The sequence below is a fragment of the Macrobrachium nipponense genome, chromosome 45, assembly GCF_015104395.2.
Source record: "Macrobrachium nipponense isolate FS-2020 chromosome 45, ASM1510439v2, whole genome shotgun sequence".
Lineage (NCBI taxonomy): Eukaryota > Metazoa > Arthropoda > Malacostraca > Decapoda > Palaemonidae > Macrobrachium > Macrobrachium nipponense.
In genome coordinates, this window is record NC_061105.1 from 6,480,381 (window position 1) to 6,552,469 (window position 72,089).

Genomic DNA, 72,089 nt, shown 5'->3' on the forward strand with positions numbered 1-72,089 from the left:
ACAAAGTGCACTTGCTGTATTGTATGCTACCTATAGCTGTATATGTAATTATTGTATTTAGAATGTTGACAGGTATTAAAAAAGTACATGTATATTATGTCTTACTAGTCCAAGATGCATTTTTGGGCATCATTTACAGTATGTATTCCATATCTTTTCATTAGAACCCAGTAATTTGTTATTGAGCTGTAAGGAAAAACAAAATGTTATTTACCCAGATGTATTGAAAGTAAAGCTACGTATTCCTCTCTTGCTTATGAACAAATACGAGATGTTCTGACACCTGTTTTGCTGCTCTTGCATAAAGCCTTTTCATAACATATTTTGAAGGTTCAGCTCTGTATTATCAGCTTAGAAGCCTTAAATCTAGTGTGATTTTTAAGTTGGCATTTTATTAATAAGATAAATGGTGATTATGATTAAATTTTGAGGTACTGTAGTAAAAAGCAAACGGCAGAGGTCCAGGTGTCTAAAATTGTGAAATTTAATGTGCTGATGCCTTTGCAAAAATTGTAAATCATTGTCAGCAATGTATTTTTTTCCCTTTTTTTTCTGTATTGAAGGTACTGAAGATTTTTATTGTAAAATATCAGGGTTTGCTGTACTGTCATAAATGGAGATAATCTTAGAAAGTAAATGGAGCTGGTGACAATTTGTGTACTGAGCCTAGCTGTTCATCTCTTCTTGAAATGGCTCATGTTTTTTTCCCTTTGTTTGAGGCTCAGGGGATTAAAAAGGTTAATCCTGAGATTCCATCTACCACGGAAAATTGAACACTGCAGTTCAAAGAAACTTTTACCTCAGTTTTTGTGAATTACTCTGTGCCTTTCATGTGGATATCACTGGTTGCGCTGTGCTCTTTACTATCTTGGGGTCTGATTTATTTTTTTTCTCTCATTTCTCCCCCCCCTCTCTCTCTCTCTCTCTTTAAGTAGGCTACACTAATGTTAGACCACTACTAGATAGCCTGGTTCTTGTATGCTATCATTCATGAAAAAAACAAAACAAAAAAAACACTTGTATGCTGGTACATTCACATTAATGTATATCAGCTGAAGCATTTATTTCTGTTTTAAATAGACACCACAGTCCAAGGGGTGGGACAGAAGTGAACTGATTTCTAGAAGTATCATGTGTCATTGAAGCACAATATTTTCAGAGTAGGAATTTTCTTAATACTGTACTGTACCTTGCCAAATCTTCAAACTCCGATAAGTGTTTTTTTCCCAATTAGAAATGTACTTGCATTTTCTTCATTCATTTGTTCACCATGTCATATCTCATTAATGTACTATACTGTTGATCAGTAATCATATTAGCACAAAGCATTGCATTTATCATTTCATTTTTCCTTTGTACATTTTTAATGTAGCAAGGTTGCTTTCAGTGCCAGCAACTAGTGTGGTCTAACAAGAGTGGAACTTTCATCGTTAGTAGCGCTCAACTAAGTAACATTGATTATTTCAATTAATTTCCCTTTGCATTATGGTGGATGTTGTCTTCATGACAAATATATTAACATTATATCAATCCTCTTCTGATAATAAGTCTCCTGGTGTTTGTTATAATTGATACCAGTGTTTAACTTCTCTTCTTGCATTAATAGTTGCAGCCAAGAGGCAAGTAATTGCCAATACAGAAATATGAAACTGTAACAGATTTTTAGGGGCTAAACTAATATTAATAACATACCACCATATGTACATTTGTTCGTAGTCATTCTGAAATCTTGGTTACCATGTTAGCGTACAGAATTGTGCGTCCACATTCAAAACATCACCTTTTTTTGTGTTCTGCTATTGATGAGAGGTATCAAACTCCAAATTATTCCCACACAACTTAGCCAATATTTATTATATATTAATTATTGGATTTTCAAAGTACGGTTGCGCCGTCTAACTGATATCATTGGTTGTGCATTTGTGATGTCATCACTGAATTCAGCTTGTTTTATCGATCATTTCCTAACCATCTAGAAAATATTAACAGATAAATCAAAGCTAAATTTGTGATGCCAACACATTTTCATAGGTCTTTTGAGGGTTGTATGTATGTATGCATGTAAGTAAGTTTGTATATTATGTATGAATGGTTCTAGTATTCCAGTGCTAAAAAATTGTTTTATTTATAACAATGTGTAAATGATGTAAAAAGTAATAAATTAATTATAAGAAAAGTAAAGATGCGTTTCATTTGTTTACTAAAACGAATTGTTACACATTTTTCTCTATAAATGCGTTTAATATGAGTACTAAAACAAATTGTTACTCATTTTTCTCTATAAACTGTACTAATGTTTTTTCAAGTTCCAGCCACTCAGGTTGGTGCATCCAGACTCATTTCAGTCCTCTATATTTACATACTGAGTGTCAGGAGAGTTTCATGTAGATAAACTCTAATCGTTGACTTGGGCTCAGTTCCAGCAGCTTTGTTTTCAGTAAACCTGTCAAGACCGAAGTCTCCCCAGTGCTTCAGCCCATCGGAAAAGGTAACTCTTGTAAACACTGACATTTGCAACACTCCATGCATTGATTCACTGATCTACAAAAGTCCACACTCCGGAAATTTATGGCAAGACCTGGTAATTCCCATTTATATCATAATTTCAGTTCTAATTCCAGAATGGTAGTCCCTCTTATTGGGATATGAAGACCCACTGTATACTCTTAACTCTTGCATGTACTGCTACTTTATAATCTCTCCAGAATTCATTTCCTCATTGAGGTAGGAGAATGTCCACCAGTCAATAACATACGTTCATTCAAATCTGGGTTCTTGTGGTAACTGCAAATATTTTTGCCACCACCCTCCTAGTACATCAAGGATTTCATTTAGTGACAGGATTGCTATCTTTTAGTTCAGACCAGACCTCATCTCTCAGTTACATTACTATAATTCTTTCTTTATATATATCTACTACTAGTTAAGAACCTCAAATTGAGCTGTTAAGTCCAGCAAGCATCAATAGAAGTGCAATAGTAATTTATGGGTTGGGTAACTGTAGTTGAATGAACATATTTACAAGGTTAGTTGTGTGGTGGTGCTTTTGAGAGCATGGATTCCAATAAATTTGTTTGTATGGTGCTTTTACGTTGCATGGAACCAGTGGTTATTCAGCAACGGGACCAACGGCTTTACGTGACTTCCGAACCACGTCGAGAGAGAACTTCTATCACCAGAAATACACATCTCACTCCTCAATGGAATGGCCAAGAATCGAACCCGCGACCACCGAGGTGCAACGCTACCATACTAACCACGCCACTGAGGTGCTGGATTCCAATAAAGTTACCTGGGCATAAGCTTCCACTTATCTCTCAAATGCAGTGTATAATATCTCCCTTTCACCTCAAGATAGAAGAATACCTGAATTTAATTCCTTTATTCTTTGTTGTTTTCGTCTATTGGTTTGTTCTTATTTTGCAGTCTCTGTTGCTGTGTTATTCTCTCATGGAGGATAAACGAGAGCAACACAGATGTGATGGTCTGGACAGCCTTATGGTCGTTTCATGTTTCCATCAGTATCATTTTGTTAAATGTGCAGATTTCGCTGCTCCTCCTCAAAAGACAACTAGTAAGGAAAAGAAGTATTGAGCTTCGTTGAATTTATCCCACCGATAGTCAGCAGATTTTGTGGGTTCCTGTTCCATTATCTAAGATTCTGAGTTTTTTTCTCACAAGCCGAGGATTAACTGTCCCCTAAGAAATTTTGTCATCCTTTGTCTGATAGTCTCTTGGGGGTTTAATATCCATCTACAGCAGTCTTTTGATTATATAGAGGAAATTTGGCCCACACCAATAGTCCTCTGCTTTTCTTGAGTTTGGTGGAGGAGAACGACCACCAAGAACTTGCATCCTTTTCATCATCTCGGGTAGTGGTTCCTGTTGTTATTAATGACTCGGTGGGTGTGACCAATCACTTGAGGTTGTTCTAAATACTGACTTTCCTCCAAATGAGCCTGCCTCTGTAGTAGTTCATCATGTTCCTCTTCCTTACACTCTGGCAGGTGAATGAGGAGGAAGAGTAGAATTCTCACTGGAGGTCTAGATGGTCGTCTTGATCCAGGGAGCATAGCCAAGACAGATCTTTCTGACATCAACAGCATCATTACTTACATTGTTTGGTAGACCCAAATGGGTTTAGTCTTTGATAACATAACCCACTCTGGGGTTAAAAAGTAATTGTTTTTAAACTTTTTTTGCACAGCAGCCTTTTCAATTCATATTTCATCACATTTCGTTAATTTCACCCTAAAAATAGCTCAGCTCATTAGTTGATTAAACTACTTAATAAATAGTAAATGAAGAAAGTGAAATACTGCAGTATTTTTTTTCATTTATTCACCTCGTACTAACCAGAATATAAACTGTACAATAACCTTGAAATCAGGTACATTATTTTTATAATATACAACAGTATCAGTAATTAATAAGTTGATGTTGCAACATTGTGTATTTGCAATCAAAGCCACAAGAAAAATATATATCTACAGTAAAGAAGTGATGATAATTATGAATATACACAATGGTATCATCAGCCATAATAAGTAAAGGTTACCTATGGACACTTCCAGCTAGGAGACATCTGTTCTAAACTGTCATCCATCTAATTTTCTTTCCTGAAACAAACAGATTACCTTTCTATTTAATAAACATTGAGAAAAAAAAAAAAAAAAATGAGAAAAAAAAAAAAAAAAAAAAAAATTTTCAATTTTATCTAATAATTTTTGCAGGAAGTTAGAAAGTAATACAATTGGCTGTCACCTGAAAGAAGATTGTACTAGGTATTCCTTTCTAAAGGATTAATATACAATAAACAAGAAATACCAATGCAAGGCACTGGGGCTACAAATTTTGAAAAAACAGTGCTCCATTTTCCAATGCCTAAATATTTTGATAACTTAAAATCAACTGACAACTATGAAAAACATCGAGACTTATAAAGACAGCTAAACATTATATTTCCTTTGATATATACACAGCTCTTTATGCTGCTCCAACAAAAAATGTACCTATATGCCACTACAAAAAAAAAAAAAAAAAAATCAATCAATCAATGTACCAACAATGTTCAGAGCACTTAATAGTTGAAAAATGTTACTTTTCAGTTTAAACATTTCCATATTAATCCACATTGCTTTAATCCCAAGCAAATGACTCCATCAGCACCAACTTGGTAGATGTAAATGACAGACCTGACTAACACTTGAATATCAAGTGAACAATTTTTACAGTGTTCTTACAATTTAATGCACTCATATATAGGCACATCGCTCTCCAGTAGCACCAACTAGCTACATCTGGTTGTCAGTCTTTATACTGAACATATTGACACATCTTTTCCAAGACCAAACTTTTAAATATAAATTTTCAGTCAAGGTAACCTGTAAGTTTGATGGGAAAGAAAGAAAAAAAAAAATTCAACATTTTATAATACCACATACTTTTCCATAATAACCTATTTACAGCACCAGAAATTAAACCCTCAAAGCACCTAGCCTAATTCAAATTAACAAAACTGAAAAAAAAAAAAAAAAAAGTTGAAATAACTACATGATAAATACTACAAAAGCTTACATGATAAATACTACAAAAGCTCTCTCAAATTAGCTGAATAAAAGTTTTTGTCTTAATTATGACTAAAGCTATACAGAAAATTCCTTTTACACAGAAAAATTAATAAATTTATGTATCAACATATACAGAACTTTCCTAGTGAGACATTGCACTAATTTCATTCAAGAATCTAACCAACATGCACCACACGATAACTTGCCGAATATTAACAAATGAATGGAAAGGAGGGGTTTAAATTCTGTGGGGGGACATTCTACAATAAATCTGCTTCCTATTTACTTTTATGTAATAGCTAAGGTGAACTTCAAATAACTCACTTTGCCAATGTCATTTCTCTTGAGAAAAAATAAGCCCCAAACTGTTCAGTCACTATTTTTTTGTACCGAGCTCTTATTAGAAAATCTTGTAAAGCTACCATGTGATGCATAAGAGAAAGATCCTTATCAGACACATACTTACCCCTCTTTTATGAAAAGAGCAAATCCACTTTCATTTGAAACCTTCAAAATTTCTGCAGTCCACTGTGTTTTGTGTGTGGGGCTTTGGAAATATCTATTACAAAGGACAGGCTTCCTTTTTTTATAGAAAATAAAAAAGCTAAATGAATGCCCATTCATAAGAATAAGTACTCAGTTCTGAAATAACCATTTTGAGGTATGGGCAATTTAATTGCCCTCAAGGTAAGGCATTAAAAACCAAGATACACAATAAGAGATAGAAGTGTTAAAACATGTATATATAACAAGTAACTGACTATGAAGAGCAGCATAAAATATGCACACACTCAGCAACCATATAACATAACACAAAAGTATTGGATTATGTATATTACACATACACACAGGCCAATCAAAATGGTCAAGAGGCAAGCAGGTAACATCCTCAAGAGATATCGGTGGTTTCATTTCTCTCTTGAACTAAACAGAGCAGTAATAATAGAATTCAGTGCCGAAGAGTAAAATATGCAAAGTATATTGGAAATTCCATCATGGCAAAAAATTGGAAATTCTTTCATGGCAAGAAACAAGTCTAACAAATCTAGGAAATTCCCTTAAGCAATTAAAGGATACAGCAATGTAAGAACAAAGTTAAATAGTTCTCAAGTGCACACACTTGAAACAACAACCAAACACTTTCAATAATGTCAAAAGGCAGTAATGTGAAATCCTTAAATCACCCAATGTACTGCAGGTATGGCTGCATAATCCAAAACTGCACCTATTTGGACCTTATGTTTTTAGTTATTTTGAAGATATAGGGACTCTGTGATTAAGATAATAAATTATCAAACATTCTACTCAACAAGGGCAAATCTTAACATATGATCTTCAAACTTAGAATTTCTTTTATGAACAGTGGTTTCCAAAGAGTTCAGTATGTACTGTTATATTAGATATATTTCATGCACAATTTGTAATTAACAGATTAATTTTATGTAGACTTCTTACCAGAGTTAGCAAGCAACATATTTATTAAAATAAAAATCCAACCATTGCAAACCAGAATTTAAAGCCACCATTCCATTATGTCACCATACTATCAGGTTTCAGCTTGGTATCCAGCTGCATTTTTCTGGTGCTCAAGAAGTCAACTCTGGAAAAAAAAAAAAAAAAAAAATGCCCATAAAAATCCAAAGTCTATAATAAATCACGTCAACAACAAATACATCATAAAAATCCAAAGGATATAAAAATCAAGTCAACAACAAACTACCTACAGTTAAAATTTCAGGGTTAATTGCTATTTCTGTACTGAAGTAGTCCTGTACTATTAATTGACAGGTAGCATGTGACAGCTCTGATTGTCCCAATTTTAATGTCATCTACACAAACATGGGTTTCAAAATTTGTAAAACTAAAAATACTGAATATAGACAGCAATATACAATATTAAACAATAGTCATTGTGCAGTATGTCATCACTAATGGCATACATAGCCATAAAACTTAAATCAAATTAGGCCACCTGTGGTAAATCTGAGCCATCCTTACAAATGGTAAAGATTCATTGAACTAAATTTCTTTGAGGGGGTTGTGCCTAGCACTTGTTATTTGCTGTCAACTGAAATGTGGTTAGAGTACACAGTACTGCGGGGACACAAGCACCAAGGCACTTTCAGCAATTCAGAGCTTCAGACAATGAAATGAGTTGGAGAGGTTGGAGATATGATAGAGAGATCCAGAAAATAAATGACATGGCATACAAGGATCTAGAGAGAGAAAAAAAAAAACCATCAGTTGCATCAAGAAGTAAAAGTTAGAGCAAAATGGAAGAAGGGAAGTGGGACATGTCATAAGTAAGACTAAATAGTGGGTGTAACTAGGACCAGAGAGATGATAGAAACTCCATTTGGTAATCCCTACCTTGTACTCGCCCCCTACAGGAATTAACTGTTTCATGAAAGAAAGAAAGAAAAAACTTGAACCTGATATATTCCTTCCCATGAACACCTCAGTACACACACACATTAGCTTTCAACAGCCAAGATAACAGCTGTTTTTAGAAACAGATGCTTAAATAAAATCAAGTAAGGGTCAAGTGTAAAAGTAAAGGCTCTGAGAAACTGGTTTCATTAACAAGTCACAAATCCCACACTCGGACATTATACTAAACAAACATGGTCTCTTACAATAACAAAACCTGACAGATATAACAGCCATGCAACAAAATACATATATTTATTTGGGTAAATTCAAATATAATGAATTTTGAACAAAAAAATTTACCATACTATTCCAGCATGCAAACCAAAAGCTGCGAGAGAATGGTAAGTAATCACATGCAACTTTACAAAAGACGCAAACTACAGGGAGCTACTATAAGCAAAGCATCTAAAAGAAAAATCACTATGTATATATGATGCTGCAAAATACTACAAGCCTTGAGAAAAGTAAATAGTGTATAAAACCTGCATTGCTTCAACAGGCACAGAATTCTAAATCATGTAAATATGATTTACCATGCTATTATTTTTTCCAGAACTATCATCTGACATTTGTGATTATTTTACAAGTGTAGATTATCCTGAATTCATGAAAGAGGATGTTAATTTATTGTATTTTATTTTTCTGTAACAGTTAAAATAGCCTATCATCTAATACTAGACTTACAATACTCTACAAGCAAGTGTCTCTTTCCGATATGGTATAAACCAGTGCACATTGCTTATCATTATTTACCCCATTATGGGGTATTACTTCTTGTTACCTGCTCAACACCCCTGAATCAATATCCCTTTCAGACCTAACTATTTTAATTTATTTCTTATTATCAATTACCTTTCATCTCTTCCCAACTTCTCTTGAATTTGCAAATTTCACTCCTCATTAAGGACAAATTATTTGGGCAAGCCATATAGGGATACTAAAAATAGGAATCAGTGGTCAGGTTAGGCTAATAGATAATAGTACAGTGACCTTATTGTCAACAGAAATTTAAGGATGCTTACACCTGTAAGTTTTCCTAGAAACAAATGAAAGTATCATCTATGCTGAACATGAAATACAACAAATATAAAAAACAACTTCTCGTGCATTCTATCTACAGCTCTAATCATCAAGTTACAGAGGAACTACATCACTTTACCAAACCTGCCATAACAGACTGCAGTACCATCTTCTAAGTAGCTAAAACCCACTCACTTCTAAATAAAAGCAAGACCAGTTTCAGGTGATGGTTCTGTAGTCAGACTTGGGACATAATCTGCAATATATCTTTCACAGCATGCTGTAAATGGTACTCAAGTTCATGTAAGGCCTCTTTTGGGTCTCTGTTTACCTTTTACTTATCAAAGGTTCCTTTTATCTCATTTCGTTACCTGTCCAAACCATTTAACTTCCTGCTCTAATTTTCAAATGTCACTTGAAAGTAAACACTTTGGTGACCACAATAATGTTCTTGAAAAGGAACTTCTGATTTTATTCAACTTTCTTGACACTAGTAATTTCCAAAAGGTTAAAACATTAATGACAGGCCATTCACTTAATAAGCTAACATCTGACTGAAATAGAATCAGCTGCTGTTATCCTGACCGTTCAGTTCATTCTTTTCTATAATTTTCATTTCAATATGCAACATATTTAAATTTTCCATGATCAAAATTCTGTTTTTCTTTATATGGATATCAAAAGCATAAGTTAAGGATAGTAAACCACAATGCCCTCTACATTAAACATCTGAATTCTTCACACTTTTTGGATATGCCTGTCACTGCAAACCCTGAGATCCAAATGCAAGGTATATGATGATATTCTGACAGCCATAACAGGATTCACACCTGCATCCAGAGTATCAGAATGAGGTTACATTGCCAACCTGACCTGGTCAGCAACATGACCTTCTGATACTCTGAATCCTGCTACAGACATAAGAATTTCTTTATATTCTTGCAACTGGATAAAAAATTGTGAAGAATTCAAGAAGTTAAAAGGACATTGTGGCTATTCCAATTACTTAAGGATCTATTAAAAAATAGCCAGTTGATTGTATATACGTATTATATTAAGAATTCCTTTTCACTTGAATCATAAATCCCTTTGATCTGTCATATTTTGCCCCCATCTGGAGATTTCCATACTTCTGTGGGACTTGATGGAAGGCCACTCACCACAGGTTTCAGTGGCGTGAGAGCCAAATACAAAAAAACCAACGGTCACATATGAAAACTAGGAGCTCTTTACATTTCAAGCATCACTGAATTGTGTCTGAAAACCATACATAAGATCCCAATAACTTAAATGAAACGAAAGTGGACATTGGTGTGAGTAAGTTAAGCAAGTTGAAGTATTTATATAGGATCGAGAATACACTACACTAGAAACATAAAAACTGCTACCAAGAAAGCTTTCACCACAAGCAAAGTTGCATAAATTTGCAGCATTATCCAGCATAGATGTTGAGATGGAGCAAAGACTAGAGGGCTCTTGAGCACAAGCAGTCCCATCATGCAGAGCCCACAGGGCTTTGTCATAGCTAGGCATCAGCTGAGAAGTAAAATGGAAGACAAAAATCACTGTAAATTAAAGCTTGCAATAAAAACACACTTTCTTTTCCAACAAACCTCAAAGATAGAAAGTAAATCTTGAAATCTTACTTTGAAAAAAATGAATTTTGAAATCTTATTTAAAAATAAGTCTATGAGGACATCATTAGCAAGACCTTAAAAATGTAATTTTATAATTTATCATACTTGCTAGCGTATTACAAGCATTTTTTTTTATTTCTAAATATTTCAAAAACTGCTCTGTATTGCGGATGTTGAACTGAGCGCCATAAGCTAGGCTAGGCCTAGCCCATGGTGAGCGTACTGAGTAGACAAAAATTGCTATAGTAAAACACTGAAAAACAAGCTTAATTATTAGAGTAAATTATGTTCCTGGAATAAAGTGTGAAATCATATATAAATTTACACTCACCTTTAAAGGAAGCTAAATGAAATTTACCATAAATAAACAACGTTTATGTGTTACCGTGACAGGCAACCAGGGCTGCGTTATGATTTTGTTTACACCCACTCATTGCAAATAGTGTGGGAGCTTTTCAAGTTACACAAGATTCACTGGGGGAAGCATAAGAATCCCAAACAGACAAGTAAGGTGAACATGTCTCAAATTCTTAACTGCTCCAAGGAGGAAATTACGATATATATATATATATATATTTTATATATATTATAAAACTACTTACATAAGCATAAGAAAGCAAAACCAAGCCAGTTATCATTCAATCACTCAAGATATTGTCTTTCAGGGCAAATGAGCAGATGCATGCAGAGAGAAATACTTTTAACTAATACCTTCAAAGCTTGAATGTCACCATCACATAAAAATTTAAAATTATGGGGAATACCAAATTCTAAATGTTTCATTTTACAATACTGAGTTAATAACCCCAATTTCAACAGTACGTACTACGTACTCTAAGTGTACAAATTAAAAAAACTCTGATCAAAGTCAAACCTTATCATTGAGAGACTGAGATTTCACATTTGAAGGGACGAGGGCTTTTGGACGTGCAAAACTGAAAGGATCTCCAAAGATCTGTTCTAATTCACTATCAGTGCTTGAACCATCAGGAGACGGTTGCCAGGAGGTACCACTGCGGAGTGAGAAGACAACTCAAGAATAACCCTTAACCATGAAAACAGCATACAATATGAACCAAGAGTACCTTCTTTTTCTTCAGTCTCCAAAGATTCATGATTAATGAATTTCTAAATTATTCAGAATATGATTCAATTAAGAAGTTTGCAAAAACTTCTTGCTTTGAAACTTTTGTTGCAGAACCTGAGGCTATCTGTACTATTTTTCTTTCATTCAATTTTAGACTTGACTTTTTTATTACAAAGTTTTTTTATTACAAAGTTTAAACCCAAGTTCTATTAAAGAAGTCAAATATTCTGTGTGATGGACCTATTATTTTCTATTACCAAAAAAGAGGCAGAACATTTTCATCATTTCAAGGGACACTAAATTGTGAAGCTTGAAAGAAAATGTTAGGCTACTGTTAAATAAGATGGCTACCAAAATCAATATTTTAAAATGAATTTTGAAGGCACTTGACGAACTGTCCTGCTCCACACAACCAACAGAAGGACAGTTACAAAGGAAATAGATTACCTCTAACATCATGACTAGAAAATTCTGAGATTCATAGCTGGAATGCAAGGGAGAGATCAGAATACAGATGAGAAAGTTGCTAAGAGATATGGGGTCCTGTGGTTATAAAATATACTTTACAAGTCAAAAGCTGACAGTTTGAGGGCATGGGATACAGGAGAAGAGCTAATCATGAAGACCAATAGGAAATCCCAGAAAACCAAAATGGACCTGGACCAGACAAGATCAGGGTAGAATGTGTGCAAAGCAAAATAGAGAACTTGCTTAGCATCTGACTTCATTTAAAAAAAAATGTATGCATGATGTTAATCTACAATGTGTCCTCAACTGAAAAATTCATACTGACATTTTCTGCTGAATATAATGAGTTGCCATATGTATTTATTGCAGTTACAGTAATACCAACCCATTAGAATTTTACTCACCCACTCAAATTATTCCTATTAACTAATGCGGCTGGCTGCTGTCTATTCTCGCAGTCTCCATCAACTGATGACACTTGTTCCACCTTCCTTGTGAGGTGAAGAGGAGCAGATGTTAATAAGGAAATACCACTGCTGAAGTGTTCACCAACTTTAGCCTGGTTGACATTATTTGCACAAGAGGGCTTATGAAGTGACACTGAAAATCCATCACCCTTTGGCAATTTCGATAAGGTCCTTTGACCTGCCTGATTATCAGAGACAGTAAACACAACAAATGAACTGGGCGTCTTTCCTTCTGCTGAATTTCGCCTTACACTACTCCCATCGGGGCCCAGCAGACTGGAAGAGGAGCTCACGGTGATCTTTTGTCCATTAGTATATATCCCTTCGGATACTTGCTGAAAGCAACCGCTAGTATTTCGGATCTGTTTAGGTTGCATAGTAAAGGGTTTTCCTGAGGGGTTGGCAGGTAGCACAGTCATAACTGTTGATGCATCTTGCTCTTTCGAACCAGATGTCTTCGTGATGACCTTGATGACCTGCGTGCCCTGTGAAATAGAGTCACCGACAGGAACAACACGAGAGTGACTGAAGCTTTTGGCCGCAACAGCACCCCCTTTTACAATGATAACGGGACTTTTGGTTTGCACCTGATTCATATAACTCTGACTAGATGGCCGCTGAACAGCATTCTGGGGTTGTGGTGCAGTAATGGTCGGGCATCTCTTGACTAGAGGCATTTTATATGATCCTGAGGAGTCTCTTTTAAGATCCTGAAAAATTTTTAATATTTTAATATTTCCATAAGGCCTCAACGAAATGGACTTCTATATTATCAGCTGCATCATTATCATTATTTTTGCTATGCTACCATTTTAGAGGTGATAAATATTGTAATAAATCTTTAAATTTTAATCTTTTAAATCGAATGTTAAGTGTCAAGGAAAATTGCTTATAGCTGTAAGATATCTAGAAAATATTCAGGTTAAGGCTAAAGTACAGGGACTCTGTTACCATCAGAAAACCAGACCCCCGCATGAGGGGTTGAGATTTGACCGTATACAAAATAACCAAGCTAACTATTAGTTTACTTATAAAGTAATGTACTTGATTTGCAGGCATGAGAGCCTGTTTAAAAGAACAGTCAAAGAAATTGACGGTGCACAAATTTAGCCAACAAGCAATGAGCAACTGGTATTGAAAATAAGTAATAAATAGCCCCCTTAGACATTACATAAAATTCTGTGACCTTATAACAAAGATAAGATTGCAAGATATGAGACCCATGCAACAATATATTCTTTGTAATTTAGATCCTATTTTCCTATTGCAAGGATTTACCAAAAAATAAGACAAATAAAAAATGCACAAGTTCCATCTCTATGGGAAAAAGTTCAGTGAAATTATTAGAACCAACTGTAATTCAACCGTCAGTAACTTACATACTTAACAATACATACAAGTCCACTGTTCTTTATGCAATGTCAAGGCATAAGGGTATGTTTCCTCTTACCTACATAACGGCAACTAGTAAAAACTTTTGTAAACTGTAGTTTTTTACAAGCAAAATGCTTCAACAGTTGCTGAAAATAACTAAACACAATACATATACCCAACAAAAGGCTGAAAATTACTGATACTACCATACATAAAAATTATATTAGATTACTGCATTACTTCTCAAGACAGCATCATACTCTTACCATTGATCCTTTCACAGGCTTAGGGTGAAGACAGGCAACACTGTTGTTTGATTTTTGCATATTCACAATCTTGCCATTCAAACTTTTTACAGCATTCTCCTTGGGATTTGGAACAAACTGAGAGTTTAAATGTCTTTCCCCTTCAGCCCCATAATCTTCTGGGTTTTGGAAAGTAAGAGCGATGGGTATCTTTGCACGCTTGGCCAAACGACACTGCAAAATTGACGATGACCATGCCGATGAAATGGGTCGGAAGTCACTGTTTGGAAGCACCACATTCTGGGAAAAAATCATTCACATCAAGACTCTGAAAACATTTACCTAAGGGAGGCATGCATGTTGATACATAATTATGTCAATTACGTATTAACAAACTGCTTATTAAACAATGTAAAAACCTATACCATTTTTAAGAACACAAATCGTGATTATAAATAAAATAATACTGTACAAATGATTTTAAGAATAATTGCAAATAACTAGTTAGCATTAAAACAACACTACTGTTAAGAAAAATGAATTAGTTCCTACATCATTAATTACATCATCAATTGCATACCTCATCAAAAGAGAAAACTCTCTTTGCCCTTTCACAACCTGATTCAAAACCATCGCTAGACTGAGATCGACAAGACTGCTGCTCCTTTAGAAGTTTTTCTCTCTCCACCTCTGCCACCTGTTGGGGACAAAATTAAAGCAATTAACCATATGAGCCTGTAAACATCAATTTTGTAAATAATCCTTATCATTCAAAAACTTCAACATTTTACTTTGAAGCCAAAATATCCTCATTACTTAAAACTGTTATGACAAAAATATACCTTTGCATTGAATTATACATTTACTTCCTTATGAACAAGGAAAACAACTGATAGAATATACAACTAGCTCTAAGGTCCTTCATTCACCCTAAAAGCAAGCATTGTGATTGATAAGCTGCAACAAACTCACTGAAACGTGCAGTCCATCCCAATTCTTGCTTTTACACTAACAAGGATACATTTTCAGTTTCAGAAGGTTGTTTGGAATGTGTGCCAGTTAAAGTTTCCTTAAACTACAACTCCTGTCATACATCCAGGTCCACATTTCGCAACAGTTTCACCATTTTCTTCACTCTGCTTCTCTCCATGAATCTGTACAATTCATGTTAAAATATAATCCACACCAAGTTTTACTTCATTTGGTCTTTTAACATTGCACTGTATAATTCTGCCTTCCTTTTCTTTTAACCTTTTGTACTTTTTACTCATATAGTTGTTATAATAAATCACATATTATGGTACTCTAAATTAGAAGGGAAACAGGTTGGTACAAGAGGAAAGGTTCTGTTTGTATACACTCAGACTAGCAAAGCAAAGCGAGAGTATTTTATAGAAAATCATTGTTAACAGCAATAATCATTAAATAACTTTATTAGAAATTTTTTTTACTTTTGGACATATATTCTGAATTCCTTGTACACTTATGTATCTTCTATGTGCTAAGACAAAGACTTAGCTACCTTCTGTTAATATTTCAGTATCAATCGTACTCTTAAGTACTGTCTCTATCCCACCCCACCCCCTGCCTTTTCCCATATGTCATGAAATGTGAGATCTGTTTACAATCTTCCTGTTAACACTCTAAACACCAACTTGATGTTAAGTCTCGACAAGTTGTCTTTTTCTTCAATGTATTATTTTTCAAGCCTTACAACATCTTAAGCTCAGTAGTCAGGGAAAAGCAATAGTCTCTGCTTTATATGTTTTAAGAATTTGAGTGTTATGTTGGTAAAAACTGGAATACTTCTAGCTAAGGACCAAATTATTGGTCCAAGTGAGAATAAGTGATTTTCCAGATTGGTGCTTTTTTACCTGAAATCTTCAAGTAAAAAGTGCGAAAAAATGACATATAGTTCACCTGGCATATGTCGTGTAAGGAAGGATTCCGGGTTAACTTTTTCGGGTTGGAGATGACATCTTCACTTCGTGTTCTCTGAAGTCTGGACCTTTTAGGTGCTGTGAAAAATTGAGATATTAATATTAAATGCCACATAAATCCTGTTTCTTTTCAAGATACAAAAACCCCATTAAAATACTCTTGGTTTAAACTTGAGTACAAAACTTACAAAAATAAATAAATTGACAAACAAACGACCTATTTCATATAAAATCCTTCAGAATAAATTAAGAGACAAGTTTTCTAAGACAATTTGTATTTTTCATAGCTACAAACCTGAGGTCTTAACAATAGGATAATTTTCTAGTGCCTAGCTGAATCCGGTTAAACAATCAGAGATTGAAAAGCAAGGAATCTGTGAGATCTGGCAACTCATGCGTATATCTGGTGAAAACTGGTCAAAGACCGCACAACCATGCTATCACATTTAGTCTTTTTCTTAACCGCCTGGGTAAGAGTCGCGGTTGCTTGCTCTCCGCCATCCCGGTTGTTTGTCCGTTTTCACTCTTTTGCTTGTCTGTGTGTGTGCTTGTGTTATCAGCAAAAATAATGCGTGGGGGAGGGGGGGTACAGTTCTTTGCCTAATTGAAGCTTTTTAACAAGGCTGACCCCTTGGTTTCTCAGCCAAGGTATAGGTCTACATTCTGTAATACTTACAAAAAAAAAGCTTATAAAATCCTGTATATACCTGGTAGAGTAGAAGTTGTGAAAGCTGTGGCTAATTTCCTGGGACGTCCTCTTTTCTGGACGGGAGGAGCAACATCAGAAGGTGTCACTTCATGATCACCATAATTGTTGATGTTTTCTTTGGATTCGCTATTCACCATGCGGCGAGAGGGTAGTAGTGAATTTCGTTGCATAATTCCAAAAGTATCTGTAAAGTAAAGCAGTTATACAATTCTAAACTAACAGTGAAATGATGATTACACAGTTCTCTTAAAAATACACATATTCAGTTACTAATTAGTATCAGCAATTTTCATTATTTCTTTCTTGGACACTCATAAAAGTCTGATTAAATGTTTATCTATATTAACTTACATTATATAATACATATAAGCTTTACTATGCATTTGTGATCCAATAAATTACAACAATACCCAGACGATGGTCATATAGGTCTGAATTTACAAACTACTTACCATCATCATTAACTATAGGATCCACCGCTGGACCAATATATTGGAAAGCTTTAGCCGCAGGTATTCTGCGCACTAGCCCAAGTGACGTCAGGACATTGGCAATGTCATACAGTCGTCTTCCTCTGGCCCGCAAGCGATCTCCACTCTCACCTGCTTCCCCAACAAGAAGCCGTATGGCATTATCCAGGGAGATTATGTGAGGCTGAAACAAAATCAAGTTGCAGAGAATAGTACATGATCGAGACAATATACATACTTTCAGAAATTTAAACTTACTCTTTATTAGTTTTATATTTGTCTTCTTTATGAGCTACAGGTTAGCTTGGACCCTGAATCATGTTTAAAGTTCCCATAACCACAGCAGGATTACTTAAGTAACTCAACCAGACTTCTAAGTCACAAGAATTCCATTAACCTGACTATCAGAACAAGAGATGCAACATTATTGAAGACTAAATCTCCTTTTATACAGAGTAATGCACCAAAGTAAGTTATGGTCATCATAAGGTTTTTTTTATATTAAATTTTTGTCATAAGGGGTTTTATAATGAAAAAAAAAATAAATAATAATGCCCGGGGCAAAGTTTAAGAAGTTGGACAGCTTTAAGAGTGGGAAAAGATCAAAGAGAAGGGATTAAAAGTAAAAGGCAGAAAGCAACCCAGTTAGGGCCTAAGAAAACGGAGACTGTAAAGAACCTTTAGTACAATCTACTGTATGCAACAGGGACACATTGTAATAGCATATACCCCCTCAAGACTTGAGCCATAACACTGAGGGAGGTACATGACTAAATTGTCACACTAACACACCTGTGGACTGACAAGTAATATCATGAGGAACTTCTGACACAGAATGCTGAGGGAGTTTTCTTTCCTTAATTCTGTTCTCTCAGCATCACCAGGTTTTGTCAGCTTAATTTGTTGAGGAACCTGAAATTAGTCAGAATAAAATATGACTACACTAAACTGGTTTATAGTTATATTCATACCTTTTACTAAGTTAGCAATATCCCCTAAAAATATATTACAATGGTTTCAACATTTTAATAATTAACTCCTACAGCTTTATGGGTTACTTCCTCTAAGTTGTAAAGATTCAGGTCTGTAGAAGTGTACACTGAATGAAGCTTAATGCTTACTGTGCATTATCTTAAGCAGTTATGTTGGATAAGTATATTCAACCATTCATTTTTGTACTATACTTTTAAGAAATTTTGTTGTTTGCTTTGTTCTTTCATTTTCTCTTCAATACATTTTAGAGAGAGTTTAAGTTACTGGTACTGTGAAAGACTTAAAAAGTAGTTTTTTACTACTTAGTACATTTATTTATGTCATTGTCAAAGATTTATCACTTTTGCCAAAGGAAAGCAATCAAAACCAAAGCAAGCATTCCTACCTTAAATTCATTACTGTCTTCATTTTTCAAAGCCTGGAGTTGAGCAGCAATGTCATACTTTTCGCCCAAAGCTTTGAGCCTACCAAGAGTCTCTTCCAGATGAAGTCTTCCAGTCCACTGGTACATATTTTTCTGAACACGAGTGGCCATGTTCAAGCTCTCCAACACATTGATGATGTCATAGACCCTACGTCGTTCTGTTCCTAGCAAAGAAGCCACCTCGTCAATGACTAGTCGTCTTGGAGTTTCAAGAAAGGACACTTCAAGGGGAAACTGCTCCAGAAACCTTCAAAAAGACAGTTATCGATCAGTACAAATTAATACTATTGCATGCTAAGAAATATTTTGCTCTCACACTGGCTCTAAGCTACATGAAAACTTCACTTCACATCACAAAAATAACTTTCAATTTACATATTTCCAAAGTTAATGTAGCTATTCCAACACATGTACACATCTCTATTGCACAATTACCAAAATACCAACTGGTTTAATGATTAAATTACAGTACTTTTCTTACAACTTCCAAATAATCACCAGAAAATTACCAATAACTGAAGACATTTTAAAAGAACAGTACTGCTGATTAAAAACCAGTTTAAGTTTTAGCACATGACATAAAGAAATTAAATGACCACTCTACAAAACATAACTAAAAATAAGAGGACAAGATGTGTACACTTGTCTACATGGAGGAAGGTGTAAAGAAAAAAATACAAAAATATACAACCATAAATGACCTGTGAACATAATTTTTAATAATAACTAACAATAAGCTTTCATGATTAGGCAGGAAGTTTCAGATATGAAGCAAGATGCAAGTAAATGGGGAGAAACGCCAAATAAAAAGGAAAAATTATTTGATTGAGAACCTGTAGTTGATACGAATCTCGGAAGAGAGTCAACAAGAGAAGAAGAATGGAGAGAATTAATTAATTTCACATCTAACCAAATAAAATGGGTCAGGCAAATAAAAGCTGGTAATAATGTTGTCTTTCTAAGTGAAAACAGGTCAACATCAAGCACAGAACTTACTTTTCACTTAGTAGTCCCAATGATTTATCCTTCCTCGACACTTCAGGCGGACGAGCAGTGACTGAATCATCTACTGAAGAAATTTGTCCTACTCCTTCAAGAACCAGATTCCCAGGGGAACTAGGTGGTGGATAATTGTCACTCGTGGGATGCTTCCGTAACACACCCTTCGCCTCTTTGGGAAAGTCATTTTCACTCTGTCCTAAGCATTCACTGTTATACCTACGACGCAAAAGACCAGAGTTGTGGGAAGAAACACTTTTTGATGAGGATACCTCCTGATTTTGATTTTCCTTTTCAAATAACACTTTCTTACTACTTGTGGACAAGGATTCCTCCATTGATGCAATGCGTGTTAACAGTTTCAAATTTGTCATTGGGGTCAGTGGACTCCTCTTTGACCCACCACTCTTTGGTAAGCCAGGTGACGCACCACTTTGCTTGGGTGTTCCTACCTCAATCCTAGGTGTTGGACTAGAAACAGACTTCCCTCCACTACTACGCCCAACATTTCTAGACCTGAAGTAATGACTGGAATGTGCATTTTAATACGTTAACTGAGAAAAATGTGTAAAATTCCTTTACATGATTTTTTTTATTTGTAATGCCTATACCATCGATGCTACCAGTAAGCGGGGGCTGCCTGTAGTACTTAATTTTTCAACCTTATAGCCAAACAGAAAATATCATTCTAATTACAACTTACCCATTTGAATTTATGATACTGTTCAAATTTCTCGCTTTTGTTTTAGGGGTACATAAAGTAGGAGCATTAAACAAGGCTTGCAACGGTGAGTTACTAAATTTCTCTGGCGATATGTTGATTGTATTCGTGAGTTCCGCAAAAGCTGCCCTTTCACCTCTGGGTGGAGTACGCTGTACATCTTTGGTTGGTGTCAGTGGTACACACAATTCTGTAACGTTAAATTGAACGATTATTTATTTAATATATATTTAAATTCATTACAATACTATGGAATTTTTCTTATTTACAGTAGTTGGACAAAGACACCCAAAACAGGCCATCTTTAGGATAGAAATTTAGAGGCAAGTAATTTTAAAAAGGTATCTAGAAGAGAACAAAGGAAAAGCAGGGTGGCTGTATGTCACTAGGAAACGTCAGTGTTGCTTAGTGTACCACATAGGACAAACTACATATGAAATGTAATCCTATACTTGCCCAAACGCCAACACTCTAAAACCTACACCCACCACGCCACTCCAAGCATCAAATTGGAAGTTGTACAAACTAACATATGTCTAAGTATATCAAAGCAATTTTTCTTTACAGTAACTAGCATTGATCAATTCCACTCTCCACTGAATATAAAGGAAATGCTCACTACTCAAGATCAGCAGAAATTTTAAGTCCTTATGCCGACGCAACTATGCACAAATACCATCAAGGCTGAACGACCAATGGATGCACATTAAGATTTTAAAAAATCATTAAATATTAAGAATACTTTAATATGCTTAAAAATGTTTACCATACGGTATCAATATGAGGGCTTGTAAGGTGTAATTTGTATACTGAATTTCATAAGAGTTCTGAGGTCAAAAGTTTGCGTTGCACTCTACATTAAGAAATGTATATCCCTCTAATATTGTGACCAAACTATTAGTAAGTTTTATACATGACCACTACAATCAGTCATAAAATTCACAATTGAATTTACTCAGTCACTGTACCTAATCTATTTTCAAAATATCATGTATGTATTACTTTGAACTAGTCAGTATCAGCTATTCATGAACTAGAAGGAAAAAAATCAAGGGAAAAATCATCACAGTAGTAGTATTCAACCGAATACAATCACACTTCCAGGGTACTGCACAGAAGAGATAGTACAGTTCATCTGGTATTCCATACAGAAAAACATTATATAAATATTTCTCATGTGACATACAGCAATGATGATTCTTTGCAACATTCCTTCCATCCTCCAGATGCAGTGCTTTCTGTCCTTTACATTTAGCTGTTCCCTCTGGTTTTTATACCAGTAGCTATCCAATTCCTTCACCATTTACAAGGAAATTATTTGGGACATTGCTATGAGCCATGACTTATGACACAATGGTAATAGCTAAAACAATTAAAAAAATGATATTGTTAAGATACAATAAAGTTTGTTCATACTTACCTGGCAGATATATATATAGCTGTATTCTCTGAAGTCCGACAGAATTTCTAAAACTTTCGACACACGTAGTGGGAGTTAGGGTGGTTAGTACCCATTCCCGCCGCTGGGAGGCGGGTATCAGGAACCATTCCCATTTTCTATCAGATTTCTATCTCCACTGTCTCCTGAGGGGAGGTGGGTGGGTACTAAAAATATATATATCTGCCAGATAAGTATGAACAAACTTTATTGTATCTTAACAATATCATTTTGTTCATGAAACTTACCTGTCAGATATATATATAGCTGAATCCCACCTTTGGCGGTGGGAGAGACAGAAAAAGGATTTTAGAAAACATATAAATGTATATGATTGACATCTTGGTTCCTTACCTGTTAGCATAGCTGACTTCGTGATTACTGTCACCCAAGCCTGCTTCTGCTTCACTAGAGTTACCAACAAGGTAGTGACCTATGTAGTTGGTGCGCTCTAGATGATCTGTCAACGGGGACGGGACCACAATGTGACTAGACCATGACCATACTTCTGAGGGCAACGAGGCAAAAACCACCACCTAAGTTAGCCTAACAACAAACTCCCATATACCAAAGGCTAAAGGAAGGGACGACTGTACTCGGCAGCCGACCTTACAACCATAAACATACAAATATTAAAAACTCACCTACCCTTTTCTATGGGAAAGGATGAGTGCTACCTCCTGCCCCCAAAATAGTGTCTGTGGCGACGTACGGTCCGAGAGAGTAACAGCTTTCATAGGTCGTTCTCACCTCCCGTAGGTAGTGCGAGGCGAACACTGAGTTACTCCTCCAAAAAGTAGCACTTAAAATGTCTTTAAGAGCCATGTTTTTCTGAAAGGCTATTGAGGTCGAAATAGCCCTTACTTCGTGCGCGTTAACTTTTAGTATCTTCAAGTCGCTGTCTTTGCAAGAAGCGTGCGCCTCTTTAATGGTGTTTCTTAAAAAGAATGCCAGTGCATTCTTGGACATGGGCATGTTTGGTCTCTTGACCGAACACCATAAGTTCTCCGCAGAACCTCGGCAATCCTTCGTTCTACTGATATAATCTCTAAGAGCCCTAACAGGACACAGGACTCTTTCTGGCTCTTGACCAATAATCTCTGCCATACCCTTGATCTCGAATGTTCTAGGCCACGGATTGGAAGGGTTTTCGTTTTTGGCCAGAAACGACATACTCAAAGAGCAGACTGCATTATGCCCTTTTTTGAAACCGACGTGTTTGCTGATAGCCTGTATTTCGCTAACTCTCTTCGCCGTCGCCAGAGCAGTTAGGAATACAGTTTTCTTCGTCAAATCTCGTAGAGACGAAGAGGAAAGAGGTTCAAAACGATTTGACATGACAATTTGTCTAAAATTGCATTTTTCCTAACTATACAAACCTGAGGTCCTTTTACAATAGGAAGATACTAGCGGCAGCTGGATAGGTCGTAAGCTTTCGAACAAGGGGTTCGGTAGTTAACTGCTTGTCCGACAGGCGCGCGCGCGCGACTGGGAGGTAAACAAATCACTTTTGCTTTGGCCCAAGCAAAAACTGCAGAGTGAGGGTGGCATGAGGTGGGGCTATGTGTAAAAGGACTCAGGTTTGTATAGTTAGGAAAAATGCAATTTTATTGACAAATTGTCATTTGTTCCGACACGGCATACAAACCTTCGGTCCTTTTACAATAGGAAGACTCACTTCTTGGTGGGTGGAATCTGAGTCTTTGTGAACAGACTGGTGTTCGCCCTACCTGGAAGCTTCCCTGGTCGTAAGAGCGAGGGAGGGATCCAGCCTCCTGTCCGATTGATCGGGGTGTGCACCGCAGGATCAATGGTCAGACCTCTGGACCGAGTACTAAGAGAGGGGCATGCGCATCTCTTAGTACCAGCAATGCAAGAACTTGTTCCTGTACAGGAGCAAATATAAAGTCATGGGTTTGACTCTTGTAGGCATCCACTTCCCCCCCTTGCAGAAGGAAGTGGTGGATATTCTGATCCTATCCCCTAGTGAAAGGATAGGATGGGGCTCTGTCATATAGCTCACCTGCATCTCGTCCTCATCCAGCGTAGTGACGACCATGGCCCTCTGCCCACAGGTAGAGGGGAAGGAAAAGATGGGAAGAGAGCCAGTCACTCACTCACTCACACATCCATCCACACAGTCACACCAGGACTCGATGCTGTTCAGCCTGCGAGGGTCTGGGTTATCTACACAACTTGTTGAGCAGCCACCACGGGTCCCAAGGAAAAGGTATCCAAGGACCTGTGGGCAATATCCCGAAGGTAGAAGGAACGTAAAGGTCGTCTGGTTAGACCAGACCCCTGCCTTCAGGACCTGCGCCACGGAGAAGTTCTTGCGAAACGCCAACGAGGGGCCAATACTTCTGACTTCGTGAGCTCTCGGACGGGACGTACGGATGTCGTCACTACCATCAGCCTCATACGCCTCCTGATGACCTCACGCAGCCAGAATGAAAGAGTGTTCTTGGATACTTCTTTCTTGGTGACCCCGGTGCTAACGAAGAGGCGTCGACACTCAGGCCTGAGGTGACGAGTTCTCTTCAGATAGCGCCGTAGCGCCCTCACAGGACAAAGCAGCATCTCATCCGCATCATTATCGGTGAAGTCCAATAGGGAGGGAATCGTGAATGACTCGAACCTGTCATCAGGGACTGACGGTTTCTGAGTCTTCGCAACGAAGTTCGGGACGAAATCGAGCGTCACGGATCCCCATCCCCTGGAGTGTCGTACATCATAGGAAAGACCATGAAGTTCCCCTACTCTCTTCGCCGATGCCAGGGCCAGCAAGAAGAGGGTCTTGAGGGTCAGATCCCTGTCTGACGACTCTCGAGTGGCTCGAACGGTGTTCGAGTCAGACTCCTAAGGACGAGAGTCACATCAGCAGGTGCGAGCATCACAGGAACGCAGTCGAGACGGCAGGAGCAGGAACAGGAACAGCAGCGGTGGTCACGGCAGGTACGGCAGGCTGTGTGGACGGTACAGATGGTCTAACCAGCGGCAACAGACATCATCGGCACCGGTGGGAGGTCCAGGGGCGAGCTCTTCGGGCACATGAAGTCCGGTCGTGGCAACACGGAACAAACCCAGGTGGCGGCATCACACTCCCCCGAGTTACGGCGACTGGCCCCTGCAAGCCGATGTTTGTGGGTGTCACAGAGACCGCGTGCTGGGTGTACACCAGGTGAGGAGGTGACGCGTAGCCAGGTGTTGTCAGGGTCGTGTGTGTTGTGACCGTAGCGTGCGTAACCGCCACGGAGCCAGCGAGATGATAGAGCAGCCCCTGGACACTCGGCACGCCCTGCAGTCCCAACGACGCCCACACCTGTCCGAGGTCATCCTTCACGGCAACCGCACCTGAGGAGGCAAAAGTCGGGTGATTAGGAGGATCCTCTACCCGCTCGCGCGAAGACGAGCGGATAGAGGACCCAGAGTACAACTCTACGTCGGGGTATCTAGCGCCCTCCTCCACACTCGACACATCTGGGAGCGGAGAAGGACCTATACACCGACGCCCCCGAAGGGAGGCGCGAGACGTGGAAGTTGAGCGGGTGGCAGGAAAGAAGACGAAGTGTCCGTCACCAAAGGAGTCGCGGGAGAGCTTTCCGACGACTCCTTTGCAGGCCTTCGCTTCTTCCTGCCCTCATACAATGTCCACTGCGCCTCCGACCAGTTCATACAAACAATCACAGGGCTCGGCCCGGGTGCATTCGCGCCCCCGGCACCGAGCACACAAAACATGAGGGTCTATCTCGGGGAAAGATTGAATTTCCACATTTGCGCCCTTCGGTACCCGGGCAAAGTCTCCTTGGGGTAGCGAGGCGCGGAGATTCCATCATTAATGAATTCAGCGTAATTAATATGAAAAGAGAGAATACTGTACTTACAATCTTTCATACACAATTACAAACAAACAAGAAAGCAAACGACGAGCAGCGGGCAGAGAGCGAACACACACGTCCATCCACTGTGAGGCCGAAAGCAAAAGTGATTTGTTTACCTCCCAGTCGCGCGCGCGCGCCTGTCGGACAAGCAGTTAACTACCGAACCCCTTGTTCGAAAGCTTACGACCTATCCAGCTGCCGCTAGTATCTTCCTATTGTAAAAGGACCGAAGGTTTGTATGCCGTGTCGGAACAAATTAAATATTTGAGGACCACATCCAGGTTCCACAAAGGTAGCTTCGGTAGTGGTACCTTGGTCGTCTCGAAAGATCTCAATAGATCATGGAGATCCTTATTGTTAGCGAGGTCAAGACCTCTATGGCGAAAAACTACAGATAGAACGCTTCTGTAGCCTTTAATAGTTGACACTGCCAACTTTAGATCTTGTTTCAGATAAAGCAAGAAGTCGGCGATCTGGCTCACAGAGGTAGTGGTAGAGGAAACTCCTTTTCTCTTACACCAACTTCTAAAGGCTGCCCACTTCGATTGGTAAACCGCGATTGATGATGGTCTCCTCGCGGTGGCGATAGCTTTAGCCACTGATTTCGAAAAACCTCTCGCTCTGGCCAACTTTTGGATAGTCTGAACGCAGTCAGACTCAGAGCGGAGAGGTTTTTGTGGTACCCTCTCGAAGTGGGGCTGTTTGAGTAGATCTCTCCTTAACGGAAGAGATCTCGGATAATCCACTAGGTAGAACATCACCTCTGTGAACCAGATCGCTGCGGGCCAAAAGGGGGCGATTAAAGTCAACCTCGTCCCCTCCGATGCTGCAAATTTTCTCATCACCTCCCCCAGGATCTTGAAGGGGGGAAAAGCGTAGAGATCCAGGCCCGTCCAATCCCATAGAAGGGCGTCTACTGCTACTGCTCCCGGATCGAGAACCGGGGATGACGCGTCGGAGAACAACACTAGGTCGGGGTTCTGAAGCTTGAGGGATATGCCCTCTGACAGCTTCCACGGATCGAGCCACCATCTTAGATGGTTCTTCACCTCTTCCGAGATGTTTAACTTCATGTCGAAGTTGTCCTTTTCTGTCCAGCTGTCCCGACAGAAAGAACTGAAGAGGTCGGAGGTGTAGCCTCCCCAGGGAAACAAACTTCTCCAGCGAGGAAATGGTCCCCAGCAGACTCATCCATTCCCTCACCGAGCATGAATCCTTCCCTAGAAAGGCCGACACTTTTTCTATGCCTTATTGCTGACGTTCCTGGGACGGAAAAGCCCGAAAAGCCACTGAATCCATCTGAATCCCCAGATACACGATGGACTGTGTTGGGGTCAGTATGTGACTTTTCGAAGTTCACCAGAAGTCCCAGGGACGCAGCTAAAGACAGAGTCGTCTGCAAGTCCTTCAGGCACCGGGTCTGCGAGGAGGCTCGTATGAGCCAGTCGTCCAGATAGAGCGAGATTCTGATGTTGGAAAGATGGAGCCACCTCGCCACGTTCTTCATTAAGATGGTGAAGATAAAAGGGGCCGTACTCAGTCCGAAACAAAGAGCCCTGAATTGAAAGACCTTCCCTTTCAATACGAACCGAAGGTACTTCATCAATTGGGGATGTATCGGGACGTGAAAGTAGGCGTCCTGGAGGTCGAGTGATACCATCCAATCTCCAGGTCTTAAGGCCCCCAGAACTGACTGAGGTGTCTCCATCTTGAACCTCTGCTTCTCTATAAAGAGGTTTAGACGACTTAGATCCAAGACGGGCCGCCACCCTCCCGATTGTTTTTCGGTACAAGAAAACAATCTGTTGTAAATCCTGGCGTTGCCAGGTCTAAAAACCTGTTCCACTGCTCGTTTCTCGAGCATCTGCTCGAGCAGGTCGAAAAGTATCTTTCGCTTTGTTAGCGGATACGATGGGGACAAGTCCCTGGGAGTGAATTCAACGGGGGCGGCTTTATGAAAGGGATCTTGTAACCCTTCTCTATGACGTCGAGAGACCAGGTGTCTGCCTCTCTTACTCTCCAGGCTTCCGCAAACAACTGCAGCCTGGCTCCTACCGGTGACTGAAGGCACGATCTCTCACTTCTTACCCCTAGACTTGGAAGGGGCTCTACCTCTAGGAAGGCTTCTTCCTCGAGGAGACGATCTAGCGGAAGTCCCTCCACGAAAGGGCTTCTGCTTTCTAAACTGTTGCGTTCCTGACGACGTTGAAGGGCCAGCCGGACGTCTCGAAGACTGAGCCAACAGGTCTTGTGTGGCTTTCTCCTGCAGACTAACTGCCAGATCCTTCACCATAGCTTGGGGGAAGAGATGACTCGAGAAGGGAGCATACAAAAGTTCTGTCCTCTGTGCGGGAGAGACAGACTTAGCCGCGAAGTTGCAATAAAGCGACCTTTTCTTAAGAACCCCTGCTGAAAAATGAGAGGCTAACTCCTCTGAGCCATCCCTGACGGCCTTGTCCATGCATGACAATACACTGGACAGCTCCCCCAAGCTGGTCGAGTCTGGCTTACGAGATTGGTTGTCTAAGGCTCCATGACACCAGTCTAAAAAGTTGAATACTTCTAAGGACCTAAATAGTCCCTTCAAAAGATGGTCCAGTTCGGGAAGTCGTCCAAGAAACTTTAGCCGAACTAAAAGGGCCCTCCTTGTTGGAGGCATCCACCGCTGGCGAAATCACCTTGAGCAGACGTAGGAACCTTCAATCCTAATTCCTCGCCTGTTCTCATACCACATCCCTGCCTTACCGCTAAGTCTAGACGGAGGCAGGGCGAAAGTAGTTCTTCCTTTTGCTTTCCTAGACTCCATCCAGGCGTTAACCTTCCGGAAAGCTCTTCTCGTAGATAACGACGTCTTCATCTTCACGAAACCTGGAGACTTGCTTGTCTTCGACGACGAAAAATGTTATTGTTATAATACAATTAAGTTTGTTCATACTTACCTGGCAGATATATATATAGCTGTATTTTCTGAAGTCCGACAGAATTTTAAAATTCGCGGCACACGCCAGTGGGTGCCGGACCAGGTGGTAGGGTTAGTACCCATTCCCGCCGTGGGAGGCGGATATCAGGAACTATTCCCATTTTCTATTCATATTTTATCAGTGCCACTGTCTCCTGAGGGGAGGTGGGTGGGCACTTTAATTATATATATCTGCCAGGTAAGTATGAACAAACTTAATTGTATTATAACAATAACATTTTGTTCATGAAACTTACCTGACAGATATATATATAGCTGAATCCCACCTTCGGATGGTGGGAAGAGACAGAATAGGATTTTTTGGGAAACTAAATTAAGTAGATGATATACATCTTGGTTCCTCACCTGTTAGCATAGCCGACTTCGTGATTACTGTCACCAAAGTCTACTTCTGCGTTACTAGAGTTGCCAGCAAGGTAGAGACCTGTAATGCTGGTGCGCTCTAGATGATCTGTCAACGGGGGCGTGACCACAATGTGACTAGACCATATGACCATACTTCTGAGGGCACCGAAGCTAAAACCACCACCTGACCTAACCTATCAAAGTTAGTTCCATAACTTCTAGGCTAAAGAAAAGGAACGCGCCTCAAGCGACCAACCCTTCAAAGTTAAAAGCACACCTATCCCTTTTCTATAGGATAGGATTCGTGTTGCTTCCTGCCCCCAATAATATATTCTACGGAAATGTATGGTCCTAGCGACTTCAAACAGAGCTCCAAATGTCGTCTTCACATCCCGTCGGTGAGTGTGAAGCGAACACAGAGTTTGCTTCGCTAAATAGCCGTGGCACTCAGGAATGTTCTCGTGAGTTGTCATGCTCTGTTGAAACATGGCTTTCCGAGGCCGCGCCCTCACCTCTTGAGCATTCATTATAGAAAAATCAATCATCAAATCTTTTATGCAAACATAATGAATTGAGTACCCTCATTAAAAGAACTCCTTGGCTATAATGCCAGGGTTTTCTTGGACATGAACCAGTCTGGTCTTTTACGGAACACCGCAGATTGTCGGGAGTGTGAAGCGAACACAGAGTTGCTTCGCTAAAGCGTGGCACTCAGGATGTTACTGAGTGTCATGTTCTGTGAAATGCTTCCGAGGCCGCCGCCCTCACTTCTTGAGCATTCATATTAAGAAAAAATCTCAAATCTTTATGCCAACATAATGAATGAGACCTCTTAAAAGAACTCCTTGGCTATAATGCCAGGGTGTTCTTGGACATGAACCAGTCTGTCTTTTTACGGAGCACCGCAGATTGTCCGTTGACCTTGACTTTCTCATAGTTTTATCAAGATAAAACTTGAGAGACCCTACAGGGCACAGGACTCTAATGCCCTTGCCCAATAATTTGTGCCATACCCTTGGTCTCCAAGCCTTCGGGTCAAGGGTTAGACAGGTTTTCGTTCTTATCAAGAACGGAAGGCTTAGAGGACAGACCGCATTATGTCCTTTAAAGCCAAAACCTCTGAAGATGGCTAAAACCTCACTAACCCCTCTTTGCCGTGGCTAGAGCGGTTAGAATATTAGCCTTTCTGGTCACGTGTATTAAGTTCGCAGAAAGGATAGGTTCGAAATGCTTTTGGCATCAGAAACTCAGACTACGTCTAAGTTCCATGCCGGAACCTTTGATCCAGAGAATTTCAAGATCTCCACAGACCTCAAAGATCGTGAAGCTGTGTTGTTTGGCAGAACCGAATCTCTGAGCCTAGAGGCCGTCAACAACATATTTGCATATTCTACAATAGTTAGGACTTCTAGCTTATCTCATACTTCAGACGGAAAGATAGAACCATAAGGAAATTCACAGAGGTCGAGTTGGAGGAATAGTCATTTCCCTTCACTTACTCCAGAAACGGCCTCCTCCGATTGAACACTGAAAATAGGCAGCACTGCTTTGCCTTGGCCAAGAGACTGCCATCTCTTGAAGATCTTATCGCTATGTACCGTTGAAGACGAAGGTAGATATTGAATGCAACCTACGTCTTCACAGACGAATCGAGAGAAGGATTCTCAGATTCTGAACCTGTGCTTACAAATGACTGAAAACGCTAACCGCTATTTCATTGCTGTCCGGTGAGAAGTCGTAGTTGCAATGAAAGCGGGGCGTTCTTCAGTAATGAAAACACAGGGGAAGCCGCCTGAAGGACTGCTTCTCATGGCTGAACATTTGGAAGTAGAGCTGTCAGGTCGGAGAGTAGGCGATGTCTTTATTGACATTATCTGTTAATTCGGGATGAACAATGAACAATTGTACACCTACGAATATGAGATATTTTAAAGACAAACTCAGATGTCTGCAAAATCATTCGCATTATCAGTGCGATGCAGCGGGAGAGGAACTTGTACAGACTTGCTGTTACCGTGCGGTAAACAGTAAAATGAAATAAGTCTAAGAGATATCTCTGTTGAAAATTCTCGCAATATCGAAGGCGATGGAATCTATCGTCACAGCAGTAGATGGTCCTTCATAATTGCGAGAATCCCCTTTAATCAGAGACCTAAGTCCAAGATTGTTGGGCAGAGATACGGTTCGGTAGTCAATCAAAGCAGGGGAGAGAGAGAGAGACATAAACAACCGTGCATCTCGGAGGCCCAGCTGATACTGAGCGGCTATCAGGCACAGGCAGTTCAATACGCAGTAGCAGAGCCTGAGCTCCCGCTGACTCGTCATCCTGAGTTGCCAGGTATTCCATATTCCACAAAGGAATGCGTTCGGCTAGAACCACCGAGCATAAAAGATATGCTCGAGCAATTATATTTAGGCGAAACGAATTTCGGTAAATATAAAAGTTGAAATGGTGTTGTCGTGACAAAACCATAAGTATATAAAATTGAAACAAACTCCTGGGAGGTTGCAGGCAACCCCGAGTTGCAGTTCAATTAGAATACTTCTCGTCTAAGTCGCAATCCGTAGAAAAACTAGGATATGCGCCTACCCCTCGGACAATTCAACTGCTTAGTAGAATCATGTCGCGAGGTTAATATAAGTAGTATATTTATAGGATTCTGACAACGGAATCTCCATCTAAATTCTTTCCTTCAAGAAAACAAAATAAGGATTGGAGATCGACCACCTCGATCTCTATCAAAGAGAGTGAAGGAGAAGTCTTCCTCGAAGGAAAGCTTCAATGGTGAACAGAATACTAACTGCCTGAGTTGCCAGCTACTCCCTTTACGAAGGAATAGGTATGATATTATCGAGCAAAAGGAAACTCTCAAGCAGGCGTATTTAAACGAAACAGAATTCGCTAAATACAGAAGCTGAGTTGGTGTTGTCGTAACAATACCTGAAGAGTTGTTCTTACTCCGAAAACTCTTGGAAGGTTGAAGGGAGTGTCAAATAAATACATTAGAACAACAGTTCTTTCGGCTTCTATCCGCAGAGGTAAATACGATATGCGTAAATGACTTGACCCATGCGTTAGCAAAATGACGCAAAGATAAACTACATAAGTATTGTAGTAATTTGAACATCAAATTCTCTACTACATCTTTCCTCGACGAGGAAGAGAGAAAGAAAGGGAAACCGACTGTCCACGTTCTAATGAATGAGACTTTTTAAAAGAACTCCTTGACTCTTTGCCAAGAAAAGGGAGTAATATTCGAATAGAGATCATCAAGAGAACCGAGGATCGAAAAGGACCGCTCAATGATCTTATGATATGGACATAAGACTTCCTGGATCTAGTCTACAAGTCTTTTTCTTAACTCCCCGGATGAGCCTCTGAAAATGAATGAGAAGCTCTTCCAAGAAATTTGTTAATGAGTTTTATCCGCTAAACGATAAAAACGGTAAAATTCTATGACAATGAGAACTACCCCATTTATGAGGGTCCCCCACTTAAATGACAATGGGGAAAACGTCCTGACTTGACAAAACTATTAGCACTTTGCTAATAGGGGAAAACCCTTTAACATGACCGAAAGTCACCCAGGAATCCGAGTATATAATCTTCCCGATTCTCAAAGAAATCGATGAAGAGGAAAGAGGGATCGAAGAAAAAATTTGGGTATGTCTTCCCCGCTAACTCCGAATCCTTTTTACTTTTTTTTTAAAAATTTTCTGTAAAGAAATGTCCTCAACAGCAAATAAGACGCCTTCAACAAGTCTTTTCTCTCGCAAAGCGTCCTGCCGAGCTTCCACCGAAGCGTCCTGGCGAATGTCCACAAAAGCGTCCTGCTGAGCGTCCTCAAAAGCGTCCTGCTGAGCGTCCTCAAAAGCGTCCTGCCGAGCGTCCTCAAAAGCGTCCTGCTTAGCGTCCTGCTGAGCGTCCTCAAAAAACGTCCTGCTTAGCTACGAGCGTGTCTGAGCAGAGAACACCAAGTCTTCTGAACGACGTTCCAGAGAGGAACTCGTTGAGCGCCTTGATGCATGCAAGGCCCGCCAAGAGGCGTCCTGGCGAGCGACCTTGCCAACATCTCAATGTTATGACGAACCAAGCGTTTTGCGTATGACGTTGAAATATTTTTGGTTTAAGGGACGTCCTCATGCGAGTCTCCATGGAGAGCCGCACGCTGCTCCTGAAGAGTGAACACTAAAGGAAGACGTATGGCTTTCGTCTTCCGCAAGGTGCTTGCCGAGCGTCCTGGAGAATGTCGCTACTTACAGGACGTCGAGCACCTCCAAAAGCTTCCTCACGTCTAAATTGCCCTTCTTTATGCAGAACCAGAGACATAAGTTGTTTGACTGTGCAAAGCAGCTTGCCGGCCGTCAAACTTATCAGCTTGCTTTTTCGAAGTCAAGCGAACGTTACATAACGTATACGGAGCGCCATGAGGGTAGAGGAGACGAATACTGAGTTGCTCCTCCAAAAGGTGAATCAAGAATGTCCTTGATTACCAAATTCTTTTGGAATGCTAGCGAGGTTGAAACAGCTCTAACTTCATGAGCGTTCACTCGCAGGAGGCTCATCACTCTTCTGGCAAGATGAATGAGCCTCCTTAATAATGTATAAATGATGTATACATGAGCGTTCACTCACAGGAGGCTCAAATCACTCTTCTGGCAAGATGAATGAGCCTCCTTAATAATGTATAAATGATGTATACATGAGCGGGCCTCCTCCTTAAATGTCCCTTAGGAAAAGAGCCAGTGCATTCTTCTAAAAGGGGAAAATGTGGTCTCTTTACTCTTTCATCCTCTCGTGACGAGAGAGAGGACGTGAAGCGTCCTCTTCTCTAAAGCTTCTTTAGGGGGCACGAGTCCTTCCGAGAACTCCAACCCCCGTGTGGGGAGGACGCCTCGGAGGACGAGAAGCAATCCTTCAAGATTCGTGCACGTGCTCGATCTTCGGCAGCCTGGGAAGCGACATCAGGACCTGCCGAAAGGAAGCCAGATCAGCATGAAAAACCCGTAACCCTCCTTCGGCTTTTGACATGCCCTCTCCCTGGTTTCCTGGGAGTCCGACAGAGGTCTAGGCCTAGAGGCGTTATGGGGCCGATCTGACGTTCCCTCCTAACGAGAGAGAGGACGTGAAGCCTCCTCTCTCTAAAGCTTCTTAGAGGGCGCGAGTCCTTCCGAGAGCTCAACCCTTGCGCGGGGAGGACGCCTCGGAGGACGAGAAGCAATCCTTCAAGATTCGTGCCACGTGCACGATCTTTAGCAGCCTGGGAAGCGTCAACAGGTTCTGCCGAAGGGACGCCAGATCGGTGGGGAGCCCCCGTAACCCTCTTTGCGGCTTTCCGAACATGCCCTCTCCCTGAGTCCTGGAGTCCGACAGAGGTCCAGGCCTAGAGCATTATGGGGCCCGATCGGACGCCCCCTTCCACAACACAAGGGGCACTACACTTCACAAACACTGATTGGAGAGCGAGCACTTTAGTCTAAGATTACTTGATGTAATCCTCTAGCAGACACTTCTTCTAGGCCCGTAAGCCATACCACAGGGTTAGGCAAAATAAAAACTACAGGAGGTTAGAAGGTTCATTATTTCTAACTTCTGTTTACTGTGGAGGAAAAGTCCTGATTCTAACACGCTCTAAAATGCGTACATGAAACCTGCTTCTTCCGTAATCAGTCACACATTACACTAATTACATTGAACTTATGCAAAGAAAACATGTAAACGTCATATCTACTAAGTGAGTGTCTACCGAAAGTTCCGGTAGCCTCACCTTACCATGCAGACAACAAAGTCTGAAAACTAGGCTAACTAGCTTCAGACATCAAATGCAATGAAAAAAAAAATTTACGATAGCGTATGCCTAGCCACAAATCCAAGATAATCGAAAGAATAATTAGGATACTTAAGCGGCTAATGAAGTTTTCAAAATCCTAGGCGGAGGTCTGTAAACAGTTGTTTACCGACCGGCGACAGAAAAAATATGAATAGAAAATGGGAATAGTTCCTGATATCCGCCTCCCACGGCGGGAATGGGTTATACTACCACCATGGCCGCGCCCGGCCACTGCGTGGTGCCCGCGAATTTTTTAAACAATTCTGTCGGACTTCAGAAAAATACAGCTATATATATATCTGTCAGGTAAGTTTCATGAACAAACTGAGGAGTAGTCGTGCCAAAACTTGATAATCTGACGAGGCAGACGTAGCAGGTTGTTCATCATCAACATCCTCCGAAGAACCGCTAAGTTCTCCTTCTTCCCTACCCGAGTGCAAGTCCGAAGGAAGAGGCAGAAGTCCTTTAGCTCCAAGTCTCCTATCTGAACGATGAAGAGAAGACGAGGGTAACGGATCCTTAACAGTAACAGGATCAGGAATCACCTTTAGAGGCGAACGTGCCAAAGTCTCGGGAACCACATCCGAGTGACAGCGAACTTCCAAATTCGCGTCCACAGAGGTCTTGACTAGGAACGTCTACCGAGCCGTTCCCATCTTAGCGGTCCAAACGTTTAGCGTTCTCTCGATCGGTCCAAAATCAGCGTCCCAAAACGACGCGGGTCCAGCGAAGCGTCCAACGGAGCGTCCATCAAAGAGAGACTTCTACCGTCCCGCGAAGCGTCCTTACGAACGTCCAGCGAAGAAACTTGATCCACTGCCCGACTAACGTAACGTTGAGCGTCAACACTGTCATGTCGAAGAGGGGCAGAACGCAAAGAAGTCCGTTCGACAGTTACCAAATCGTCGTCAGCAGAAGCGTCGAAGTCGGAACGCCGAGCGTCCTCTTCTACGGGAAGAGAGAGGAGCATGCAGAGAACTCTCTCTAACCTGGCGTCTAACGTCACCTCTAGACGAACCCTGGGGAGCAAAACGACGTCTAGAGGGCGAAAAATGATATTGTTAAGATACAATAAAGTTTTATACATACTTACCTGGCAGATATATACTTAGCTATAGACTCCGTCGTCCCGACAGAATTCAAAACTCGCGGCACACGCTACCGGTAGGTCAGGTGATCTACCATTCCCGCCGCTGGGTGGCAGAATCCCAACCATTCCCGTTTTCTGAGCCAGATTTTCTCTTACACCTGTCTCCTGAGGGGAGGCTGGGTGGGCCCTTAATCGTATATATCTGCCAGGTAAGTATGTATAAAACTTTATTGTATCTTAACAATATCATTTTTATACATGCGACTTACCAGGCAGATATATACTTAGCTGATTGACACCCTTGGTGGAGGGCAAGAGACAGCTATATATATAAACAAAATTCTAATAACGGGAAACAACAATTGTTGTAGGATATCAATCCTTGGTTCTTACCTGTTTGGGCTGAAGACTTCATGATTACTGTCATTTAGTCTGCCTGCCTCAAGAGCTTCAGCGAGGTAAACTACCTATGACCGAACAGCCCTTCTGGATCATGTCAATGGGGGCTAGCCCGCTTACGCGACAGAACCTGCATGGATCGTACCAATGGGGCTTACCCGCTTACATGGCAGAGCCTGACCTGTATCTTATCAATGGGGGCTAGCCCTCTTACATGACAGAGCTTTAGGCTTTACATAATGCACAACGAGGAGACCAAAAGTTAATCCCGACCACCTGACCGTCTTCTAACCATGTTAAATCTAAGAACTGAAAAGGGTTCTTCCTATACCTCTTTCAGTCAACCATAAAAACCAAACACCATAATGTTAAAATTACTTAACCTAACTAATTAGGATTAACCTCAGCTCCTCCTCCCAGCACTAAATCCGCGGACACATATGCTCCCAGTGAAAAGCACTTCTCATAAGTAACTCTCACATCCTTTAGATAGTGAGAGGCGAACACTGAGTTACACTTCCAATACGTGGATTCCAATTAGATTCTGAAGGGACCACGTTTATGAAAAGCCATTGAGGTTGCTATGGCCCTCACTTCGTGTGCTTTTACCCTGAGGAGTTTAAATTGTTCTTCACCACATTTAAGATGAGCTTCCTTAATATGTCTTTAATGAAAAACGTAAGGGCGTTTTTTGATATTGGTCTTGTAGGATCCTTGACCGAACACCAAAGACTTTCCTGCGTACCTCCCAAAAGAGACTTTCTTTGATAGATAAAATTTTATCGCTCTTACTGGACAAAGGGTCTTTTCCTTTTCTTCCCCCGTAAGAGAAGAGTGCCTTCACTTCGAAGCTTTCTAGGCCACCGGTTTTGATGGGTTTTCGTTCTTGGCTAAGAAGAGAGGCTTAAAAGAGCAAATTGCAGCCTCCTTCTTAAACCCCACTCTGCCCTCTAACGCTTGAAGTTCACTCACCCTTTTTGCCGTGGCTAAGGCGAACAGGAATAGAGACTTCCTTGTCAAATCTCTAAAAGAAGAATTATTGGAAGGTACGAATCTTTCAGACATCAGATAATGCAGCACTATATCCAAGTTCCAACTGGGATTTTTATTATTCTGACTTTTTGAGGTCTCGAAAGACATAATTAAGGTCATGTAGATCCTTATTGTCTGACACTCCAGACCCCTATGCCTAAACACCGAGGCCAGCATACTTCTATACCCCTTGATCGTAGATACAGCTAGGTCACACTTTGCTTCTAAGGTAAAGAAGAAAATTTGCAATGTCGGTTATAGAGAGGTACTGGAAGAGGATAGCTCAATGCGTCCTGCACCATCTTCTAAACACTTCCCACTTCGACTGGTACACTCGTAATGTGGATGGTCTCCTGGCTCTTGCGATTGCTTTTGAAACTTCGCGAGAAAACCCCCTCGCTCTAACGAGTCCTTCGATAGTCTGAAGGCAGTCAGACTTAGAGCGGGGAGGTTTTTGTGATACCTGTCGAAGTGGGGTTGTTTGAGAAGATCGCTCCTTAGAGGGAGCGATCTGGGAAGATCCACTATCCACTCCAGCAACTCTGTCACCCAATCTAGGGCTGGCCTAAAGGGAGCGATCAAAGTTAATCTGTTCCCTCTGAGGAGGCAAACTTTCTTATTACTTCCCTACCAGTTTGAAGGGGGGAAAAGCGTACCCGTCTATTCCCTTCCAGTCCATGAGGAGCCCGTCTATCGCTATTGCTCTTGGTCCGCGATGGGGGAGCAATAATCTCCAACCCTCTTGTTCCAGTTGGTTGCGAACAAGTCTACGTTCGGCCTTCCCCATAACCCCCATAACTGATCGCACACTTGAGGGTGGAGAGTCCATTCGGTGGGGAGTACTTGGTCTCGTTCTGCTTAGCAGATCCGCTCGAACATTCTCTCTCCCTGAATAAATTCTCGTTAGAAGAGAGATCTGCTTCTCTTGCGCCCAAAGCAACAACTCCCTCGCTGTCTCTAAAGGAAGAATGAATGAGTTCCCCCTTGCTTCCTGATATATGCTAGGGCTGTCGTTGTTGTCTGAATTGACCTGAATGATCGATCCTAATATCTGTTCTTGAAAGTGCAAGAGAGCTAGTGAATGGCTTTCAGTTCCTTTTTGTTTATGTGCCAGGACACCTGAGCTCCTTTCCCAGGTTTCCCGACACTTCTTGCGAATCCAACGTTGCTCCCCACCCTACGTCCGATGCGTCTGCAAACAACGCTCGGAGAGGGCTCTCTTTATGTGCAATGATATTCCTTGACCGAGTTTCTTCGGGTCTAACCACCACCGAAGATCTTGTTTGACCTTGTCCGTTATCCTGAATGACTCTTCGAGGTCCTGGGAACTTTGATCCCAGTTCTCCTTCAGATAATACTGAAGGGGTCTTAGGTGCAGTCTCCCTAGGGAACGAACTGCTCCAACGAGGAAATGGTTCCCAGCAAACTCATCCACTCCCTCGCGGAACAATGTTCGTTTCCCTAGAAATCCCGGACACCTTTGTAAGGCAGCGTTCTATTCTCTCTGTTGACGGAGACGCTAGAAAACCCGAGAATCCATCCGAATCCCCAGATAAACTATGTTCTGCTGGGGATCCAGCTGGGACTTCTCGAGGTTGACTAGGAGTCCCAATGACTGCGTCATCTTTAATTGTTATCGAAAGGTCCTCCAGACACTGTTGCTTGTCGGACTTGCTCGTATTTAGCCAGGTCGTCCAAATACGTCGAGATTCTGATCCCCTCTAAATGTAACCAATGAGCCACATTCCTTAGGATACCCGTGAAGACTTGCGGGGCCGTCGAAAGTCCGAAGCAAAGCGCTCGAAATTGAAACACTCTTCCCTGTGACATGAACCTTAGGTATTTCCTTGATGCCGGATGAATTGGCACATGGAAAATAATGCATCTTGAAGGTCCAGGGATACCATCCAGTCCCCTGGACGAAGAGCAGAAAGTACAGAGGAAGAGGTCTCCATCGAGAACTTCTTCTTGATCACAAAGACGTTCAACGCACTTACGTCCAGACCGGCCTCCACCCGCCGAGGCTTTTGGTACCAGGAATAGACGGTTGTAGAAACCTGGTGAATGGAGATCTTGAACCGGTTCTATTGCCCTTTTTCTGCAACATAAGTTCTACTGCTTGCAGGAGAGCTTGAACTCTTGACAGGATCGTTGTATCTCGCTGTTAACTCCCTTGGAGTTCTTGTTAAGGGAGGATATTCCCTGAAGGGGATGAGGTATCCTCTCTCGAGGATCGAGAGGGTCAGCATGTCCGCCCCACCCCTCTCTTCGCCCAGACTCTGGCAAATTTCGACAGTCTGGAGCGCCTACCGCTATCTGGAGGACTTCTTCTTCATTTTGCCTTCCCTGCAGGTCTCCTGGAAGGTCTTCCTCTGGTATCCGGTCTTCTACCTCTAAAAAGGGGTTCTTGAGGAGGAAGAGGCTCCTCGAAAGGGCTGCTGAAGAGGTGTTTTATCCTTCTTTTGAAAAGGAACCGCAGGCTTGAACCTCTTTTGCTGACTGTGTCAGTAATCCTGTGTGGCTTTCCAGCTAATGATTTTGCTACATCCCTCACCGTGTCTTGTGGGAAAAAGGTGGTTTCGAAAAGCGCGAATATAGCAAGGCCGACCTTTGTAGAGGAGATACTGACTTGGACAAGAAAGACCCATACACTGCTCTCTTTTCAAAACTCCCGATCCAAAAAGAGCAGCCACTTCCACCGAACCGTCCATCACCGCTCTGTCCAGACACGATAACACACTCGATAATTCTTCCATCGTGACAAATTCGGGATCTGTGCTCTCTTCGCAAGGGCTCCCAAAGCCCAGTCCATAAAATTAAAATACTCGAGCGTCCTAAATAGTCCCTTTAGTAGTTTTTGGTCCCGTTCACATTCACCCCCAAGTCAGCTTTTTGCTGATGATGTAAAGCGCGCCTCCTTGAAGAATCCACTAAGAAGCGTAATCTGCGTCTGCCGATGAAGGCAGTCCTAAGCCCATAGGTTCCTGGGTATCGTACCATCTTCCAGGTTTACCCGTCAACTTTGAAGGAGGGCATGAAAAAAAACAGTCTTGCCCGCCTCTCTTTTATTGTTAAGCCATTCTCCAAATCCTTTGAACGCTTTTTTCATACTAAGGGCATGGACGCATTTTTACAAATGAGGATGCCTTTGGAGACTTCGTGCTGGATAGCAAAGATCCTGGAGAGGGCGGATCCGCTGGTTGAAGCTTATCTCCGAATTCCTGCAACAACAACAAGGACAATCTCTTATAATCAGAGACTACTACATCCACAGTAATTCTTCATCCGAGACTTCTTCTAAGTCTCCGGCTGCGGGGATCCTTTCGGGGAAAGAGCGGTCTTAGTTGTCGAGGGACTTCTGTCAACCTTTGAATTAGAACTGAACCGTCGTCCGAGTGACAAATCCTTGCTACTAACAAGGCGCAATCGAGTTCTTAAACGCACGAGATCTTCTCTCAGGCACCTGTTCCTACCAGGTGAAGGGCTTCTACTCTCCGAAGAACTCATAAAGTGCGAAGGGGTCTTACTCTGACCTAAGCTCGTACAAGGCGCCTGGCGCCTACTCGACTCCTGACGCCTGCCCGACTCCTGGCGTCTGCTAGACTCCTGGCGCCTACCCGACTCCTGACGCCTGCTCGACTCCTGAAGCCTGCTTGATTCCTGGCGCCTGCTTGACTCCTGGCGCTTGTCGTGACTCCTTGTAGGCTCTTGACGCCTCTCACAAGACTCCTGGCGTCTGTAAGGCTCTATACGCCTGTAATATTCTTGGCGCCTACTAGCTCTGTCAACTCTATGTTTCTCACAAGCTCTGCTTCTTAGGCTCTTGACGCCTATCCTGATCCTCAGAAGAGGAGTCCGACTCCTGACTTCTCCTAAGAGACGTAGCTGACCGCTTGCTCTGCGAGCGGCTACCGCCGGGAACTTTCTTCCTATAGATAGGAGAGGATCGTTTTAAAGGGAGAACGAGGAGAGTCTCTCGGAGACGAGCCGCCCTGCTAGTGGGAGAAAACTTCTCTCCTACCAGGAGAAGACAATTTTGATCTCTTCACTGGAAGGGAGGAGTCTTTCCTTCGAGACGAATCCTTATGTAGAGCGCCTACCAAGGAGGATATTTGCTCCTGTAGATTAAGCAGGAAAAGCTTTGTCGGATCTTGAGGCGCTGGAGACGGTCTTCTCGCCTCTTACTAGTCGAAGGAAAATCCTCTGGAAATCGCTCTGGGCTTGAATATCAAAAGCGTTCTCCTTTCGGCGCTACCCACGATCTCTTCAGAGGACGAGACTTCGAAGCAGAGCTACCATCCACGCCTGGACGAGGAGGAGGGTCCGACGCAGAAAAACACTCTTCCAGGATGCCTTTTCTACGGCTATCCAAGGCAGCCTGGGTCGTTACTTCAGGGTCTGCCGAAGGGACGCCTGATCGTTGGGGATGCTCCACATCCTCCCTGCGGCTTTTGACATTCCTCCTACCCCTGGTCCTGGGAGTTGAAGCGGTCTAGGCCTAGGGAGCAATGCGGAGCCGATCAGACGCCCCCTCCACTGCACTGGGGTCACTGTATTCACTGACACTCTTACCTTGTGTTTCCATGGCTTTAAGCTGCTCCTGAAGCTCCCTGATCGAGGATCTCATTTTTCCCCATTTCTGAAAATGAACCCTTAGATTCAACACAGGGAGAAGGGGCTGAGGTTATGGGAGAAACATCATCTGGTTTGTTAATTTCTGATTCAGGCTCAAAAGAACAAGATCTACTCAAGCTTCTAGCTGACGCTTTTCTAGCTCTATCCTTCTCTCTTTTCTTAATATAAGAAGCTAAATCCTTCCATCCTTGCTCCGAAAGCCCTTCACATTCAGTACAAGTTCTATCAACCGCACATTCAGAACCTCTACATTTACTACAAAGCGTATGAGGATCTACCTCTGCTTTAAACAACCTAGTTCTGCATTCTTCCCTTGCACAAACCCTAAACTTAGGAGTTACTTTAACTTCAGCCATTTTAATAGAAAAAACCAAATCCAAATCCTAATCCAGTCCAAAATAAGCGTATGCCAATCCCGAGAATAAACAAGAGTACTTCACCAAATGTCCAACCAATTCTCGGCAAAACTGAGCAAGAATTCCAATCAGGAGAGACCAAACAACAGTTGTTGCCGGCTTCAGCGACAGAGAAAATCTGGCTCAGAAAACGGGAATGGTTGGGATTCCGCCACCCAGCGGCGGGAATGGTAGATCACCTGACCTACCGGTAGCGTGTGCCGCGAGTTTTGAATTCTGTCGGGACGACGGAGTCTATAGCTAAGTATATATCTGCCTGGTAAGTCGCATGTATAAAAATCAGAAGACGGGGACGAAAAAGGAGCCATTGGAGAAGACTGCTTAGTTCTCTTGATAGGCAGTCTATCGTCTTTCCTTCGACGAGGAACCGTCTCCTTCTGCTTCAGTAAAGCGTCCAGTTGCCGCTGCATCGCAATGATGATCTCCGTCTGAGATGTCTCCTTATGCGGAGACGAGCTGCGCTTGCGAGAAGGAGAGGGGCGAGGGGACGCCTTCTTCCTTCTCCCAGGAACAGCCTTGGCTCTAGAGCGACTGGGGCGCTCGAGGGCGTCATCGTCGGATGACGTCCTAGACTTCTTCTGGGGCGGAAAAGCTACGCTTTCCGGAGAAGAATGCCACTCAGACAAAGCATGACGTGAAGCGTCCAGCTCTTGAAGAGTCCTCTTCAAAGGTCGCGAATCCGAACGAGATTCCCACCCCTTGCGCGGGGAGGACGCGTCGGAAGACGAGAAACAATCCTTCAGGATACGTGCTCGAGCACGCTCCTTAGCAGCCTGGGAAGCGTCCACAGGAACTGCTGAAGGGACGCCAGATCGGTGGGGGTTCCCCGTAACCCTCCTTCGGCCTTCGACATGCCCTCTCCCTGAGTCCTGGGAGTCCGGCAGAGGTCCCAGCCTAGAGGCGCTATAGGCCGATCTGACGCCCCCTCCCACTTCACTAGGGGCACTATCACTGCACTTATTTTGCCTGTTTTCAGGCAAGCACTTTAGATTCAAGCGTTTCTTCAATGAATCTAGAATAAGCGAAAGGGCATTACCCTCCGCCCCCCCAGACACCACTTGGGGCCCGAAGGCAACACTACAGGGTTAGGAGACACAAAATCTTAAGGAGGTTAGAATGGGGATACATTAAATACCCCTGTCTGCTACCGACTTACTCCTGGAGGAGACCTCCTAATCCTATCACGTTCTAACTTCTTAACGTTGGATTCATACGTCTTCCATTGCAAATCATCTAAGCTTTCACACTCCTTACAGCGCAAATCAAATCTACACTCTTGCCCCCTACACCCTTTACACAAAGTGTGAGGATCAACCAAGGCTTTAGGAAGCCTAACCTTGCATTCCACTTTCGAACACACCCTGGCGCTAGCCGGACTACATCCAGACATATTTAAGGGAAAAATCTAAGCCAAAATAAAAAAAACAGTCCAAATCACGTATGCCAAGCTATCGATCCAATCAAAAAAAACCAAAAAGTCAAGAGGATACTCAAGCAATATGAAAAGTTTTCCAAAATCCTGAGGCGGAGGTGTGTAAACAGATGTTTACGACACCGGCGACAGAAGAAATCTGATAGAAAATGGGAATGGTTCCTGATACCCGCCTCCCAGCGGCGGGAATGGGTACTAACCACCCTAACTCCCACTACGTGTGTCGAAAGTTTTAGAAATTCTGTCGGACTTCAGAGAATACAGCTATATATATATCTGACAGGTAAGTTTCATGAACAAAAAAAAAAATTTGTTATTCCTATTTACAATTAGCATACAAAGAAAAGAAATGGAATCTAAAACATTATGTATTACATGACTGAATATAATACTAACAAATAAGAATTTTACATTAAATTTTGACAGTGAACATCAATGTAACTCAAGCAAAGGAAACTCTTAACACAAAGCTATGAAAGGTCACAGACATGAGGCTACAGCACAGACCAACGCCCGCAAACATCGGTCATTTGGTCAAACCCAGTAATAGGCAACTAAACTCAGCCAAGACAGAACATTCACCACACACAGTGGTATAAACACCAAAATTCATTAGGCTAAACATGAAAAAAAAGGTGAGTTGTGTGACCCTTGTAAACACAAAGCTCAATATGCTGTGGACAATCTGTTAGAAGAAAACCTTGCACATCACAAACCTTCATCATTATCAGCATTAAACACAGACTGGGCAGCTTTGGTAAGGAGGTCCATTTTGTTTCTGCTTTAACATCACTTCTGGAATAGCAACAGTAACACCGTAGTTAAAACGCATCGGGAACCTCCCCTTTATGGGGGTATTTTGGGGATTTACAAGCTATCAAAGTTGGCTTATTATGCACATGACACAATAACATATTTTCTTGTTAAAAAGAAATATGACGCCTCATATCACAACAAGGAACGAGAAAGAACATTCACAATATATACCACATCTTACAGTAATTCCACGTAAATTTTAATCTAAATTCAACAGTACTTCACAAGATTAAATAAGTGTTATCAACAAAATTATTATTATTAACATTTTAAGCAGACCACTGAGCTGAAAATATCAACAAAATGCATCACAGCTAAAAACACTAAGAAGTTGGGGTATCTGAGTAATATGACAATTTGTCTAAAATTGCATTTTTCCTAACTATACAAACCTGAGGTCCTTTTACAATAGGAAGGTACTAGCGGCAGCTGGATAGGTCGTAAGCTTTCGAACAAGGGGTTCGGTAGTTAACTGCTTGTCCGACAGGCGCGCGCGCGCGACTGGGAGGTAAACAAATCACTTTTGCTTTTGGCCCAAGCAAAAACTGCAGAGTGAGGGGTGGCATGAGGTGGGGCTATGTGTAAAAGGACCTCAGGTTTGTATAGTTAGGAAAAATGCAATTTTAGACAAATTGTCATTTGTTCCGACACGGCATACAAACCTTCGGTCCTTTTACAATAGGAAGACTCACTTCTTGGTGGGAGGAATCTGAGTCTTTTGTGAACAGACTGGTGTTCGCCCAACCTTGGAAGCCTCCCTGGTCGTAAGAGCGAGGGAGGGATCCAAGCCTCTGTCCGATTGATCGGGTGTGCACCGCAGGATCAATGGTCAGACCTCTGGGACCGAGTACTAAGAGAGAGGCATGCGTATCTCCTTCGTACCAGCAATGTAAGAACTTGTTCCTGTACAGGAGCAAATATAAAGTCATGGGTTTGACTCTTGTAGGCATCCACTTCCCCCCCTTGTAGAAGGAAGTGGTGGATATTCTGCTCCTATCCCTAGTGAAAGGGATAGGATGGGGCTCTGTCATATAGCTCACCTGCATCTCGTCCTCATCCAGCGTAGTGACGACCATGGCCCTCTGCCCACAGGTAGAGGGGAAGGAAAAGATGGAAGAGAGAGCCAGTCACTCACTCACTCACACATCCATCCACACAGTCACACCAGGACTCGATGCTGTTCAGCCTGCGAGGGTCTGGTTAGCTACACAACTTGTTGAGCAGCCACCACGGGTCCCAACCCAAGGAAAATGTATCCAAGGACCTGTGGGCAATATCCCGAAGGTAGAAGGACGTAAAGGAATTAGTCTGGTTAGACCAGACCCCTGCCTTCAGGACCTGCGCCACGGAGAAGTTCTTACGGAACGCCAACGACGGGCCAATACTTCTGACTTCGTGAGCTCTCGGACGGGACGTACGGATGTCGTCACTACCATCAGCCTCATACGCCCTCCTGATGACCTCACGCAGCCAGAAAGAAAGAGTGTTCTTCGGATATTCTTCTTGGTGACCCCGGTGCTAACGAAGAGGCGTCGACAATCAGGCCTGAGGTGCCGAGTTCTCTTCAGATAGCGCCGTAGCGCCCTCACAGGACAAAGCAGCATCTCATCCGCATCATTATCGGTGAAGTCCATTAGGGAGGGGGGAATCGTGAATGACTCGAACCTGTCGTCAGGGACCGACGGTTTCTGAGTCTTCGCAACGAAGTTCGGGATGAAATCGAGCGTCACGGATCCCCATCCCCTGGAGTGTCGTACATCATAGGAAAGACCATGAAGTTCCCCTACTCTCTTCGCCGATGCCAGGGCCAGCAAGAAGAGGGTCTTGAGGGTCAGATCCCTGTCTGACGACTCCCGGGAGTGGCTCGAACGGCGTTCGAGTCAAACTCCTAAGGACGAGAGTCACATCCCACGCAGGGGGCCTGAGTTCCCTGGGTGGGCAAGACCTTTCGAAGCTCCTCATAAGCAAGGAGATCTCGAACGAGTTCGAGATGTCCAACCCCCTCAGTTTCAGGACGAGCGCCAAGGCGGCTCTGTATCCTTTGACTGTGGGGACTGAGAGGAGCTTCTCTCGGCGAAGAAAAACGAGGAAATCCGCTACCTGCTGAAGAGTGGCTCTGAGAGGAGATAGACCCCGTCTACGACACCAACCACAGAAGACGGCCCACTTCCCCTGGTACCACAGCTGCAGAGGACTGACGGACGTTTCCAGCCATCTCTGTTGCTGCGCTACGAGAAAAGCCTCTCGTTCGCAAGAGATGGTGGATAACAGCCAGCCGTGAAGACGTAGGGACTGGACTGCTCGGTGTACCGCTCGACGTGTGGCTGGGCGAGAAGGTGTGCCAAGGGGGAATCTCTCTGGTTCTCCTGCGAGAAGAGCCAGCAGGTCCGGATACCAAATGGCCTGTGGCCATTTGGGAGCCACCAGGATCATCCTGAGATTCGGGGTGACCAGTGCCACGACTGATCACCCTTGCGAATCAGGTCTGGAACGGGGGAAAGGCATAGGCGAAGAGGTTGTCCCACGGGTGTTGAAGAGCGTCCTCTGCAGCTGCCATGGGTCCGGCACGGCGAGAAGAACACCTGGAGCTTCCTGTTGTGCCGGGTGGCGAAACAGATCCACGACTGGTCGCCCCCCACAGGTCGAAGAGCCTTTCCGCCACGTCCTGGTGTAGAGACCATTCGGTCCCTATCACCTGATCCCGACGGCTGAGCGTGTCTGCTACTACATTCCTCTTCCCTGGAATGTAGCGTGCCGACAGCTCTATTGAGTGTGCCTGAGCCCACTCGTGCACCTGCCGAGTCAACTGGTAAACGGGAGGGAGAGACACTAGGCCCCCCTGTTTGTTGACGTAAGCCACCACCGTGGTGTTGTCGCACATCAACACCACTGAGTGTCCCATCAAGCGGTCCTGAAACTCTTGGAGAGCGAGAAACGCTGCCTTGAGTTCCAGTACATTGATGTGAAGGTGCTTGTCGTTCTCGTCCCACATCCTGAAGTCAGCAACTCCTCCAGGTGTGCGCGCCATCCCTCGGTCGATGCGTCTGAGAACAGCTGCATGTCCGGGGGGGGAGTGCGCAGAGGCACTCCTCTTAAGAGGTTCCTGTCGTCCAGCCACCAGGCTAGGTCCTGCCTCACCTCCTGTGTCAGTGACACTGGAAAGCTTGGGGATCCGTCGCTGCGACCAACTCTCCTTTAGTCTCCACTGAAGAGACCGCAGGTGGGTGAAGACGCCCGTGAGGGACTAAACTTCTCGAGCGACGACAGGTGTCGATCACGACTTGCCATCGCTGAGCTACCTGTTCCTAACTAGCCGAGAACAAGGCTGGGGGGTTGGCTGCCTCCCTGAATCTGCTGATCCGCGAGTCTGCGGGGAAGACTCGCCCTGCTACCGTGTCGATCAGCATCCCAGGTAACTTCTTCATCCTCCTGCTTGGGCTCGAGATCGGACTTCTCGAAGTTCACCACGATCCCCAGATCGCGACAGAACTCGAGCAGTCGATCCCTGTCCTGTAGCAACTGCGAGCGGGAGCTCGCCAGGACTAACCAGTCGTCGAGATACCTCATCAGACGTATCCCGTGCGAATGGGCCCAACGCAGACACCAGAGTGAACACTCGCGTGAACACCTGTGGGGCGGTTGAGAGACCGAAGCACAGTGCCTGAACTGGTACACCGTCCCGTCGAGGATGAAGCGGAGGTACTTTCTGGAGGACTGATGAATGGGTATTTGGAAATACGCATCCTTCAAGTCCACTGAAAGCATGAAATCGTTCTCCCTGATGGAGTCGAGCACTGAGCGTGCCGTCTCCATCGTGAAACCGGGTCTGGGCGAACAAAACCGGTTCAGGGGAGAGAGATCTATCACCGGGCGCCAGCCTCCCGTAGACTTTTCCACCAGGAAGAGTCGACTGTAAAAGCCCGGTGACTGATCCGTGACGATCTCTACAGCTCTCTTGCTCAGCATGGTCTTTATCTCCTGTCTCAGTGCTACGTCCTTCGATGACCCTGGAACGTACGACTGCTGTTGGACCGGGTTGGAGGTGAGGGGTGGCCGAGATTCGAAGGGTAATAGATATCCCTCCCGAAGGACATCTACAATCCAGGTCTCGGCGCCGTAGCGCTGCCAAGTTGCCCAATGGCTGGCCAGGCACCCCCCCACTTCCGGCAGCAGGTGAGGGGGAACGCCGTCCCTAGCGTTTCCCCCCTTTCTTCGACTTCTTCCCAGAGCCTCCACGGGATGAGGAGGGCTGGGAGGAGGGCTGGTTACGGCTTCCCCTTGCCAGAAGTTGAAGAAGACAGAGTCATTCCCCGGGGCTTCGACGCAGCAACCGTCTTAGCCGCCGAGGAAGCGCTAGCCGAGCTCTTAGACTTGGCCGCAGTTCGAGGCTGCCCAGAAGCCTTCGAGACTGCCTGGTGAACCAGACGGTCACTTGTTCGTCAGTGCGCCGTCTGTCCACCGCAGCGTCCACCATCTCTCCTGGGAAGAGAGAACGTGGAACTCCGTAGAGGTCCGTTTCGAAGTCCCAACGCCGCTTCACGCCCGGCCGCCCGCCCGGAAACCCGAGTAAGGACAGCGTCCCTTCGTCGGATGAACCAGGTTGGGGCCCACAGGTTCACCGTCTGGTGGGCAAGGAAGGAGATGGCTCTTCCCCCAGACTGGCAAATTCTCCTGAAAGCCGAGTCATCTTCGGGAGAAATTCCCCCGGAGTTGGCTGCGACCTTAGATACTGTGAGGGACCACAGATCTAGCCAGGATACGGCCTGGAAAGCTGCCATGGCGGTAGATTCCAGGCCGAGTGCCTCTTGCTGCGAGAACCACAGGTTCTCGGACAGGAGCTGCTGCAGAGACACACCCGGAGTCAGCCTGGCTAACTCCGGGTTCACCTGTTTTGGGCGGCATCGGGTCTTCAGATGGCACGTAAAAAACCGCCGCTGTCGTAGCAGAGGAGGTGGAAGCAGCTTGCTCGACCTGCCAGACTTGAGAGAACCGTCTTGTCCGGAGACAAGCGATTCAACCTGGTCCAGCACTGAGTCCGCAAGCTCCGACCGCGGCAAACCCACCGTCGGTCTGGGTTCCCTCTTCGGGCCCCAGAACGACTCGAGCCGGGACGTGGGCTCGGATGGTGGGAGCGGCGATCCTTCCCCGAGGTCGTTGTGCTGACGAATCAGCGCAATAACCTCGGCAAAGTTCCTCTGGATCTCAGGAGTGACTGCATCCTGTGGAGTTGGACCGTCCAGTCCCTCGAACAGGAGCACCTCCCGAGACCCTCCTCCCTCAAGGAGAGGAGCAGCGACAGCCCCTCTCGGTCTCCTCCAACCACCTGTGCGTACGACCTGGCTGGTCCGAGAACCGAGCCTGGTGCGTACGACGCGGTGGCGGGATCCTGAGGGGCGCACCCCTCACGATCACTCCTCAATACCTCGCCCCTCCCGGTGTAACCCGAGAGGTTGAAGGTATGGGAGAGGAAGACCTGACGCTCTCTCCTCGCTCGCTGGTAGAACCAGCGGGCTTGGAGGACTGCAGGCGATCGCCAACCCGCGGTGGCGATCGAGCTGCAGACCTAGTCGAGCCGTCTCGCTGTGGAGAACGGCTGGACCGAGAACAGCGGCCCCGGGGTCTCGTGTGTCAGAGGAGCTGGTGCTGGGTCGCCGTACCCGATCGCTCTCTGTGAGAGCGACGGTCAGGCGACCGGCGAGCTCCACTGTCACGGTGAGATCGGTGCGTATCCTCACGGTGCGTCAGTTCGCTGGTACCAGCCGTGGCTGGTGCCGGCGAACGGGGGGACCTCTTCCCAGCCTCAGCCCGTGGCCGGTCATGGACCGTCACGTCCGCCCGGGTAGCCAGCTGCTCGCCGCGAGAGCGAGAGCTGGCCTGGTGAGAGTCGCGTGAGCGGCTGTCACCAGTCTTCCGCTCCGTGCCGTGAACCTGACGCTGAGCGGACTCAGAGGTCTGGTTCCTGGCTGCACGGTCGCTGGTAGGCGACCGTTACTCGGTACCTCTCGCGAACGAGTGGCCGAGCCGGACCCTGCTGCTGTGGCCGAACCACTGACAGCAGGTGAGGAAGTGCCGGTGTTAGCCTGGCACCCCTCTGGTCCCCGTAGTCTTCTTCCTTGTGGGAGAAGAGACGGGTCCTGCTCCCGAAGGAACAGGGCGACCAGCGGAAGAACCCCCCGTCTCACCAGAGCGAGACGGGCCCTTAGAAGTTCCCGAAGGAGACTTCTTAGGGGGGGGGAGGCGACCTTCTTCCTTTCTTTCGGCGGGGGAGCCTTAGAAAAGAAGGTGGGGAAGAGGCGGCAGACGACGACGACGCGACGAAGAAGACGATGAAGACGACGACGACACCTTCCTCCTCTTCTTCTTCTTTCTTCGTCAACCTCCTCAGGACCGACGTCAGATCTGTCATCCAGGACGGAGCCGGGGCTGCTGTTGCCGAAGCAACAGGGCCCGGACGTACCTGTCCGAACAGACCAGCATCGGGAGCAGCGGCGCCAGGAACGGGAACAACATCAGCAGGTGCGAGCATCACAGGAACGGCAGACGAGACAGCAGGAGCAGGTACAGGTACAGCAGCGGTGGTCACGGCAGGTACGGCAGACTGTGTGGGAGGTACAGGTGGTCGAACCAGCGGCACAGACATCCTAGGTACCGGTGGGAGGTCCAGGGGCGAGCTCTTCGGGCACATGAAGTCCGGTCGCGGCAGCACGGCAAACCCAGGAGGCGGCATCACACTCCCCCGAGTTACGGCGACTGGCCCCTGCACCGATGTAGTGGGTGTTACAGAGACCGCGTGCTGGGTGTACACCAGGTGAGGAGGTGAAGCATAGCCAGGGGTTGTAAGGGTCGTGGTGGTGGTCGTGACCGTTGCATGGGTGACCGCCACGGAGCCAGCGAGATGATAGAGCAGCCCCTGGACACTCGGCACGCCCTGCAGCCCCAACGATGCCCACACCTGTCCGAGGTCATCCTTCGCGGCAACCGCACCTGGGGAGGCAAAAGTCGGGTGATTAGAAGGATCCTCTACCCGTTCGCGCGAAGACGAACGGATAGAGGACCCAGAGTACAACTCTACGTCAGGGTATCTAGCGCCCTCCTCCACACTCGACACGTCAGGAGAGGAGAAGGACCTAGACACCCCCCCCGAAGGGGAAGGCGCGATACGTGGAAGTTGAGCGGGCGGCAGGAAAGAAGACGAAGTGTCCGTCACCAAAGGAGTCGCGGGAGAGCTTTCCGACGACTCCTTTGCAGGCCTTCGCTTCTTCCTGCCCTCATACAAAGTCCACTGCGCCTCCGACCAATCAATACACACATCACAGGGCTCGGCTCGGGTGCATTCGCGCCCCCGACACCGAGCACATAAAATATGAGGGTCAATCTCCGGGAAGGATCTGAACTTCCCGCATTTACGCCCTTCGATACCCGGGCAAAGTCTCCGTGGGGTAGCGAGGCGAGGAGATTCCATCATACCAATAATTGAAGGCAGCAATTAATATGAAAAAAAGAGAATAATTGTACTTACAATAACTCTTTCACACACAATTACAACCAAATACTCAGAAAGCAAACGACGAGAAGCGGGCAGAGAGCGTCGAACAACACGTCCATCCACTGCGAGGCCGAAAGCAAAAGTGATTTGTTTACCTCCCAGTCGCGCGCGCGCGCCTGTCGGACAAGCAGTTAACTACCGAACCCCTTGTTCGAAAGCTTACGACCTATCCAGCTGCCGCTAGTACCTTCCTATTGTAAAAGGACCGAAGGTTTGTATGCCGTGTCGGAACAAACATCAATTTAGGTTTCTTATAAACTCTGTAATGATAATGATAAATGTTACATAATCAACTTTATTTCTGACATGAACTCACACAGACAATTAAGTCAACTAAAATCATAATAAAAACATTTTTATACAAAAAGGGTAGCACAACATAAGTGTCACTTTCATTTCATAATACAGTATTAAAATTTCTAATAATCAAGTATGGCGCTGTAATCAGAACAGTAACTGCTCAGCCACCAACAACCTAAATCACTAAATACCATCTCTCATCAAAATGGAAGATAGCCAGTCAATGATGTTTGAAATTCAGAGGAGTGGACAGCATATTGTAGAAGCTATCCTTGGTTATGAGTTTTACACAATGAACCTGCAATAAATTTGCCAATCAACAGTGCACACACTGCACACACTGTAATGTATTCATATTTTTAAATGACTTGGAATTAAGTTATCAGCTGCTTTTTTGAAGTCATCAATATGGGAGTGAAATTTTGATCAGCACTCTTAATACAGTAATATGTTTACTCATCAATAAGTGTTACTCCATATGTTCACTCAGTAATATGCTCACTGTAATTTGATCATCAATAGCAGTACCATTAGTTTCTTTCCTGGATAAAAGAAATCAGTTGGCTTATCCTATGAAGTAGGGTTAACCAAGGTCATTACAGTGCTACTACACAATATATCAAGCGATTGAATTGACATGTAATATAAAGTTTTTCATGAATGTCATGATTTAGAACGTATTTAAGAACCCAGCTATTATATTTTCCTTCTAAAGTTGTTTCCCCAATTCAAAAACTCTCTTCAATATCAGAAGGTTAAAATTGATACCTTCTGATTGGAAAAACAAGAAATTCTAAAAGTAACAAAGGTAAAAAAAGTTATATTATTAAAAACATACCTGAAAATTATGCTTACCTTACTAAAATCATAAACATTAAATTAACACATTAATACCAACAAAAATAGTTAGTGGATATGGCAAATGTTAATTTATCATGGCTATTCTTAAAAAAAAAAAAAAAACTTTCTTAGTCCTTAATGATGTTAGTCTAGGTAAAACATGAAGAGGGCTACATCGTACACTAGCTTAGCAATCTAAACCTCCCTAACCTATTCTATCCTAAGGACTGAGTCCTACATAAGCCATCCTACATCGCCTTGTCTCTAGGCTAGCCGTGGAACTCCTTGCAATGATCATAGCACCCTACAAATTTATCAAATTTAGACTACCTAGGTAACATTCCATATTACGTAGTTTTGTTTTGCCATTTTCTTCCACAGGGAATGTAAGGGAAAAGAGAATGGGTTATAGGTACATATACAGTATTGTTAAAAATTCAAAGATTAACATAGTCTATCGTTCTTTAGCCGGTGTTCCATTGTTTTTAGGATATTAGCCTAGTTCTATATGAGAAGCGTTCCCAGTTTGTAATGCATGCGCTATACAAAAAGCAATTGTACAATCCTTGATCATTTCTAAGTAACAAATCCGCACGGACTGCAAGGAATGGTCCCATGAATACGAACGCCACAAGGGATTGGGGGTCAAATGTATTTCGCTGTGTTTAGTATGAGCCCCTGTGGATTAATTACAATGGATTGACAAAAAATAACAGTAAATTCTTATAAGCAGCCAAAATGCTGCAGAAAAAGTCAATTACCAAGGAAATGGTATACCCAATGTGGAGCAATTACTTAGATCTACCGACCCTTTTTTTTCTCGTCTGATAGCCTAATAGAGTAATGATATCTTGACATTCTCCAGGTGCTGTAACAGCTGCTTGTGGACAACTGTAAGCAATAGGTCTACCTTGTATTCATTTATAAGTACTACCTAAGCTAGTATGAATGAGAAGCTTGGGGAAAAAAAAAGTAGGTAGCTAGCCTAAATCATTTTTCAACATTAGGCTACCGTCAGAAGCATCAAACAAGAAATAAGCAAAGTAGGCTAGTTGGAAATAGGCTTAAGTCTATGATTATTTCAATTTTAGTGAGCAATCGGCTTAGGCCTAAAGTACGTCCTCAAAAATGTATAGAGCTAGCCTAAGGTAGATACTAGGCTAAAGTACTTAGCCTAGGCTATGTGAATAAATTACTGGTTAAAACACTAAGATAAATTTACCCTACATATTCTTAGGTTAACTTTTATTGTCTTACCAAATTTTAAAATAAAAAAATAAAAAATCAAAGAAAAATATACTACAAATTTTAAATAAAATACTACTAGGCTAGGCTAAATTTTAAATTGTTCGCTGGGCCTGACTAAAGCCAGACCCAAGTCGGTTTCAAAAAGAATATTAATAGGACACGTTAGGCCCTACAACGTACACCCAATAAACTCACACTAAACAATAAACTATGATGTATGATGGAAATTAAAGAAATTAGCTAGTATGAGGGAAAATACGTAAATAGCCGACATTAGATCGAAAAAATTGCTAGGATACCTAAAAAAATTTCGCGAATAAATCAATTTCCTCTTATTATTCATTGTAATATACCTACAAACACTTAAATACTTACATCTTCCAACAAATCTACTTATAAAAGACCACTTTTCACTACAGGAGGATCACACAGGGGCCAAAAAAACGAGAAATTTGGGAATTTTGAGTCTCGTCTGTCAAGTGGATGAAGCTGAATTAACGCGCGAATGACGTCACGTCACAACAGTAAAACAAATGCAACCTCCCTTGCGCAATTTCTGCTCTTTTCAAAATTCAATTTCTAATTCGAATTCTAATTCAAAAACCCTCGCTGGTGGCCGGTATCGCTTTGAAATTAAATGTTTAATGTGTGTGATTTGCGCTACGAGCAGTTTTTATAAGGTTCATTGCTTTGTTTCAAACAGCGAATTTTTTTTTTTTCAGATTTCAAATCGGTCTGGTGTTAAGTGATGGCCGTGAAGTCACGACGAATTTATAATCTATCTTGTTTGAAGTTTATAATATTGGGCATTAATATATGATGCAAAAAGATTTAAATTCATAGCTATACATATTTTCTGTTTTAAACACGCTACTGATTCATCTTATTTCAAACTGAAAAACAAACTTACGCGCGCACGGACAGATACAATATCTTATCTTTCTGTCTTATTTTGTTTAGCCCTATACTTAATATAAGCACCATTTTGTCCTTGGGATATTAGATTATTCCGACTGTGGCCTTCTGTGTTATCAATGCAATACACGCATCAGCCTCTTTTTGGTGTTTTAATGGTATGACTGATAGTTAAGAATATATATTATTGATAGCCAGAGACTATAGAGAAACTCGAATTGGGTAGGTCTAGAGTATAGCCATTGTGGCCAAATGATTTATCTAAATTTAGGAAATCTTTAACAGCTATGAATCGTATTTTTCATACGCTGTACTCCTTCACATCCTTCCAGTAAAGTGTGATTCAAAGTGCCTTGGGGTTGACGTTCATTGTTTTACGAAGGACAACGAAACTGGAAAAATCCTTTGACTTGAGTTTCTGGTGACCTCGTGATTGTGGTGACTGATGAGTCACCCCCATGGTACAACCAAGTACTACAAGCTCGTCTTATAAGACATGCTGAGAATCTTAACTCTTGATTTGTATCCGTGTTCTAATGGGTGTATGGAACAGCACACACACACACACACACACACACACACACACACAATAGCTACACAACTTCACTGTATAGATATAATTCACTCCTCTTAGGCTTCAAGCAGAAGGATGGTTTATATTCTGGAATATTAATCATCTCGTCCTATTGAAGCCTAACACGAGTAGCATACACACACACACACACACACATATGTGTGTGTGTGTGGAGGGGGTTAGGATTTATATCTTTAACCACTTTCAAATCATTTCCCGTTATTGATAAGATATTTGAAAACCGATAACCACGTGCAGGTTTGGGCGCGCTATCCGAGAAGATTGGTGACCGAGGCAATGCCTTCTTGAACTGACAAGGCCTGTGCGATCAGTCAAAATAGAGCGATGAATCATCACTAGTCGTCCTATCCTGGCCATAAGTTACCATTCCCAGTTCTGTATTTTTGGTGTTATTTATTACTTTTTATCTATAGTATCTAATTGCTATGTTAGATAACTATATTTCACAGTCTTTAACAACATCATAATCCTCTAAACCTGGTTAATATGATTAAATATGCTGCATAATGGTGGAAAATCAGCGCAGAAGTTATGATGAGAAACAACAGTTTATTAACACAAATGATTATAAAATACATTATCAGTCATTGCTGATGACTTTTAAAGAAAACTCAGTACTTGCAACTTTCAGATTTTGTAAACTGTTCAACCATTTATTTTCAATTTGCATTGCTGTGGGTACTATTTCTGAGGCCATCTAATGAGACATTACTAGTTGGCAACCTCCGATCTCCAATGACCTTTCTAGTGTTATACTTAAATCGGGCGAAGAAGGGTTTCCAGACACACGTGTAACTCCAGACAAAATGCCACACAGATGTTCTGTTCCCCTTTGTAAAGGGAATTACAATAATGGGCCCAACTCCACTAACATATAATGTAAATGACGAGAAGTACATTTTCCTACAGAAATTCCATTCCTGGTTAGATCTCTAGAATAATATGACTAAAACTGGTGGAAAGTTGAGTAGGGAAACACTGCCTTAAAACACACAACTAATGCAATGATAGAAATAACAAAATACTGTGTAGAAAAATTAAAAATGAAATATGTCTTACCAGGAAAATTTCAAACCGATCAACTTGAAAATAGATTTGGTAAATATCGTCGACTTGCTGGCTGCAATTACAACATTTCCTTACGACAAGTGTTTGAGTGTGAAAAAAAAACTGAGGTTAATGTCTGTTCTTAGAATAACTTTTAATAATAAAAACATCGAACTGAAAATTTTCGAAGAAACGAACTGGGAGGGCATGAATAATCAGGAGTCCGGAAATAACGATTTTTTTTATATTGATGTCAGTCAAGATGATATTGATAAATGTATGGATCTTTTCCCGGTTATAACATACCTTGCCGGCTATTGTGTATGCTGTTGTGAAAAAACTTAAGTGTAGCTCCTGTAAAGACTTACTTACTTGCCAAGAAACAAAAGATAGCTTACCAGACAATAACAGTTACATTCAGGGTATAAGCAGACAATAACAGTTACATTCAGGGTATAAACATGAATCTGTAGTAAACGTAATTCTGTTTAACTATATAACCATTGATAAACTGTCACAATATCCTGATTTTATACAATCGATGTATCAAAGGAATTTGGCCACGGACATTTCACTCACTGTCCTTTCTGATAATGATGCCTTCTTACCTCTAAATGATTGTGATGCTGGGCATAGCATAGAAAAAATTCAAAAAATGTTGATATTTGCTTCCTCCAATGCCCTACTAAACAATTATTGTAAGAAAAGTAATGAAAACATTCAAAATTGCAAAAATTTAACAAAAAAGAGAAAGCTGAATACATTGAAGAAATAGGATTCTGAGGAACAATTGCTGTAAATTATAGAGAATATTTATTTTGTATATAGCTCTTATACCTTTTCCTAAAGAGAGAGGCATCTTTTGTCACCATTTTTGTGCTCTTGTCCTCCTTTCTATGTAAAATAATGTATTATATACTCATTTCTGTGAATAAACTTTTTTGTTCTCATTACTGTTTCTTCACTGAATTCCCTTTATATTTAATCATAATAACCAGGTCCAGAGGATACTGATGATGCAAAAGACTGTAAAACATAATTAACTTACACAAAAATTATACATTCAGCAAATAACTGATAAATGCCACCAAAAATACAAAGTTGTGAATGGAAACGCACGGCAAGACTAGGACGACTGGTGATGACTCATGCTTGAATCTCTCAGGCCTTGTCAGTTCAAGAAGGCATTGACCGAGGTAGCTTGAAGGATTAGTCTTATCTCTCTCTCTCTCTCTCTCTCTCTCTCTCTCTCTGCGTGCATGTGTTTGTGTGTGTACGCTGGCTCATTTACCAATTGTATTATAAATGGTTCGGCGTCAAAATGTCACCGCCGCAGTTGTGCCGAGGTTTTGGTCAGATGACTCAAATCTTATAGGCCTATTGTCCCCTACCTGTGGATTTAACCTTTGTTATCATTCGAAGTAAGGTTTCTCCTGGGAGTAATAATTTTACCTTCTTTTAAAAGACGGAATTTATTTCCCATCTACCATATAGGCCTTAATCTAGGCCTAAGACGAGTCATATGCGTAGCATTAAGTCAATTTAGTTTGCGTTGTGAACGTTTAACAGCAAGTGGGTATTCCCTTTTTTAAAAATCACAGAGAGAAAATATTTAATGAAGTCACGTGTATCTACTGTGATTTTTGAAGCATACGTAAGCCTATGAGAGAGAGGGGGTATACATAAACTGCTCGGGAATGCCCAACCTGACCTCCTGGGCAGTTTGTCCCTACGGGAGGTTTATGGGTAGATAAATGTAAAAGCAGGGGCCAAAGCAGCCTCCTTGAGTTAATTGAGACATCACACAGAAGTTTGTGGGGCCGGGGGAAGGGGCGATGGGAGAGGGGGTTAGTACCTTGGTTAGTAGGTACACGTGCAGAAAGGTTTTGGAAACTGATGTTTTGGAATTCGCGTTTGAATATGACTTTCACTAATTGACGACGTCTAAAAAGTGGCAGTACTCCGATTTCAAAGTATACACATTTTGAGATAACTTACTGGTTCGGTTAAGTTTTCTTGTATGGTATTTGGAAAGATATTCCAAAGTTTTACATTCACTATAGGTAGTCGCAAGAATATTCTTCCTATAAATGCTCACAACACACTATTAACAACAGTGCATATAATATTGATTGTACGAGCTACATTGAATGTGTGTAACGTAGGCTATAAGCTCATAAATGATTTGTATTTGAAATATAAACCATGCATAAGCCTATAAGGTCATTAATGATTTGCAATGGAAAATCTATCATCCTCTCTCTGGAATATGTCTGCCCATTCATGGTCTATCCATATTCTGTTTATGAATCTAAGAATCTAAGAACAAAACAAAAGGAACATCAATTATACAATTTTGGGTCCCATGAGAGAACCTTTAGCTATAAGGAGGGTTTTATAGGCCTAACATCTGTATACTGGATTTGAAATCTGGATATTTCTGGTTTTATTCATTTTTGGTTCTGGATTTCGTCTGTCCTGTCGACCATTTCTCTTTATCTGAATTCGTTTCTTGTCCATTTCTGTATTTGTTAAGTACATTACGATTCTCCGTTCATTCCTTAACAAAAAATACCACTGACATCCAGGTAGTTATGATATTCTCTTTTTATTTATCATAAAATTAAAAGATTTATATATTATATATATATATATCTATATATATATATATATATAATTATATATATATATATATGTGTGTGTGTGTGTGTGTGTGTGTGTGTGTGTGTGTACGTATATATGTAGTGTGTGTGCAGTTAAGTTTTCAGTACCAGAATACCACGAGCTTTCATGTAACCTAACTACAATATATTGTGATAAGAGTATTACCATCTATTGTTATTATAGTCTTCACTGTATTTGCTTTTTGGTGCAAGTGAAAACGAAATAAAAAAAGAAGCCGTACTATATTAGCAGAGACGAAGAATTGGACTTGAACATAATAATGATACGAAAATTATCAATATAATTCAGGTCCGCTGAAACAAGAAATTTCGGGAAAACCCGCCTCAGACACCAGTCCTAAATTTGAAAGACTTGTTTCTTCATATAATAAAGCATCTCACCCCACTCCCCCAAAGATTAACAGGACAGGAGACTAATCCCCCAGCCCTCCACTCCAGAACTCCGCCCATTTCAGTGCTACATTTGACCATAGAACAATTTAAAAACTATTCTCTATATTGAATTCACAGTCTACGTGATTATACTGATATAATTCTACGTTCTTTGCATCTCTCATTTGCGTATACTGTAACTAAGAACGCATCGAAGACGTCAAAATTAAAGTTAGATAAATTGACGAACCAGTACCAATAGTCACATGGGCACTGGGTTGTCTTGGTTGGCCTATAAAAAGCAAGGGAGAGATTTTCGTCCCTCACAGACAAACAACCTCTCGAGAAGCATAGGCCTATAGACTAGACGTCCTCTGAGAGCTTATAGATCTCCAATATCCAGACTTCCTCGCCGTTCAAGTCTCCAGAAATATAAGCAAAGATGAAGTTTCCAGCCATCTTCTTCTTCGCTTTAGCAGCCTTCGTCCTGGTCCCCACGACGGAAGGCGCCCCAATCCTAGGTCTAGGGTCCCTGCTTGGCTACGGGTTTGGATATAGGCCTTATGGTTACGGCGGCTATCTGCTGCCGGGATATGGAGGAATATACACCGACGATGTTATATACGACCCTGGTTTTGACACCTACGGGGGTTTTGACGGCGGCTTCGGCGATTACCGTTAAAAGGATTTTTGGAGTTCCTCAAGAAGAAGCCATCGGATGGAATTGCTGCCGTCAGCCGGTGCAGAGTTGCCGAACAATATCTTATGCTCGTTACATATGTAATTTATCACTATCATTATTATAATTACTGTGAAAGTTTACTTCTATAACCAATTATTGTTCAACTTCTAAGTTATGACAACTTAGGATCTGCATGTTAGCGTTCCTAATTTATCTTTTTGCTATGTTAAGTTACCAAGAATCTCAATGAAGATGTTATAATAAAATATTGCCAGATTTACACTCGAATTTTTACTCCCCAAGCAATGTCCAGCTGGTCAATGATTTTTCTGGTCCAATTCACTCGAGAAATGCCAACTGCATCAAACGTTGTTAAGAACTACGCATAGGTAAACTAAGGATGTCTGTAAAAGCTTGGAAAGCTGTATCATGCCTTTGAAAATAATAGAGAATAAACTGTGAGAGCTTACAACCAGAAGATACACGTGAAATGAGTATATAACGTATAACCAGAGTTAGATACATAATTCCCAACAGCAAAGTAAGGGCGAAGTGAGACTGTAATGTCACTGACTTTGAAGTAACTGCACGAGAAGGATGAAAAAAACGCTAGACAATTTTGTCACGAAACAGAGAATTCGTATTGAATGTTTTTCTTTTATATGCACAAGAGTTGCATCCAGAATTAAAACACTTTATAGGAGAGATTGTTTGATCTTATGCACTAAACATTTTTTAAGGTGATTAACTGAATTTCTAGCGATTTTTTTTTTTTTTTTTTTTTTTAGAACGAAGGTCTAATATTCAGTCACTATCAAGTGGATATAATCTAGCATTTTAAAATGTCTAAAATCCATTTATTCTTGTAGAAAATAGGTTAAATTCACTCCAGGATTCAATGCCACGCTATCTCCGCGTTGAGCTTGAATTTTGGGTTTAAAATATTACTTGAAATCATTTAACGGATGGACAGTACTACGTATACACAGCAGGGAAAGCTATTTTGGTAAAGCCCGCCTCAGACACCAGGCCTATAGATTGGAAGGCTTGTTTCTTCATGATAAAGTATCTCGCCCTTCCCACAAACCGCCTCCCCCCCCCCCCCCACACACACACACACCATTAAAAGAATTTGAACAGGACCAGCTTTCCCTTCCCAATCCCCAAAGTTACAACTCCGCCCATTCTAGTGCAAGAATTTTACCATAACATGAAAGGAAAACTATCATCTGTTAAATTCACAGTCTTAGTAGTTTTATTGATAATTCTATATTCTTGACAGCTTTCATTTGCGTATACTGTAATGCAGAACGCATGGAAAACATCCAAATAAAATTGGGAAAATTGACGAACCAGTACCGTTGTTACCTGGGCAACTGGGTAAGTTTTGGATGGGCTATAAAATGCCAGGGACAAATTTTCGAACGTCACAAACAACCGACCTCTCCAGAAGCAAAGGTCTGCAGCTAGACATCCTCTCTGAGCCTACAGCACAAATTTCTACTGTTGTCCACGTAAAGATGAAGTCCTCAGCTCTCTTCTTATTCGTTTTAGCAGCCTTCGTCCTGGTCTACACAACGGAAGGCGCCCCAGCCCTTGACCTCGGGTCCTTATTCGGCTACAGGTATGGATATAGGCGTTATGGCTACGGCGGGGGCGGGCTCCTGCTGCCGGGATACGGAGACACGTACCATCATGACGATGGCTACGGTGACGACGGCTACGACGGAAGTTACGGAGGATCTTTCGACGGCGGTTTTGGTGGAGATTACCGTTAAAGGAGGAGGATGAGGAGCTCTTCCAAAGACGCCGGCTGTAGTTCGGGAGGAGTTGCTGGCTGGTGCTCTCTGCCGATGCAGTTTTAACGTCTTTTTGCCAACGATATGAAACGTGATCCTCTAGACGACTTCATGGTCTCTTTCCATTGTAATTTTATTACCAGGTTACTATTATTATGATTGCTGTGAATGGTTATTTCTGTAATCTAAGCATGACTGCTTTTAGAATCTAGATATTAAGGTTCCAGATTTTTTCTATGTATGTTACCAAGAATATAATGGAAGATTTTTGTATTAAAGTCTGTCAAATTCATGGTCGAATTTTTACTTCTCTACCAAAGATCATTCACTTGAATTAATGCCAGCTACATGAAACGTTGAGCAATTTATAGGTTAAATACAACTGAAAACATCTGGGAAAATAAGCTCATTAACTTGACAACTAAACACATTTTTTTTAACTGCCTGGAAGTGACTGAAAGCTTAAAAAGGCCACACGCTTTTCAAAATTTGAGAACAGGGTGTTACTGAAACTTTAGACCTATACCTTGTCCAAGAAGAGACTGACGGAAGTAGAGAATAAACTATGAAAAATTACAAAGAAAACATTTAAATAATTTAACAGATGGAAAGTACAAAGCAGGGAAAGGCATATAGTGGGGAAACCCCGCCTCAGACACCAGCCCTATAGATTGGAAGGCGTTTCTTCATGATAAAATTTCTCGCCCTCCTCCCCCAACAGATAAACGGGACACCTAGTCAATAACTCCGCCCATTCCAGTGCCAGAATTTTACCATGGCATGAGTTAAAGACTACTATTTATTAGAGTCACAGTCTTAGCAATTATATTGATAATAATATATACCTCGCAGCTTTCATTTGCATATAGGTAACGCAGACCGCATGGAAAACATCCAATTAAATTTAGGAAAATTGACGAACCAGTACCTTCGTCAACTAGGCACTCGGTATAGTTTTGGATGGACTATAAAATGCCAGGGACACATATTCGTCCGTGTTGGTTTGATACATATTGCAATATTTTCAGATGCTACACACATGTATATATATTGCGCCTAAAATGTTTATAGGTAACGCCTTCTTTCCCTCAAACTAAAACTCGCTTCCTTCTTCCTACTCACACTCTTCAGCTAGGCTGATCTCCACTGCTATAAACTTTCTCTCCTACTGATGGGTACCGTAAGGTTCAAAGGGGTTGCAATCCTGCCTGTCACCCTATTTCCTTTCCAAAACTAACCGCCAAAGCACTGTTTTTTGTATCTTTACAGATATTCCAGTTACGGGCTGCTCTAGGAGCAAGAGCCCGTGCCAGCACAAGGCTGGCTTAATCTCCAACAACAACATATTCGTCCGTCACAAACAACCAGCCTCTCTTGAAGCATAGGTCTACAGCTATAGACATCCTTTGAGAGCCCGGAGCACAAATTTCTATGGCCCTGCTCTCCACGCCTTCAGAAATTGAAGCAAAGATGAAGTTTCCAGCCATCTTCTTCGTTTTAGCAGCCTTCGCCATGGTCTCCATGACGGAAGGTGCCCCAACCCTAAATCTAGGGTCCCTACTTGGCTACGGGTTTGGATATAGGCCTTATGGTTACGGTGGCATTTTCCTGCCGGGGTATGTAGACACATATCATGGCGATGATGCATACGATCACGGTGACGATGTGTACGATCGCGGTGACGATGAGTATGATCATGGTAGCGATGCGTACGATCACGGTGACCATGCGTACGATCATGGTGGCGATGAGTACGATCATGGTAGCGATGCGTTCGATCATGGTGGCGATGAGTACGATCATGGTAGCGATGCGCACGATCATGGTGGCGATGCTTACGATCATGGTAGCGATGCGCACGATCATGGTGGCGATGCATACGATCACGGTGGTTTCGGCGATTATCGTTAAAGGATGACCTCTTCCCCCCCAGAAGCTAGCCAGTTCCGGAGGAGTTGATGCTGTCTGCCGATGCAGTGTTGCCAACGATATGAAAAGAGATCCAGGCGACTTCAATCATGGTCTTGTTTTATTATAATTATTACTATAGATATATAGTATAGTCATTATCATGATAACTGTGAATGGCTATTTCTGTAACCTAAGCATGACTGCTTAGCTAATATCAAGGTATGTTACCAAGAATATAATGGAAGATTTTTGTAATAAAGAATGTTAAACTTGTAGTAGAATTTTTACTTCGCTACCAATGATCAACCACTTGAATTAACGCCAGCTACGTCAAACGTTGAGCAATTTATAGGTTAAGAAATGCGACTGAAAACATGAGGAAATAAAAGTTCACTAACTTAATAAATAAATAAAAATATTTATATAACTGTCTGGAAGTGACTGAAAGCTTGAACACGTCGCATATGCTTTTCAAAACTGAGAACAGAACGTTACTGAAACTTTAGGCCTATACCTTGTCCAAGAAGAGACTGACAAGTAGAGAATAAACTGTGTAAAATCACAAAGAAAACATAAGAGATTAGTAGGACAAACGGCAAAGTGAAATCAGTAAAGCGATTAACAGTAAATCACATCAAAGTAACATGCAAAAAACCATATAAGGCGAGACTAAAGTCAGCCTGTACTCAGCCAAAAAGCATTTCAAAAGTTAAACCAAGGAGGTTATAGATTAATGGAGATACCCTGACCATACGAACCCTTCGCTAATCCGTGAGGCCAGGCCAGTCAGCTATAGACAGAGAAACTCTTTCTCAACCATATTCCAACATTGGGTTTATACTTTGGGTTTAAAATGCGATCAAGATACAGCGGAACTGCGAAACGTAAGCTTAAACATAGCCAAACAGCCACCAGTTCCACGTAACTTTAGATAGATACTGAGACTATAGACCATCCCCTATAGCAACGATTTAAAGCACTTTGAGACAAAGTCGGAGTACTATACACAATTCTATGCACAGATTTATTTGATTTTACGTTCTAAGCCTTTTAAAGAATTATATATCAAACTGGAATTCTGTTTGAAACAAGTAATCCCATGATTCAGTCTCATTAAAATTCATTCTTCTAACAGAAGAATCTTTAAACATTCTTCGTGTTATGATCGAATTTTGGTTAAAAATATACGCACTATTGATATTTTAATAGACGCTAAGGGTGATAATTAAGGATTCGAAAAATATCATAAAATTAAATACTCGTAGATCGTATGTAAGCATTTTTAGAAACAAAGTTTATATAGCCATGAGTTAGTGCAATCCGTGGTGAAGTTGAGAGAGATGGTTGTAGTACTTTATAGTGTTTAAAAAAGTTCACGTGCATTTAACTATAAGCCTAGATAGAAGCATTCTTATGGCCCAGAATCTTACTAAATATCTATTTTTTTTATATAACTATTTACACAAACAGAATGCCTACCAGAAATCAAAGTAGCACAGCTCTCATACAGAATGTTTTGAAGAGTTTACCAATAAATTTTTAGGCCTATTCATTATTTTTTTAATGTTAATTACTTCTCTCTCTCTCTCTCTCTCTCTCTCTGGCAGAGATTAATTGTCGAAAGGATGGAATTCCCCAGAGACTAAGAAATATGTTTTTTTTTTTTTTTTTTTACCATTTTCGGGATTTTGACTGATGAGTCCTGTTTGTAGCATCGGTCTAGAGTCTTATAATGACCGTATACCTGCCGCCTCTATCTGGTTTAAACTCGCATTCTTCAGGTCGAACCTTTGTTTCTGCTTCATTAGCCATGGATATTGTTTGTTGTTTGTGGGTAAACTGATGGCTTTAATCGCCGATATACCGAGGGTAAAAGCTTAGACATCGAAGCGGTTTGGGTGAATAGCAACCTTTGAATTTTGAATCTGTGTTTGAAATCCATCAATATGCCTTTAAAAAAAAAACCCTAAAGTATCATGCCCCTCTCTAGGAACGAACCCGGGACTTCTCACTTTTGAAGTCAGCGACCTAACGTCCTAGCCCTGACTTAAGGTTATCTCTGGAAAATGGCGCCCGTGTGTGTGTCTGGAGATAAGGCTTGACCAGGACGCGTCCAGTCAGACCCTACATAGGCCTAACACCTAGCGTCTCGAAGATGATCGTTAGACCGATACTGAGAAGCGGTTGTCAGAAAAGGAGGGACATATATATATATATATATATATATATATATATATATATATATATATATATATATATATATATATAGGATGGAGAAAAGCCAGCGTAGCATCATATATTTATTGTCCAAATTTTCGAGACTTTGGGTTTCATCATCAGGGCTGTAAAATATACAAAATATACAAATTAAAAAAGACTCAGTATTAATATAAATAAAAATGGAACAACATAAAAGTTAAATATAATAATTTAAAAAAGGAACTAAAAAAATAAGATAAAAATAAAAAGTGAAGAATGCTAAAGACTTAAAAAACTGAGTGACGTTCTCCGCTTTGGAAAGGAGGACGTTAACTATGCTATAAATAGAACTGTGGAAGAAGTCTGACCATTTAATGGGGGCACAAGCTGTTTGATTGTCAACGACTCCAAAACAGAGACAATGCGAAAATCCTTATAAGAAAATGATGTTTTACATTTATTACAATGTTCTCGTATGTTAAGAGAACTCTTTCGTTTTCAAAGTACATCCCTTATACGGTGCCTGACTCCGAGATGAGAATCGATTCTGACTTCAAGCAATCTTTTGGTGGCTCCCACGTATTTCCCGATTTTACATTTCGGGCAAGTAAAGCAATATACCACCAAAGATGGCATCAAAGCCGGAAGTTTATCTTTGCGGGAGAACAAAGAACCCAGAGCTTTAGGATTTTTAGCTATTAAGTTGATATTCACAGCCGGAAAAGTTTTCTGAATGACTTCTTGTATCTGCACCTAAATTGGGTTGGACTGAATGAAAGGTATAGATGCAATAATAATTCAGTGATGCCGTTTTTTCTTCACAACATTGGCTTAAGCATGTTACCATATGCAGTTCATCTGATTTTTTTTTTACTTTATTTATGATTTAAGGGTTAGAATGTATATTTTCCGATGTAGAATTATTTTCCATGATGTTAAAAAAATACACGTCACTAGCTTAATATAAAGTATTTTTGACGAAGAAAAATAAAGGATTTCAATAAAATTCATTTGTGTAAATAAGCAGGATATGTTTTATAGCTTTATTTTCATAATAAAACATAAAAAGGCAGTGTGAAGAATTTTTTTCTTCAGTGCCGTGGCCTGTGGTCGGAAAAGCCACGGAGGGTTGCCAGATGTCACCAGAAAGCCACACTAATAGACGAAATTCCTCAAAACGGCAACCCTGAGAGGCATACATTAATACACAAGAAACATCTATGAGACTAGTCATTCCAATAGGGGTTTACACAATTGTGTACGACAAAATCTTTATTCTTTTGGCTAGTTTTGAGTATTTGTATGAATAATGTGCTCTAGGTGCATAAGAAACACATTTACATTTAGCAGATTTTTTTTTCACAGCCTGATTGCAAAACATTTACGTAGAATACGAACGATCTGAATAATACATTCCATATACAACTCCACAATGGTTTCTGATTCGCTGTCCAAAACCTGAGATGACTATTGTTTGTGACGTATTTCGTATAGCGATACAGATCTTACAGTGATATTGTTTCTGGAGAGAGAGAGAGAGAGAGAGAGAGAGAGAGAGAGAGAGAGAGAGAGAGAGAGCAGCCTATAGTGTTGATGGGCATATCTGGAAAAGACCCATCGAGTCTTCGGAATTCGCCCATGAAAACCTGCTTTGACAAGTCCAATACTACTACAGGTTGCGATTGTGATCGGAGGGGTTGGGGGGGGGGGGGGGGGAGGTAGCCAGGATAATGATGACGATGGTGACTTCGTTCTTCCTTCGCGTCGCAGAGGATTGTGGGAGGGGAGGAGGTGGGTTGGGGATTGGTTGGGTGGAGGGATGGAGAGAGGGAAGCAGGTGCGATTGGCAATGAGTAATAATATGGTCCAAGAATAAACGTTGATGAGACTAGTGTGAGACTTTATTATATATAGTTTTACGTATAGCTTAACAATGAAAGCTATATATCGACAACAAAGCTATATATATTATATCTTGATCATATAGTACCTACAAGTAACCCCTTAAGTAACCCTATAACTTAAGAAGTTGGTACTACACGTGGCCCTATATAAGTGAACCCTGGGAAGTTTAGTTAAATGCTCGATAACGTCATAATGTCTTTTCAAGTAGAAGAAGAAGAAAAAGATGAGCATTTGACCTGATATCGTTTACGACCAAAGTTTATTTTAATCCTGGTTAAAAAAATAAAAATAAAAATAAAAATGTCCTAGGAAGAAAATCACAGAAAAAATAACAATTTTGGCTGAGAAAAGTCACAGAGAAAGGTAATAAAAAAGTAACAATTTCGTCTAGGTAACGATATTGTACTTTTTGAATATCTAAATATTAATTAATTTAAATAGATATAAGATTGTAATCTTTGTTTCTGTAAAAAAAGGACGATTTTGTGTTGCCTCGTATTTATTTGTCTCTGCTCTCCCTTAAGTTCCCTCTGTAAAATTATATTTCAAATAACCCTCACATAGGCCTAAAAAAAACCCGTGATATCAGGAGAACGCCATTAACCGGTAGCCACAGTCTCTTAGATACTTATCAAGAATAACTCGGGTGAGAATCCATAATGAGTGCCTATAGATAAGCTCTCTTTTTTTTTTTTATCCTTATAAGGGTCACCTGTCGACGAAAAAATGGGGTTTTGGTTGTCCCTACCACTCACAAAAAAACCGTCGAAGAGGCTCCGCCTCCTCAGAGTAGCAGAACTGCTTTTGGAAGTCACGTAGCCGCCTTCGAACCTGTCCGCTCGTGTGTATATATAAGCAGGTGCAGGGAGTAATACCCTTGCACTAGACGCCTCAAGGATCTCCAGGTTGGGCGAGTTCTTTCGACATATCCAGAGCATACTACGTTATTGTCCTATCAGCATCAGCCATCTCCAACAGTCGGCCTCCCACAAGGAAGAAGAGGAACCTATCAGCCTATAGACCTATAAGAAGAACCATGAGGAAGTTCGCCCTTGCCCTAGCACTGCTCTTCGCTGTGGCCGTCTCCCATACAGAGGCGTCAGGCTTCGATTTCCTCTTCAAGCCCTTCCAGCAGCTGTACACCACCTTCGAGAATGTCCTCCAAGGGGGCCAGACGACGACAACGACTGTGGCGCCCCTCCCTCACGAGCAGCCGGCGGACGGCGGGAGCGTCTTCGGTAGTAGTACCACAACCACAGGACAAAACTTCCAGACGTCTCCGTCGAGTCCGCCTCCCTTGAGAGGCTAAGCAACGGCGCCCGGAGGAACCTGAGTTACCTGACCTGGAGTTTCTGGTGGAGGGGATGACGTCAGAGGGAGCTGTTTCCCCTCCGAGGGACGAATCTTTATTATAAGCTGTTTCCATTAACCCTCGCTTGAAGCTTAATCCTAACATCGAGTATATATATATATATATATATATATATATATATATATATATATATATATATATATATATAGGCCTATTCAAAGCAAGTCCATTTCTATAACAAAGATTGATAACTTTCCACTCATTTCGTTTTGGTGTACTTCTTCGGTGTTTATGAGAAGCTTGTATAATCATATATATATATAACATTTTATGACTGTTAATCATTGTAAAAGTACTTCATAATTAAAATATCAGGTTTTTGTATATAGTATTTTTTCCCCTTACTTAACAAGTGAGAAATTCTATAAGAGTATTGTACTACGAGTCTACTCGTCTGTCCATATCTATAATGGACTTTATAGATATTGATCCTATACAAATATAGATACTGATTCTATAGAAATAAATTCCATAGCAGAAAAACTATAGATCACTGGCAATACTCTAACAGTGATATTGTCTATATACACATACGTTCATACCACCTCTGCAAGAATAAAAATGCGCCGATATATGGATTCCGCTGAGATAATCTTTCGTTTCTCATGTATTTTGGAAATTAAATTTCAGAAAATAACAAAAATAAGAAAACTGAATTAAAAGTACTATAAGCAGATGGTGACTCGTAAAATAGGTGAATAAAGGAATAGAAAAATGATAAAATAAATAGATACCGAAAGCAACCTCAACATTGATTTATTATTATTATTATTATTATTATTATTATTATTATTATTATTATTATTATTATTATTATTATTATTATTATTATTCTGAAACTGACGAAAAAATGTAACAACAAAAACCTCGCCTAACGAGACCACTAAAATATATTTAGACCATGAACAGCCTGAACAAAATAAAATGTCCCCGCTAGACTAAAAATCTGGCTACAGATGATATATACCGAAAACCAAGCTGGCCTTATGCCAACACATGCTCTCGTCTCGGAGCATATCGTAAAATCTTGTATAGGGAACCTTTGGTGGGAAACCTGGGTCCTATTTGGAAAGTGCGCACGCAGATGGTCATTTGGCACTCCCGTGTGAACCGCACCACTTAACAGTAATGGATGTCGCTTTGTGTATCCTATTTCTTCTCTCTCTCTCTCTTTTACACATACACACATGTACATATAGGCCTAGTAACAAGTTTATTTAAAGTCCCTTTATTTAAATAAAGGAATAACAGTAATAATAATGATAATAAAAATAATAATAATGGTGAAGAAATCAATAAATGTTTAATGTAAGTACATATGAAAAATATACATATATACAAACCACGAGAGCCAATTCTAATCCGGTACTGACGAGTGACGAGATGAAGAAGACAGCCTCTCCAATTAAGGATTGTACTATAGGCCTATGGTTTCCAGATTCTTTCAAATCATCACCATTAATTTCTACTTTTGTCCTGGGGACTTTCCATACTAAATTCTACCGGTTTCTGTACTAGTTCCTCACACAGGCGGATCTTACACACACACACACACACACACATATATATAATTAATTATATATAAGTATATATGATATATATATATATTATTCTTATATGGGGGGGTATATATCTTATATATAATTCTATATAATAATATTTTATATTATATATATAATATAATGTATTATCTAAATATGTATATTATATATACGTCTATAATATGTAGTTCACTGTGTGTGTGTTTATAAACTCGTGTGTATATAACTGCATTTATGTAACCAACGACTTTTGTGTGGAGAGATGAGTGTAAAATAGAAAC

The 72,089-nt window shown here is 41.9% G+C and overlaps 3 protein-coding genes across 9 annotated transcripts in view; 2 read left to right on the top strand and 1 right to left on the bottom strand.

Annotated features, from left to right (window-relative positions):
* Nucleotides 1–2,181, top strand: part of LOC135214322 (dual specificity mitogen-activated protein kinase kinase 7-like) — an 83,444-nt gene extending 81,263 nt beyond the window's left edge. For all 3 annotated transcript variants that reach the window (XM_064248513.1, XM_064248512.1, XM_064248514.1), the window contains one exon: nt 1–2,181. This exon is cut by the window's left edge and continues 7,934 nt beyond it. The gene's annotated coding sequence lies outside the window, so the exon portion shown is untranslated.
* A 3,804-nt stretch (nt 2,182–5,985) lies between these two features.
* Nucleotides 5,986–55,319, bottom strand: LOC135214321 (uncharacterized). Of its 5 annotated transcripts, none has more exons than XM_064248508.1 (14): nt 55,162–55,319; nt 44,753–44,831; nt 20,540–20,747; nt 19,834–20,364; nt 18,799–19,084; nt 18,213–18,332; nt 17,403–17,604; nt 16,949–17,134; nt 16,222–16,319; nt 14,882–14,998; nt 14,323–14,601; nt 12,620–13,392; nt 11,535–11,673; nt 5,986–7,170 (listed from the first exon to the last, which is right to left on the bottom strand). In XM_064248508.1, exons 2-14 carry the CDS (start codon nt 44,805–44,807, stop codon nt 7,165–7,167), a joined length of 3,000 nt encoding a protein of 999 aa, XP_064104578.1. In that variant the 5' UTR covers nt 44,808–44,831; nt 55,162–55,319; the 3' UTR covers nt 5,986–7,164. The 5 variants fall into 5 exon arrangements, with proteins under 5 accessions (XP_064104578.1, XP_064104580.1, XP_064104577.1 ...); XM_064248507.1 differs by lacking the exon at nt 5,986–7,170 and adding an exon at nt 10,056–10,559 and having other exon boundaries at nt 19,834–20,352; XM_064248506.1 differs by lacking the exon at nt 5,986–7,170 and adding an exon at nt 10,056–10,559.
* An 8,992-nt stretch (nt 55,320–64,311) lies between these two features.
* Nucleotides 64,312–64,791, top strand: LOC135214068 (uncharacterized). The gene has a single exon (XM_064248181.1). It carries the CDS (start codon nt 64,312–64,314, stop codon nt 64,789–64,791), a length of 480 nt encoding a protein of 159 aa, XP_064104251.1.
* Nucleotides 64,792–72,089: the final 7,298 nt, after the last annotated feature.

Coding starts and splice junctions, on each gene's coding strand:
- LOC135214321 (XM_064248506.1), bottom strand. CDS start 44,807: ATGGACCTCCTTACCAAAGCTGCCCAGTCTGTGTTTAATGCTGATAAT. Junction 18,333..18,798: donor AAGACAGTAATGAATTTAAG/GTAGGAATGCTT, acceptor GACTAATTTCAG/GTTCCTCAACAAATTAAGCT. Junction 14,999..16,221: donor CCTTACACGACATATGCCAG/GTGAACTATATG, acceptor TGTCCCCAACAG/GTGGCAGAGGTGGAGAGAGA.
- LOC135214068 (XM_064248181.1), top strand. CDS start 64,312: ATGGCCCTGCTCTCCACGCCTTCAGAAATTGAAGCAAAGATGAAGTTT.